Below are 72,089 nucleotides of genomic sequence, written 5' to 3'. Positions count from 1 at the left end.
AATATCTTCTCCCATTCTGTAGGTTGTCTTTGAGTTTTGTTGACTGTATCCTTTGCTGTGCAAAAGCTTCTTATCTTGATGAAGTCCCAATAGTTCATTTTTGCTTTTGTTTCTTTTGCTTTTGTGGATGTATCTTGCAAGAAGTTACTGTGGCCAAGTTCAAAAAGGGTGTTGCCTGTGTTCTCCTCTAGGATTTTGATGGAATCTTGTCTCACATTTAGATCTTTCATCCATTTTGAGTTTATCTTTGTGTATGGTGCAAGAGAGTGGTCTAGTTTCATTCTTCTGCATGTGGATGTCCTATTTTCCCAGCACCATTTATTGAAGAGACTGTCTTTCTTCCAGTGGATAGTCTTTCCTCCTTTATCGAATATTAGTTGACCATAAAGTTCAGGGTCCACTTCTGGGTTCTCTATTCTGTTCCATTGATCTATGTGTCTGTTTTTGTGCCAGTACCACACTGTCTTGATGACCACAGCTTTGTAGTACAACATGAAATCTGGCATTGTGATGCCCCCAGATATGGTTTTCTTTTTTAAAATTCCCCTGGCTATTCAGGGTCTTTTCTGATTCCACACAAATCTTAAAATAATTTGTTCTAACTCTCTGAAGAAAGTCCATGGTATTTTGATAGGGATTGCATTGAATGTGTAAATTGCCCTGGGTAACATTGACATTTTCACAATATTAATTCTGCCAATCCATGAGCATGGAATATTTTTCCATCTCTTTGTGTCTTCCTCAATTTCTTTCAGAAGTGTTCTATAGTTTTTAGGGTATAGATCCTTTACGTCTTTGGTTAGGTTTATTCCTAGGTATCTTATGCTTTTGGGTGCAATTGTAAATGGGATTGACTCCTTAATTTCTCTTTCTTCAGTCTCATTGTTAGTGGATAGAAATGCCACTGACTTCTGGGTATTGATTTTGTATCCTGCCACGCTACCAAATTGCTGTATGAGTTCTAGCAATCTTGGGGTGGACTCTTTTGGGTTTTCTATGTAGAGTATCGTGTCATCAGCGAAGAGGGAGAGTTTGACTTCTTCTTTGCCAATTTGAATGCCTTTTATTTCTTTTTGTTGTCTGATTGCTGAGGCTAGGACTTCCAGTACTATGTTGAATAGCAGTGGTGAGAGTGGACATCCCTGTCTGGTTCCTGATCTTAGGGGAAAGGCTCCCAGTGCTTCCCCATTGAGAATGATATTTGCTGTGGGCTTTTCGTAGATGGCTTTTAAGATGTTGAGGAAAGCTCCCTCTATCCCTACACTCTGAAGAGTTTTGATCAGGAATGGATGCTGTATTTTGTCAAATGCTTTCTCTGCATCTAATGAGAGGATCATATGGTTCTTGGTTTTTCTCTTGCTGATATGATGAATCACATTGATTGTTTTACGAGTGTTGAACCAGCCTTGTGTCCCGGGGATAAATCCTACTTGGTCATGGTGAATAATTTTCTTAATGTGTTGTTGGATCCTATTGGCTAGTATCTTGTTGAGAATTTTTGCATCCATGTTCATCAGGGATATTGGTCTGTAATTCTCCTTTTTGGTGGGGTCTTTGTCTGGTTTTGGAATTAAGGTGATGCTGGCCTCATAGAATGAATTTGGAAGTACTCCATCTCTTTCTATCTTTCCAAACAGCTTTAGTAGAATAGGTATGATTTCTTCTTTAAACGTTTGATAGAATTCCCCTGGGAAGCCATCTGGCCCTGGACTCTTGTGTCTTGGGAGGTTTTTGATGACTGCTTCAATTTCCTCCCTGGTTATTGGCCTGTTCAGGTTTTCTATTTCTTCCTGTTCCAGTTTTGGTAGTTTGTGGCTTTCCAGGAATGCGTCCATTTCTTCTAGATTGCCTAATTTATTGGCGTAGAGCTGTTCATAATATGTTTTTAAAATCGTTTGTATTTCCTTGGTGTTGGTAGTGATCTCTCCTTTCTCATTCATGATTTTATTAATTTGAGTCTTCTCTCTCTTCTTTTTAATAAGATTGGCTAATGGTTTATCTATCTTATTAATTCTTTCAAAGAACCAACTCCTGGTTCTATTGATCTGTTCCACAGTTCTTCTGGTCTCAATTTTGTTGAGTTCTGCTCGAATTTTAATTAACTCTCTTCTTCTGCTGGGCGTCGGGTCTATTTGCTGTTTTTTCTCTAGCTCCTTTATGTGTAAGGTTAGCTTTTGTATTTGAGTTCTTTCCAGTTTTTGAATGGATGCTTGTATTGCGATGTATTTCCCCCTCAGGACTGCTTTTGCTGCATCCCAAAGATTTTGAACAGTTGTATCTTCATTCTCATTAGTTTACATGAATCTTTTTAATTCTTCCTTAATTTCCTGGTTGACCCTTTTATCTTTTAGCAGGATGGTCCTTAACCTCCACGTGTTTGATGACCTTCCAAACTTCTTGTTGTGGTTTAGTTCTAATTTCAAGGCGTTATGGTCTGAGAATATGCAGGGGACGATCTCAATCTTTTGGTATCGGTTCAGACCCGATTTGTGACCCTGTATGTGGTCTATTCTGGAGAAAGTTCCATGTGCACTTGAGAAGAATGTGTATTCAGTTGAGTTTGGATGTAAAGTTCTGTAGATATCTGTGAAATCCATCTGGTCCAGTGTATCATTTAAAGCTCTCGTTTCTTTGGAGATGTTGTGTTTAGAAGACCTATCAAGGGTAGAAAGAGCTAGATTGAAGTCACCAAGTATAAGTGTATTATTATCTAAGTATTTCCTGACTTTGGTTAATAATTGGTTTAAGTATTTGGCAGCTCCCACATTCGGGGCATATATATTGAGGATTGTTAAGTCCTCTTGTTGGATTGATCCTTTAAGTATGATATAGTGTCCCTCTTCATCTCTCACTACAGTCTTCGGGGTAAATTTTAGTTTATCTGATATAAGGATGGCTACCCCTGCTTTCTTTTGAGAACCATTTGAATGGTAAATGGTTCTCCAACCTTTTATTTTCAGGTTGTAGGTGTCCTTCTGTCTAAAATGAGTCTCTTGTAGACAGCAAATAGATGGGTCCTGCTTTTTTATCCAGTCTGAAACCCTGCGCCTTTTGCTGGGGTCATTAAGCCCATTCACGATCAGAGTTACTATTGACAGATATGAGTTTAGTGTCATCATGATATCTATTCAGTCCTTGTTTTTGTGGATTGTTCCACTGAACTTCTTCTTAAAGGGGAATTTTAAGAGTCCCCCTTAAAATTTCTTGCAGAGCTGGTTTGGAGGTCACATATTCTTTCAGTTCCTGCCTGTCTTGGAAGCTCTTTATCTCTCCTTCCATTTTGAATGAGAGCCTTGCTGGATAAAGTATTCTTGGTTGCATGTTCTTCTCATTTAGGACCCTGAATATATCCTGCCAGCCCTTTCTGGCCTGCCAGGTCTCTGTGGAGAGGTCTGCTGTTACCCTAATATTCCTCCCCATGAAAGTCAGGGACTTCTTGTCTCTTGCTGTTTTAAGGATCTTCTCTTTATGTTTGGAATTTGCAAGCTTCACTATTAAATGTCGAGGTGTTGAACGGTTTTTATTGATTTTAGTGGGGGATCTCTCTATTTCCTGGATCTGAATGCCTGTTTCCCTTCCCAGATTGGGAAAGTTTTCAGCTAGGATTTGTTCAAATACATATTCTGGCCCTCTGTCCCTTTCGGCGCCCTGGGAACCCCAATTAAACGTAGGTTTTTCTTCCTTAGGCTGTCATTTATTTCCCTTAATCTGTCTTCATGGTCTTTTAATTGTCTCTTTTTCCCTCAGTTTCCCTCTTTGCCATTAACTTGTCTTCTATGTCACTCACTCGTTCTTCCACCTCGTTAACCCTCGTCGTTAGGACTTCTAGTTTGGATTGCATCTCATTCAATTGATTTTTAATTTCTGCCTGATTGGATCTAAATTCTGCAGTCATGAAGTCTCTTGAGTCCTTAATGCTTTTTTCTAGAGCCACCAGTAGCTGTATAATAGTGCTTCTGAATTGGCTTTCTGACATTGAGTTGTAATCCAGATTTTGTAACTCTGTGGGAGAGAGGGCTGTTTCTGATTCTTTTTTTTGAGGTGAGGTTTTCCTTCTAGTCATTTTGCTCAGTGCAGAGTGGCCAAAAACAAGTTGTATTGGGAAAAGGAGAAAAAGAGAGAGAAGGAAAGAAAAGAGAAAAAGAAAAAGAAGAAAAAAAAAGAAAAAAGAAGAAAAAGAGAAAGAAAAAGAAAGAAAGGTGAAAAAAGGGGGCGGAAGGAATCAGAAATCAAAAAGAAAAAAAAAGAAAAAAAACAACAACAAAAAACACGAGGGAGTATCTTCTGAATCTGTAGACTTTAAGTCCCTTGACTTCCCCTGGAACTGGTCCGTCCAGCTGGTCTTCTGGGGGAGGGGCCTGTTGTGCTGATTTTCAGGTGTTAGCACTTGGGGGAGCTGCTCTGCCCCTGCCTGCTGCAGGGCTCAGCGGGGGTTGTTTACCCCGTGAGGCCCCAGGAGGAACAGCCGCAGTTGCTATGGCAACTCTGGAAGCCTGGATTCAGCCCCCGCAGGAACTACGGGGCTCGGGGCTCTCGGTTCTCCGTCCGCAGGGCCTGGAGGCTCCGGGGCGGGGCCGCTGATCTGCTCAGCTCGGGGCAGGAGCGTCCTTGCTGTCCTGGGCCCTCCCGGCCTCTGCCTGTCCCGGGGGAGGCCGGATCCTGGGCTGTGTCCCGGCGCCCTGTGCTCCGGGGCCTGCGCTGGTGGATTCGCGCTCCCGCCCCGCAGCCCCCTCCGCGGAGCCGCCGCCCGAGCCCCTCCGAGCTGCTCCGGTCCCGCCGTGCGCGCTGCAGCCCTTAGGGAGCTCGTGTGGCACTCTCCCGGGGCGCAGGTGTCTGTTAGTGTCCCCGGGAGCCCGAGGGCATCCCCGCCCTCCTGGGTCCTGCTCCAACTCCCTGCGAGCCCCTTTCCGCCGCGGGAAGGTTGGTGCAGCTCCTGCTCCTCCGGGACGGGGCTCTCCTGTCCTGGGGACACTCGCCCCGGCCTCAGCCCGGCTCCTCGCGGGCCCCTCCCCCTCGGAGGCCTTTTGTTTCTTTATTTCTTTTTCCCCGTCTTCCTACCTTGATAGAAGCGCGGACTCTGCTCACTGTAGCATTCCAGCTGGTCTCTCTTTACATCTCAGGCCGAATTCGTAGATTTTCAGGATGATTTGAAGGTTATCTAGGTAATTTGGTGGGGACAGGTGACTTGGGGACCCTACTCTTCCGCCATCTTGCCCCTCCCCTCTGTTTTGATCTTTATTATTTCCTTCCTTCTACTAGCTTTGGGTTTTGTTTGTTTTTCTTTTCCTGGCTCCTTTATGTATAAGGTTAGGTTTTTTTTATTTGAGATTTTTCTTGCTTCCTGAGGTAGGCCTGTATTGGTATAAACTTCCCTATTAGAACAAGTTTTGTTGTGTCCCCCAAATTTTGGACCATTATGTTTTCATTTTCATTTGCCTCCATGTATTTTTTGATTCCCTCTTTGATATCTTGGTTGACCTATTCATTGTTTAGTAACCTTATTTGACCTTCATATATTTATGGTTTTCCTAGATTTTTCCCGGTGGTTCATTTCTAGTTTCATAGCATGTGGTTAGAAAAGATGTATGATATGACTTCTATCTTTTTGAATTTGTTGAGATTCATTTTGTGGCCTAATACATGATCTATTCTGGAGAATGTTCCATACGCATTTGAAAAAAGTATGTATTCTGCTGTTTTGGGTTGGAACATTTGGAATATATCTGTTAGATCCATCTGGTTTAATGTGTCATCGAAGTCATTGTTTCCATGTTGATTTTCTGTTTGGATCGTCCAACCATTGATGTAAGTGGGGTGTTAAAGTCCCCTACTATTATTGTATTACTATCAATGACTTCTTTTATGTTTGTTATTAACTGCTTTAATCTGGGGGTTCTCATGTTGGGTGCATAAGTATTTACAATTATTATATCTTCTGGTTGGATTGTCCTCCTTATGATTGTATAGTGTCCTTTGTCTCTTGTTACAATCTTTGTTTTAAAGTCTATTTTGTCTAATATAAGTATTGCTACTCCAGCTTTCTTTCCACCTCCACTTGCATGAAAAATGCTTTTCTATCCCTCTACTTTCAATCTGCATGTGTCTTTAGGTCTGAAATGAGTCTCATGAGTAGCGTAGATAGGTCTTTCTTTTTTTATCTATTCCATTACCCTATGTTTTTGATAAAAGTGTATAGTCCATTTGTATTCAAAGTAATTATTGATAGGCATGTACTTATTGCCATTTTTTTTCACTTTTTTATGGTTGTTTTTGTGGTTCTTCTCTGTTCCTTTCTTGTTCACTTTTCTCACAGTTTGGTAGTTTTCTTTAGTGAGGTACTTGGATTTCCTTCTCTTTATTTTTTGCTTATATATTGCTGGTTTTACATTCATAGTTGCCATTAGATTTGTATATAATATCTATAATATAATGTAGTAGTCTATATTAAGTTGATAGTTAAGTTTGAACCCATTATTTACTTCTTTTCCTCATACATTTTAGTATATGGTGTCATACTTTATATCCTTTCATTTTGTGAACCTCTTGACTGATTTTTGTAGATATACTTGATTTTACTGCTTTTGTGCTTCCTATTTTTCTGATTCCTACCTATGGTCTCTCTTTTCTACCTAAAGTATCTCCTTTAACATTTCTGGTAGAGTTAGCTTAGTGGTCCTGAATTCCTTTAACTTTTGTTTGTCTGAGAAACTCTTTATCTTTCCTTCTATTCTGAATGATAGCCTTGATGGATAGAGTATTCTTTGCTGCAGATTCTTTCTTCAGCATTTTAATTTATCATGGCACTATCTCTTGGCCTACAAAGTTTCTGCTGATAATCAGCTGATAACCTTATGCAGTTTCCTTTGTATGTAACTGTTTTTTTGTGTTGCTTTAAAATTCTCTCTTTAGCACTACGTTTTGCCATTTTAATTACTATATGTCTTGGTATAGAATTCATTGGGTTGATGTTTTGGGGGCTCTCTGTGCTTTCTGGACCTGGATTTCTTTTTCTTTCCCCAAATTTGGGAATTTTGTAGCTATTATTTCTTTAAATAAATTTTCTTCCTCCTTTTCTCTCTTTTCCTTCTGAGATCCCCATAGTGTAAATGTTATTTGACTTGATGGTCACTGAGTTTCCTAAAGCTATTTTCATTTTTTTACTGTGTTTTTTTCTCTCTCATCTTTGGCTTGATTGTTTTCCATTACTCTGTCCTTCAGGCCACTGATCTATTCTTCTGCTTCCTCTAGTCTACTGTTTATTCCATCTACTGTATTTTTAATTTCTTTTATTAGGGTCTTCATCTCTGACTGGTTCTTTTTAATGTTTTCTATTTCTTTGTTAAGTGTCTCACTGAGGTTCTCCACTCTTCTCAAGTCCACTGAGACTCTTTATGGTCATTACTTTAAGTTCTCTATCAGTCATGTTACTTATCTCCATTTTGTTTAAGTCTCTCACTGTGATTTTGTCCTATTCTTTCATTTGAGACATATTTCTCTGTCTCTTCATTTGTCTAACTCTCTGTGCCTGTTTCTTTGTGTTGGGAAAGTCAGCTATATCTCCTGCTCTTGAAATTTGTGGCCTTATGAAGAAGAGGTCTTGTAATGCCCTGCAGTGCAATGTCTCCTGTTCACCAAAACCTGTGTCTCCAATATGTGTTGCATGTACCATACTATTGTGGATTAGCTGCTTTTGCCTTGAGTCCAATTGTCTGCAATGACTCTCTTTGCCTGTTGTGGGTGGGGTTTGGTCCCTATGTAGTTAGTGGGCCAGTCTGTGGCTGGCTTGGGCTTAGGTTTAGTTATACCAGGCATTTGCTAGTGATGCAGTAGTACAAAACTGCAGGAGAACATGAGGGTCTGGTGCATGGTGCCAACAATGTCCATGCTGATGAGAGGGGACCTGAAGTTGCTAGGGACTGAGTCACACCAGGTTGAAGAAGGCAGATCCACAGAAGTGTGGGGGGGCAGGACATGTTGTGTTAGCAATGTTTTTAGTCTGCCGTGGGAGGACACCTGGACTGAGGCCTGGCTGGAAGGGATATGTCCTCAGAAGAACACATGAGCAGGATGTGCTTTTAGCAAACTATATAACAAGTTTTGGCACCATACTGGCTTTAAGTTAGGAAATGGCATCTGTCACTTTCTTTGTTCCTGGAAAGTCCCCCAAAATCTCTGTCCCTCCAGTGCATGCTCTGAGATAAGTAAACAGATAGTCCTGTATAACACAGGCATTTTTAAAACTGCTGCTTCTATGCAGTTTGTTGTGCTATCTCTTTAAAGGCAGGGTCTCAGTTTCCTCTCATTCTCCTGGCTCTCCCATTACCCTATTTTTTTTTTTTTTAAGGTCCAGGTTTTAAGCCCTGCTGATTGCAAGAACTTAGGAATTTCAACACTTCTGGTTTTCAAAGCCAAGTGTTGTGGAGATTCATCTTCTCTGTCCTGGCTATCTGGTATGGGAGTCTGTTTCTCTTCCTTCTCTGAGATTGCAGTATCCTTCCCTCCTACAGATAGTTCTGTGGGTCTGTTTACTTCCCTATCATGTCTTTGCACTTTCTACCCTCTACAGTGTGGCCTCTTCTCTACATTTAGCTATGGAGAATCTGTTATGCCAGACTTTGGGTTGTTTTCTGAGGTGATTGTTATCTAGTTGTATCCATGAAGCTAGGTGAACAAAGGGTCCTTCTACTCCACCATCTTTCCTGGAAATTCAACTTACTGCTTTGCAATGGGTCTCAGAATGAGTGGTTCCATGTGCTGTTTTAATAGAGTCTCACTTTCTTATAGCCCTTTGGATCTCCTAGGCATAAGCCCCATTGATTTTCAAAGCCAGACATTTTGAGGACTCATATCTCTATTGTAGGTCTCAAAGGTTGGAGTGGACTGATGGACTTGAATCCCTCACTCCTCAGGAATGTATTTTGTATTTGTGAAACCTCCCCTGTTCATGGGTCACCATGCCAGGAGTGGGGTTTTTGGCAAGATTGCATCTCTGCTTCTCCTACCTTTCTTGAAGTGGCCATCTTATATTTTGTTGTATAGGAGCTAGTTATTCAGTTAGTTTTCAGGTCTTTTTCAGAGAGAGATCGTTCTATATGTAGCTTGGTGTGTCCATGGGAGCAGGTGAATTCAAGGTCTTCCTATACTGCTATCTTGGACCACCCTCCCATTTAATGAATTTTCAAACTGCTAAAGAATTTGCATTCTCTGAGGTTTATTGAGTGCAAAAAAGCCAAATAAATAAATGAAATATAGCCATTGACAGTCCACTAACCTCCAGCAGTTACTATAATTTATAAAATTCTGTAATAAAATCTATTTTTGTATTCTCCATGAAGAAAGGGTACACCAAGTAAATGAAGATTAGCTGTTTAAAGCAAAGAAAGAAATTAAGATAATTGAGAAGCAATTAGTCACTATAAATGATAAAGATATCAATAAATCACTTTTTTGTGGAGTCATTAATTAATTGACCTTTTTTTTTTAAAATGTAGAGATGAATAAACTACAGTCTGTCTACTTGAAGCTCTCACAGTATGGAAAGAATATCAGACTTTTCTTCCAAATAAGGTGTGGATAAAATTATGAGAGTTCAAAGAGAACAATACTAGGTTTTTTGGAGACTAATCTTAGTGAGGAAAGCTAGCATTTAAAGAATGCTGACTATGTGACAAATCATGGAAAGCCTGGCTCTAGAAAGTTCATCTTTAGAGCTGATGGGAGCTTGTCCCAACTTCTCTATAGAGGTTGTTCCACACTGCAGCCTGACAGTAAACTTTAGCTCTCAGTTAAGGAAACAGGAATTCTCCTGTATATTTGTTCAGAAACGAGGTCTTGCCTTCTGATTTCTGATAGAAAGAGGAAGAGAAGTTTAGATTATTCAAACTCTGCTTCTCAAAGTACCAATGTAGAAATCTACTTTTCCTAGAAATGGATAGGAATCAACTATCAAATTTAAGAAAAGTATTGGTAAGAGACTTTTGAAACTTCACAGGTGTGAAGAACTTGTAATTTAGGATTTTAGCTGCAACAAATAAATACTGGTTTCCTGTTTTGGGCTTCCTCCTCAGGGCACTGAGAAAAATTGTAGATGAGCTTAATCCTTAGGAAACTGTGGAGAATGTAAGAAACACTAGAAGGGGGACTTATGACTTACTGGTAATCCTGTGAGAAACCAGTAATCTGGGCATCAATTCTAGATGAAAGTATGATTTATGAACATATAGAAAAGAAAGCAGGAGGTTCACTAAGTCATGACAAATAAGTTAAAATTGTTTTTCCTTTTTGCAGGAATTATAGTTTGGTAGCTCAAGAGACTGCATTAAATACAGCCTATCCATATTTCAGGATTGCATTTGGCTATCTCGAACTTTTCTTCAATAAAATGAAGAAAGAGGAACAGGGTGTCAGTACCAGCAGATGTATTCATAACTTGTCAAGGAAATAATTGAATCCCAAAGAGGACTAATCAATGGATTGCTGTTAACCTTGATATATAGTTCTAGAACCCTACCACATAGATTGTAGGTCCTTGTCCTGGTCAACAACTGACAGTTTAATTTAGTATCTACTATGTAATAGACATTGTACCATATGCTAGAATAACATTCACTTACACATACCAGGAACTGGCATACTTAACATTTTATGAACACATACTCAACGCCTTATGATCTTATTTGATTCTCCCGATAACCTGATCAAATAGATTTTATCTCTATTTTGTAGATGAAAAAAATGGAAAGTTAAAGAACTTGATCAGCCTAAGGTTCACCACACAGCTACTGAGTGGCAGTGTCCAAATGTAAATCTTGGTCTGTCAATTTTTCTTCACTGCCTTTTTAAAAAAATTGATTGGAACAAGAGAATGAATCAATATGCATATAAAATGAATGCAAAAGAGATATTGACGTAGGGATGTGCTTAATGACAGAATTAGTATCCAAAAGAATTTTAATAGGCTGGAGCAAATTTAATCAGAGAACATTTAACAGAGATGCATGTGAGATCCTGAGCTGGGTTCCAAATATCCAGCTGCACAGGGCAATGTGGCTTAGCAGCTGCATAAGCTTAATGTGATTCAACAGTGTGACATAGCTGCCCTAAAAGTGAGTGAAAACGGATGCCACATTTGTACAAATCTAGGATTCCAAACAAAGAGATAGATTATTCTGTTTTATTATGGAGCTTGTGAGTAGTTCTGGGCAGCATACCTTTGAAGGGACATAGACAGACTTAACCAGTCTTGTAAAAGGACTCAGTACCATTTTTCTCTCATTCTTTTTAGAAGTAGTTTTTTGGAGTGCTTACTATGTGTCACGCATTGTGTTAGGCACTCAGGGAATGGCAGTTTATAAAATAGCCCTCTCATAGCTTACATTCTTACTGGAGAGGCAAGAAATAAACAAATTAACAAATGAATGTGTATCATAATGTCAGTAATACATGCTGGAAGAAAATAAAGCAGTGTAAGGTGATAGAGAATAGGTGGAGGCTTTTTCAGAATAGTTTCTCAGGGAAGTATCTCCGAAGGGCTGGCATCATAAATGAAGAAGAACATTCCATGCAGAGGAAAAAGAAAGTACAAAACCCTGAGGTGGGTGTTTGCTTTGTAATTTTTTAAAGGAACCCAAGGAAGCCACTGTGTGATGTTAACAGACAGTGAGGAGAAGCAGGACTTCAGGCTGTCCCAGAGGTCAGGTGAATGAAGCATTTCAGGAAGGACAAAGTGATCCAATATGAGCAACACAAGTAAGATGAGAACAGAGAGCTGATCCTTGGATTTGGCAATGTGGTTCTTTGAGGATTTTGTTGTTCCTTATGAGAATTAGCTGAAGGAGCCTGAAGTCTTCTAGCCTTGGGAAGAAAAATCTTAGAGCAATGTAATTGTGGACCATCTGAATACTTCCTGAAATCAGATCTCTAGGGACATGGAAACCTGGAATTTGCATTTTTAGCAGTAAAAGTTTTTTCTTTACCCTAAAAATGGAAAACTGTTGATTTAGGAATTCCTAACTGACTTGACAAATGTACAAAGTTGTTCTGCATTTCCACTGAGGGGCTGATGAACAGAGGCTAAAAGGAGACAGATTTCTGTGACATATGAGATGGAATACTTTAATGCTGGGATCTTAGAGCAGAATGAGCTATTTATGACAGAAAAAAAGTTCCCATCAACTGAAGAAAAGTAGATAACCACTTTTTTTGGGGGAAATTGTTTGGAGGGATTTAAGCATCATGTGGGATGGGAAGAGTGTTGTACGAAGTAAACTTCCAGCCCTGAGGTTCCATTGTCTGAAATGCAAGCAGCAAACCCCCCTGCTCTAAATAGTCAGAACACTAGCTCCAACTATCCTTGTCTATGTCTGATTTGACTTTGGAAATGTAGGAAAAAGACATTTCTATTTTGTTGAGTCCCAGGATTTGAGTTGTCAAGTCATCATGGAACAGCATCTATTAGCTGAAGGAAAAGAAGAGAGTTAAGATTTTACTGTACAGTAGCAAAAGAAAGAAATTAGCAATTGAGAAAGCATTGTATCAATGTTTGCATGTTTCCATTATAATATATGAAGAAAATCCTAGATGTCTATTCCCCTTCTGTTATTTGATTTATTATTATTATTTATTAAATTGGGGCAAAAGCACAAAGTTAGGAATAGATGTCTTGGGTTTGTTAGCAAATGAGATGTTCCAAATTTTGTGTCACACAATTAGCTTAGTGGGTTTCTTTTCGCTGGCCATAACATTTCCTGTGTGCAGCAGAGGCTGGGCTGTGGACCTCCTCATTTGTTGAAGCATATGCAGTATTGTTGAGCTCACCACACAGCTGTGGGGGGAAAACGTTGCTCACCCTAAGGTTATAACCCCCCTTTTCTAAATTACTGTTTACTGATGTGGGAGAAAAGGACTCCTGGCATAGCTCAATAATTACTCTTGGCACAGTTCAATAATTAATGAAGTGTTAAAAAGACGCTGCTAAAGTTTGTGCATCTGCTATGGAGGGTATGAAAGTACAAGAAACTCGCCTGCATCTCTGAGTCAAAGACACACATGGCCTTCCCTGTCCTCCCAGGAGAGGACCCAGTGGGGAGTGAGTGCAAACGAATGCTTTCATGGAGGAGAGAAGGAGACCCTTACTACCAAGCTGTTGCCATGTTTTTGAGAATAGTGAAGTCCAAAGTGATAGGGCTGTAGTTTCTCAGTTTTTTACTCCCCTGTGATTTATAGGTAGGGTCCTTTAATTTGTGAGAAGAAATTTCTATACTTAAATGACTATTCTTCTTTCTCTATTGGTTATAATAGAGTACTTGTTAAATCAGTAGTTTAAAATAATTTGATGACGGTAATGCAACAGGGACAAATAACTGCTGCCACTAGTGTGGTATTTACCTCCTAAAGTTTTAGGAGGTTGCAAGGCTGGCATCCTGCCTAGTGAATAAGATATCAAGAGTGCTTTTTTAGCTGCAAAATTAACAAAGGAAGGAATAAATATTATTTTTCCCTCAAAGGACCCAGTTTGGAAAAAGCCCAAGGATTAACTCTTTGTGTCTTAGTCTGATTTCACAGCGTGTCACCTCTCGCACTTGTCCTCATCAATCACTGCCATAGGACCAGGCCTCAGACAGGCCTCTGGGCTTTCCCAGGAATCCCTGCTGCTTGGTTGGAAAGTCGGGTCCAGGCCCAGGGTTTCTGAAACACAGCTCAGGTACAAGCTGACTCTAGCTTCAGGCCAATTTCTTAGGCAAAGGGTCTTTGGTAATATGTGGAACAGAAAAAAAAAATGTTGGGAGAATGGGTTGGTGTTTCATTTACCTCTTTCCTCTACCCAGCCCCCACTCCATCTCAAAGTTATTTAAGTTCTAGTTCAGACCAAAAGGAAGACAGTTGACAAATTCTGTTTTGTTAACTATACTCTGATTTGGTTGATCATAAGTTGAATATTGTTTTCTTCTTCTTTTTTCCCTCAGAGTTGTGTGTATACATTTCTATGTAGTCACAATTTCTCCATGTGACAGCTATGGGGGAGTATAGGGCAAGGAGTAAACCTTGAGGAATTAAGGTGCAGTCTGCCCTATTTTTTCCCCCTTCCTCTTTAATATGAAACTGGTTACAGGCACATTTTTTTAAATCTCTCAGCAGGAATTGCAAAGTTTTCCCGGGTCATCACCTAGCAACAAAACCCAGCAAAACATCCGCGAAGCAGTTTTTGCAATGCAGCCATCACCGACTAGCAGAAGTGACTTGTGGAAGGCTGAATTTGCCATGGAGGGAATTGAATGCTTTCTTCTTTATTCAAGTAGAATGCTGAGATGTGCAGTCTGGATCCTGCTTGGACCAAATTAATGTACATTAAAGAATAAACCATAATGCCCGTTGTGAATAGGAGGTCGGAAGATTCGACAAAATTTGATGATGGGCCAGTTTTTATTGAAACTACTTAAATTGAACTTTTAAAGCAGTTGTTTTAAATAAAGCAATCTGAGACTGATATAACTGTCCCTTTATTAGATAAAATATTCTGAGGACTTTTGGGTAGTGTAAGAAACCTTAAGTCTATTGAGTAATAAGTTCAGAATTCAACAGAAGATTACTTAGCCTCATCCCTGAAAATAATAGTAAAAATCCCCCTTCAGAAGGAGAGGAAATCTGCTTTGTCTGGTTTTGACTTATACTCAGAGTTAGCAGCAGGGCATAATGTCTCCTATCATTAAGAAAATATATGCTACCCTGGAACTTGGTTATAATATCCATCTGAAGGTCTGTGCTGTGGGTCTTTTTCCTTGGAAGAATCTTACAACAAGATCCTTTTGCTTTGCTGTGTAGTTTAGAACCAAAAGATAGAATGCAAACACATCTCATTTCAATTATCTTTTTTGATAGTGCATATATGGAGACTCAACTATATCACGTCAATGACCAGGCATCTAGATCTTGATTTTTAATTCTCAGATAGGGCCTGCTGTGCTCATACCTCTATTAATAACAGAGGAGTTTCTTTAGCTTAGTATGTAGGCAGAAAGCAAAAAGATTCATTAAGCATGACTGAGTCCTCCTCGCTCTTCTTTAAGAATTCTATAAAGTTTGCTCCACATGTGTATAGTATGTGCATGAAGGAAACAAAGTGTGTTTTCCTATCAGGCTTCAGCTCTTGATCACTGGTAATGTGGTGGGGAAATTGTGCTCCAGTTTAGATGCTCTTCTATGTGTCCCACGCTTTTGTGACAGCCTGGGATGTCAATTCTGCTCAGTGTCCATTATTGTTAATGACAGAATTGTTCTAAACATTTGCCCCGTCCTTGTACAAAATGCAGTTTTTAAGTACTGAGTCCTCAGATGATTTGTCTAAAAGGCCTTGCTTCCCTCCAGTATGTTCTGTGAAGTGTTGGCTATCTGCTTATCTGCTTTATTTATCCATCTTCCTTCAGGCTGAACGCTCTTTGACAACTTTTTCTCAGTCACATTAGTGTCTTCTGCAGCTGTGTAAGCAATATTCTAAATCCTTGCTACTCAAAGTATGGACCAGTGTATCAACATCATCTGGGGACTTGCCATAAGTATATAATCTCAGGCTCACCACTCCCTTTCTCAAGAACTACTGAATTAGAATTTGCATTTTAACAGGTTACCCAAGTAATTCAGATGTACACTGAAGGTTGAAGAACACTGTAGATCTTTCTGGTTCAATAATTTGCTTCCTGTTGGGAGTTCTAGCTGAAAATGAATCGTGCTGTTGGCTTTTCTTCTAAGACATGAAGCACTTCCTACTCTCAGTGATACTGAGGAGGAACCATAGGAGCAACAGGGAGACTTGAACAAGATGTAGAGAGTTCCCATACGTTAGCTGGTATTTACAGACGGGACAAGCCAGTGATTCCACATGATCTAGTAGACTATCAGACAGTTTTCTCTACCTTGTACAACTTATTGTTACTCATTTTAGAGAAAATTCTACATTTAGAATTCCACAAAATTCTACATTTTAGAGAAAATTCTATAAGAGAAAAGTCTTATATTGCACTTATTTTTATACATGACAGTTTTCTCGTAAGATGAAAAACTTCTTGAGGCAGGCAAAGCACTCATATTTATCCCCTTCACATCCCATAGCCCAGGGCTTTTATTATAATAGAAGCTTAACAAATGATGGTTGCACTGAATTGTTAACATTGCCAACAGACGCAATGTGTTTAAAAGAGTTATGACATCACTTTTTCTAGGAAAAATGAGAAGGAAGTTGATAATGACCTAACATAAAGCGCTGAGGGGATAGTGTGCCTTGGTCACTCTAGGCATTTGAGTTACATTGCAAATGGTGCAGTCTGGTCCAAATTAATCCTTTCTATTACTAAATAGACCAAGTCTTCAAGGTATTTATGAAAGACACTGTAGTTTGGAGTTATCCTTTTGATTTGGGTATCCAAGGGTTAAATGTCCATCCAAAGTGCTCCTAAAGAAGGAAGAACCCCTAAAAGTGGAGGGGATATTACTTTAATGGTATTCATGAATCTATTAACCCTTCTTTTCAGAGGTGTGAGGAACCAGAATTAGAATCTGGGAGCATGAAAGGGAGTACACATGGAGAAGACCGATATTGGGGAAGACTTTTTATCAGAAGACTGATAAAAAGAATTTTATTTGTGTGGACCATTGAAGACGGTATCGTGCTCTTTTGCATGTTAATTACCAAAAATATGTTGATTGTAGAAAATCTAATTCAATTTAGATTTTCTAATTCCTGGTTTACCCAATATATTGCACAGATGAGGTGCTGATATTTTGGGAATATGTTTTTTTTTAATATGAAGTTTTACAAAGGGTAACATGACTAGGACTTAATCATGTTGCCCCTCACATCAAGGTTTATGTGATACTTTGGTAATTTGAATTGGTAGTGAAAAAAATGGAAATGAGAATCCTGTCATGTACAATATTAGGAAACCATACTGGGGAAAGGAAACTAAGCATAAAGAGTCAACTTAGTTTCACCTCACAGTAAAAGCAAGAGGAGAGATGACATTTAAAGGTTTATACAAATTACTGTGTACATCATCCTAAAAAAATCCCAGATGGCGAGAGGAGAATTTTTATCCTGGCTTCATGGAAGTATATATTTCTTTTAAAGGAAGAGTTATAGTTACAAATAAGTATAGCCAATTAAGAGTAAAAGCTATACTAGTTTCAGAAGCACTTAATTTCATTTATAACTAAAGGCAAATTTGTCACTTAATTAGTAAGTCTGACACAGGTAAAGAGGAAGACAGCTGCTTTTCTAGGCATTTTATGCCTCACTGGTCCCCGGTAACCAGATGGCATTGTTGTTGCTGATGGATGAACCAGAGAAGATGTGGGAGAGAATCCATCCCCCACCCCAACTCCTTGAAACAACAAACTTGTATTAGAAATCTCACAAGGAGTAAGCTTTCTTCTGCGTTCACCTAGGTCAGGCTGGGGTGGGGAGAAATGTTAAAGCTGAATGAATAATTTTGCCCTCTTCTCTTGTGGTTTGTTTGAGAAGACCCATAGTTAGTAGGTAAATGAGTGGCTGCACACACCAGCCTTCTTTTGTTTAGAAAAATTCCCAGTTACAGAATTACTCAATAATGTTGCACCAGTTTTTAAAACTAAAAGAAATCCCATTTATTTGCCTAGCACTTTAAAGTTTTCCACTTGTGTTTTCATCCGTTATTTTCTGACTACTCTCAGTAACTTGCAGAGTAAAGCAGGACTGGGATTATTTTTTAAAAAATACACTTTATTTATTTATTCACGAGAGACACACACAGAGAGAGGTAGAGACACAGGCAGAGGGAGAAGCAGGCTCCATGCAGGGAGCCCAACGTGGGACTCGATTCCAGGTCTCCAGGATTACACCCTGGGCCGAAGGTGGCGCTAAACTGCTGAGCCACCTGGGCTGCCTAGGACTGGGATTATTATATGAGAAACTGAGATTCAGAAGTAGAAATTAAGTTGATCAAAGTTTGCAAGGATAAATTACAAACCTAGGACTAAAATCTAGTTTCTAGACTCCCATAGTGCTTCCTCTAATACAAAGATTTTACAATAAATAGATGAAATGTTGATCAATCTCATTAGTAATTAGGGAAATACAAATTAATAATATATCAAAATTTTTATCTTCAATTTGGTAAAAATTAAGAGAATTAGTTTTCATTCTTGGCAAATAAATATAGAGACATAGTGTTCGTATTTGGGTACATAGAGGCAGCTTAAAACTTTTATAATTTTTTAACATAGTATTTCTACTTCTAGTGATCCATCCTATAGAAAAAAATCACATTTCTACATAAAGATAGATATATGTACAATGATGTTGATTGTTAATATCAATAAAAAACTGCAAATAGGGAAGCCCTGGTGGCGCAGCGGTTTAGAGCCGCCTGCAGCCCAGGACATGATCTGGAGACCCTGGATCGAGTCCCACGTCGGGCTCCCTGCATGGAGCCTGCTTCTCCCTCTGCCTGTGTCTCTGCCTCTCTCTCTCTCTCTCTGCATCTCTATGAATAAATAAAAAAAAAACCCTTTAAAAAAAACTGCAAATAACTTTAAGGTCCCTAAGTTGGAAAATGTTAAATGATTATGGCATATGTATATTATGAAATACAAGATGAAATTATTTTAGAAAGGACAGATGTACACGTACTGATACAGAACATTTTCCTGACATGCTGATAAGTAAATGAAGCAAATTACACATGAAGCTTAAAGATTAATTTATTAAAAAAATTGCACATGTGCATATATGTGTATAAAATGCAGATGCATAGAATAAAAGGTCTGTGACAGCACAGACCAAACTGAAAATAGTGGTTGCCTATGGTGGGAAGAGTGATATTATGGGGATGGACAGGTAAAGAGGAAATTTATACTTAGTCTAGATTTCTGTATTATTTGACTCTTTGATAAGAATTTCTTGATGTATCATTATGAAATAAAAAATGTTTAAAAAGAAAAGTTAACTTCTCCTGGGCTACCTTCATTCCTTGCATCCTGGACTGTGGCCTCTCTCACACTGTCTAATGACTGGAGTCTGGCCTGAGTCTCAGCAGGAGCTCAGCTCCACAGCTCTGACCCAACAGTATCTTTAGGTAGAGAAAGATTCTGGCACCAATCTTTCAGGATTATCTAAATTTTCTATCATTGCATTATGATGGTTCTTTACCAACCTAGATAATAATACCATGCTGATTTTTTAAACTTTCACTAGACCAATGGTTTCAAAACACTTTTGGCCACAAAAGTTATGCTCAGAAGCCCAATGCATGAAAAGACAAAAATGGAGCTCCTTTGGTTGAATTTGAGGGTGGTAAGGACTCTTCCACCTTACCACCTCCCACTAATAAACTCTAAAAAATTGCTTCCAAAAAACACCTATGCCTCCAGAGAACAGTTTGAAAATCACTGACATTATATTTTATAAAGAAACAGGAGTCCAGTGAAGTGATTCAGCTGAGGTTACATAAATGCTAAATGTGGAGCCAATCTTTGAATCTAGATATTCTGCATCCAGTTTTATTAACTTTTTCAGGATGATGATTCACCTTTTAGGCAACTCCAATTAGTTTTGGCCGTCCAGACTTTCTCAAAAATAGAGAGCTCGAATAACATCTTTACAACTGTTAGAATAGGGTTTTGTGTGTGTGTGTTTTTGCACACCTCTCAAACACCCTTTATGACTAACTCTTAATTACTTCAACTTGAGGAGCTCCACTAAGTACAAAGTGAACTTCACTTGTCTTGTACTATTTTACTTTATGAGATGAAATGGTAAAAATCATTATCATTTTAACTTGTACCATTTTGTAATATCCAGATGGTGCTCATGCTATTCCACATTGAACTATGATGACTGAGTGCTTAACATTGAGAGCTGTCAGTATGCAAGCCTCCTCGCTGTCCTAGTGTTGGTGAGTTGGGCCAGTGAACCTTTAACTAGACTAACTGATTAGGACATTGTACTCCATTGGTACTAATTTTTCACCTACATTGGAGTTATGAGTGATTTACAAGTTTACAGCGATGACTTCAACTTATTTTCTAGTTGATAAATAAATTATTCAGCAGTGTAAACCACTCTTAAAGATCATAAAAGTCTTTAAAAAAAGCAATTAGAATAATGCAAGTTCTAAGACCAGGATTTGATCTGTATCAAGTGGAGTAAAATGTTTCACTAACTTCTGGCTGACTTGGCTAAAACAAGTTAATCCTTTTAAGTTGGGAAAGCTTAATAACATTAGTTTACCATATAAATGTTTCTCTTACCCAGTTCTAATGAGATATAATTGACATATAGCACTGTATAAGTTTAAGTTGTATAGCATGATGATTTGACTTGCATATGTTGTAAAATGATTATCATAGCATTTAAGTTTTAATATCATTATTATAATCATCATTGTGATTTATAAAGTGCCTTTTGTTAGCCTTTGGGAGTAAATGGTAAGATCAAGAAGTATGCTATAGTTTACATAAGGCCAATAGATAGAGACTGTAGATCCAGTCCCAACATTTGCCTTTCTGGGACTCAGTTTCCTAATCTATAAAATAGTGGGGTTTGACTAGATCAGGGTTACTGAATCTGAATTATCTGAACCTCTAAGAATTCATAAAGGAAACAATGAGAAACAATGGGGCCCATTTTCAGTATTTCAAAAACTCTAAATGAAATGACATGTTTATATTAGTTGCAGCCTTATAAGGGAATTAATGCATCAGCCATGTATTAATTGCATAAATTAATTAATTTTAAATATTGATGATTGCCTATTGCTTTTACTATATTGTATATTACAGTTTTGTATGAATAAAAATTAGGAAACAATTCATTACTTAACATTACTTAATAAATAAAATCTTCCAGGAAGAAAAATTCAAAACACAAAATACATGGAATGTTTAAATGTTCTTTGGTGGTGAAAAGTTCCCAACTCCTGGAACTCCTGGTCTAGAAGATCTTTAGGCATCTTCTAAGAGGACCTCAATGATCCCTGACATCTGGCATTTATGCCTTTGTGTAATTGCTTCCCCTTGAGCATGACCTGGATTTATTGACTTCTTTCTAATGAATAGAATATGACAGAAGTGATGGGATGTCACTTCTGAGATTGGGTTATATAAAGATTGTGGTTTGGCTCTCTTTTGGATCGTTTGCTCTGGGGGAAGCCAGCTGCCTTGTCATGAGTTGACCTTGTGTAGGGACTCACATGATGAAGTTTAGAAGCAAGTCTTCTAAGGCCTGCCAATAGCCATGTCAGTGAAATTGGAAGCAGGTCCTCCTATAAAGGAGCCCTGTAATGCCAGTAACATCAGTTGACACCGTTATTTTGGTTTCATAATAAACCCTGAGCCAGAGTTATCTGGCTAAGTCATTCCTGGAATCCTGACCCACAGAAACTGAGATAATAAGTGTTCATTATTTTCAATCTCTAAATTTGACATATTCTGTTATGCAATCATAGATAGTTAATATGGACTTTTCACCTTTCCATGTTTTAATTTTCAAGTACCCTTAAAGAGACTTTAATAAGGGAGAGGGGCAATACAAAGAGAGATAGTCATTACTAAAAGTAGGGGAAAAGAAGAAAAACAAGAATAGGAAACATCAGACCGTCAGAAGGAACAGCTGTCCTTGAATACCATAGAATATCCCCTTCTGAAGAAGTTGAATGAATACAGTGACCCATCATTATCTTTTGTGAAGAGTGTCTCTACCCTGGAGGCAGTTGGGTGGCGATTATGGTGGTAGTCACAGAGAGCGTCTCCATTGCCGCATCTCCTCCAAAGTCAGAACACTGGCCTAGGAATTTCTTTCACAAGAAATTTGTTAAGTTTTCTTTCACAGATCACCAAACATCACCACCGTAGTTTATGTAGAAAAGCCATGCTTTGTACTAAATATTAGCTATGTTTTCTGTATATAGTACAAGCATTACAAAAGATGATAGAGGAAGAGCAGAAACAGGAAAAATTCTGTGAAACTAAGACAGAAGTTTTTATTTCTTTGACTTTTAAGTTATGTCTATTATGACTTTTTAGTCTTTGTTAAGAAAATTCATGAGGAGTAGGAAGAGGAGAAGGAAAAGATAATTTTTTAAAAAAGGAAAAAAATAGAGAAGGTGGGAAGATTTCTAGTCAGGACACTCACTTCATTCCAAATACAGAGGAATGATAGATAAAATGTGAAAACAAAAAATGGAGGAGAGATTTACACTGATGAAAACTCAGAATAAACGTCACTGTAGACCAGTAAGGACTGATTTCACAAGCCTGGGGAATCCAGTCCCAGAAATGGATAGTGTTTTCAGGAGTCCTGTAAGTAAAGTTTTCCATGAAAGAAGCAGTCACAGCAAGGCTAACAGTTTTAATTCGGGGACTGGAATAGGATAGTCCCTGTCCTGATCACTACCTGCAATTATGGCTTTAGCAGGTGCCAGGCAAGGAGGGAGGTGGTTTAGTGAAAGGAGGATGACACAGATAAAATCCATAGCCTCATTTGTCACTATTAAAGAGGAGCTCTGAAATGCCATTATACTGCTTGATTCTGGACTAGTTATCTGGGAGGTAGGTGGAGGAAACCTCAAACTGTGGATGGATAAATACAAAGGTGAGGGAAAAAGAGAGAGACAACTATAAAAATATTGACTTAACATTTGTTGAACTTTTGTTATGTGGAAGATATATAGAATGCTTTATGTATATAGAGTATATAACTCATGCATCACCTCAAGAACTATGAGGTAGTTATTATTTTAATTTTTGTTGTTATTACTATTGCCTCATCATACAAATGAGGAAACTGAGCTACAGAGAAGCTAAATAAATTGCCAAGACTACCCAGCCAATGAGAGACAGAACTTGGATTTGAACCCAGGAAGTCTGAGTCCAGAGTACACATGCTAATCATTTCACTATTTCGTTTGGAATGCAAAACTCACTTGAAATAATTCTACTCAAAAGGAACCTACAAATTATATTCCAAATACAATACATCTAATTCTATGAAAGGCAGGAAAATAATTAACCAAATTATGAATTTGATATAGGTAGCATTAGTTTGACAAAGACTTAATATTAAATATATTTAGTATGATTAAAAAAGATAAGTGAGGGAGTAACTTATTTTTTAAGAAAGCAAGACATTTTGAAACAAAAGCAGATAAGAACAAAAAGAAATAGTTGGATGGGAAAAGAGATCAATTAGAAATATTGGAAATAAAAACATAGTCATTGACTCCACTCTTAATTTATAGTTGAGTAACTAGTACTGGATTCAACTTCCTACTGTAAGCAGCTAGAAAACTGGACAAAGGATATTGAATAATTTTTCTCAGATATTAGACAACAGGCAGCACAGAATTGTGATTCTTAAGAGGAGAAATGGGAAACTCAAGAAGACCACAGCAGTCTCACTGAGCTGACGAGACAGAGACCAAAACATGAACATATGAAAATAATGAAAAGAGAAATACAAAAGCTATAGACTGAATTGTGTCTCTCCCCAACCTCTGTAAAATCTGTATGTTGAAGTCCTAAGCCACTGTACCTCACAATGTGACTGTGTTTGGAGACAGGTCTTTACAGAGCAATTAAAGTTAAATGAAGTCATTTGTGTAGACTCTAATTCAATATGCCTAGCATCCTTCTAGGAAGAGATTAGCATACACAACATGCACAGAGGGAAGATCATGTGAAGACACAGGGAGGTGCCCATCCACAAGCCAAGGCAAGAGGCCTCAGAATGAAAACAACCCTAATGACACTTCAATATTGGACTTCTAGACATCAGAATGGGAGGAAATAAATTTCTGTTTTTTAAGTCACTCACTCTGTGATATTTGTCATGGCAGCCCAACAAAGTAATAGGAATATATTTTAAAAAAGAATTCCTAGAGATAAAAATAATTTGAAATGGAAAATTGACTGGATGTGCCTAGCAGCATATTAGATACTACAGAAAAAAATATCAGTAAATTTGAAGTTGTAGCTCTCTGAATTGAAGCACAGAGAAGGAAAAGGTGAAAAATAAGAAAAAAACAGAACCTCAATGATCTACAGAACTGTATTAAGCCACCTAACATATTGTAGACAGAAAGAAATATGGAGGAGAGAGAGTGGAAAGAATATTTGAGAAAAAATTTGCCCAAAACTTTCTAAATTTGAAGAAAAGTACTATCATATATTTGAAGGCAATCAAAAAACTTCAAGGATGACACAAATAAAAACACACCAAGGGACATAATAATAAAATTTTGGAAACCAGTGATAGAAAATCTTCAAAGAAGCTAGAGAAAAAAAAACACATTAATATAGGGGGAAAAATAAGAATGACCACTGTCTTTTTTTATCAGAAACAATGCAAGCAAAAAGAAATGGGAAAATACTTTTAAAATGTGAGAAGAACTATAAACTGTGTTAGTCAGCTCAGGCTGCCATAACAAGATACTATACACTGGGTGGCTTAATTAACAGAAATTTATTATCTCACAGCTCTGAAGGTTAGAAGTCCAAGATCAGGGTGCTGACTGATTCAGTTCCTGATGAGACTCTCTTTCTTGTTTGTATTCAGCTACCTTTTTTGCTATGTTTTTACATAACTTTTCCTCCATAGGTGTAAAGAGAGGGTGCTCTCTGTGGTCTCTCTCTTTTTAAAAAATATTTTATTTATTTATTTATGAAAGAGAGAGAATGAACAAACAAGTTGGGGGGGGGATTGAGGCACAGGGGGAAGGGAGAGGGACAAGTACACTCCATGCTGAGTGTGGAGCCTCATGTGGGACTCTGTCTCACAACTGTGAGATCATGACCTGAGCCCAAATGAGAACTCAGATGCTCAACCTATTGAGCCACGCAGGTGCCCCTGCTGTCTCTTGTTATAAGGACACGAATCCTATGGGATCAGGAGCTCACCCTATGATCTCATTTAACTTTAATTACTTCCTTAAGTTCCCATCTCCAAATATAGCAACACTGTATTAGGGGGTCTAACATCTAAATTTTTGGAGACAAACATTTATCCATAACATCAACCTAGAATCCTATATACAACAAAAAATATCCTACAAAATGTGGTAAAGACACAGATAATAAAAAGCCATGAGAATTAACTCTCAGCATTACAAAATATTACATGTGTATTATGAAAGTGTTAAAAGAAAAATTTAAAGCTGAGAGAAAACAAACAGTACCACATAGAAACTAATGTGTACACAAATAATGAAGAGTACCAGGAATAGAAAATATTTGAGTAGTATGAAAATATTTTTTTTATAAATTTTTATTTATTTATGATAGTCACAGAGAGAGAGAGAGAGGCAGAGACACAGGCAGAGGGAGAAGCAGGCTCCATGCACCGGGAGCCCGACGTGGGAATCGATCCCGGGTCTCCAGGATCACGCCCTGGGCCAAAGGCAGGCGCCAAACCGCTGCGCCACCCAGGGATCCCTATGAAAATATTTTTAATCATTTTAATCTCTTTAAAAGATAACTTAATGTTTAAAGCAAAATAATGTATTAAGAAGTTTATAACATTTGCGGAAGCATAATGTATGACAATATCACAAAAGACAAGGTAGTGATAAGTGGAAGAAAATTGTTGTAAGAATCTTATACATGAAGTGGTGTAATGTCATTTGCATGCAGACTATAAAGAGTTAAACACGCATATTGGAAGTCTAGAGAAAACAATAACAATTAAAACAATTACAGCTAATAGTGCAATTGCTAGGTCAGAGGATAGCTCTCCCAAAGATACAAATATAGTGACCCAAAGGGACTATGGAAAAGGCTCAGATGTCCATCCACAGATGAATGGATAAAGAATATGTGATATATATATATCCATATATATATGGAATATCACTCAGCCATCAAAAAAATGAAATCTTGCCATTTGCAAGGAAGTGGATAGAACTAGAGTGTGTTATGCCAAGTGAAATAAGTCAATCAGAGAAAGACAAATATCATATGATTTCACTCATATGTGGAATTTAAGAAACAAAATAGAGGAGCATAGAGGAAGGGAGGGGAAAAAAACCCCACCAAGACATAATCAGAAAGGGAGACAAACCATAAGAGACTCAACCATAGGAAACAAACTGAAGGTTGCTGGAGGGGAGGAGGATAAGGCGAAGGGGTAGCCTGATGATGGGCATTAAGGAGAGCAGGTGATGTAATGAGCACTGGCTGTTATATAAGACTGATGAATCACTGAACTCTACCTTTGAAACAAACAATACACTAGATGTTAATGAATTGAATTTAAATAAAAAAAGAGAAAAAAAAACCCAGAGCTTCAACTAATAAGCGAACTGTGAGGGATAAAATGAAATCAAGATTTCAATACCAAAGAAATCATCGCAGGGCAAAATAGTAACGAAGACATGTAGGACTAATATAAAACAGTAACATGGGAGACTTAGAACCAGCTGTATCAATAAGTGGACTCTACACTATGATTAAAAGAATAAATAGGGAGGTTTTATAATGATTGAAGGATCAATTTATGAAGAAACCATAATAACCTGAAATGTGTATACTCCTAATAACAGATCTTCATATTACCTGATTAAAAAACCATCAGAAATGAAAGAAGAAATAGGACATTGCAAGTTAAGAGTGGGAAATTTTAACAATCTGCTCTCACTATTGGAGAGTGTTGGAACAAATAGAAAATTAGAAAGCATAAAGATGACATTAACAGTACTACTAACCAACTAATTTGCATTTCAGAGCACTCTACTAAATAATAGTAGGATATATATTTCTTTAAGTTCACATAAAACACTAACCAATGTAGACCATATTCTGGGCCCAAATCCAAATTTCAACAAATTTTAAAGAGTTGATATTATACAAAATGTACAGCTTTTTGTATGTTAATTATACATCAACAAAGTGGTATTGAAAAAACCACTGATGCTAATTCATTAAAGTATAATAATACAATCATGATAAAACAGATGCTATATACATTGCTTATTGATATAGTGAGTTGTTTATGAATTATTGTTAAGTTGAAAAAAGGCGAGAAAACAAAATGTACAGATGTTAAACAAATTTCAACAGTGGCTGACTTCTGGTGACTTTTTTACTCTCTATTTTTCTGTGTTGCTTGAATTTTTTACATCAGAATATATCCCCTTTTTAATGAAAACAATGAAGTTGTATTCATTTCAAACAGAAAAGAGTACACAAAGTTTGAAGATGCAATAATGTTCACAAATAGTGGGGAAAAAAGTGGAGACACTACTATGGACTCTACAGACATTAAAATTATAATAAGGAATTCCTATAAAAATATTAATAAATTCAACAACTTAGATTTTAAGAACAATCTCCTGGAAAGATAGTTTGCCAATAGGACACAAAAGAAATGGAAAATATGAGAAGTCTCATTGAAAAAATTGCATTCATAATTAATCATTTTTCCATATATAAAAATAGTAGATTTAGATGTTTTCAACTGATATTTCCCTCAAATACTTAAGGAAGAAATGGTACTCTGGGTGACGGGCACTGAGGGGGGCACTTGAGGAGATGAACCCTGGGTATTATACTATATATTGGCAAATCGAACTCTAATTAAAAATATATATATACATTTAAAAAAGAGAAAGAAATGGTACTAAGTTGAAACAAACTCTTTGGAACTATGAAAGAGGAAGGAAGGCAACCCAATATATTTTTTTTTGAGGCCAGTATTATTTTGATACCAAACTAAGACATTATAAGAAAATTACAGCCAACATTCCTCATCAACATAAATGCAATAATTCTTTACAAATGTTAGCTAACTAAATGCAACAATACATAAAGTTGATAAATCATCATGATTGAGTGGAGTTTAGTCCAAGGAATAAAAATTTGGCTCAACATACTAAAAACTCAGCAGTGTAGTGCCACCTTTAGCCCAGGGCCTGATCCTGGAGACCCGGGATCTAGTCCCATGTCAGGCTCCCTGCAGGGAGCCTGCTTCTCCCTCTGCCTGTGTCTCTGCCTCTCTCTCTCCCTCTGTGTGTCTTTCATGAATAAATAAATAAAACCTTAAAAAAATACCAAAAAAAACCCAGTGTAATTCACCATATTAAAAATAATTTAAAAATTAGAAAATGAATATGATAATTTCAATAGATATTTCAAAAGCATCTGGCAAAACTTGACATTCATTTAGGATAAAATATCTTGGCAAATTAGGAATAGAAGGGTACTTTCTCAACTTGAAATAGGGCATCTACTAAAAAGCTATAGTTAATATAACGTTGGAGAATGCATGCTTTCCTCCCAAGTTTAAGAATAAGACAAGGGTGTTTGTTTTTCCACTGTTGGAATTCTTATCTAATACAATAAGATAAAAAAAGAAAAGGCACATATATTGGAAAGGAAGAATTAAAACTCTATTCAGATATCACACGATCATGTATGTATAAAATTCTTTTAAAATCCACAAAAATCTGCTGGAACTAATGAATGAATTTAGCAAAGTCAAGTATGCAAAGTTAATAAAAACATCAATTGTAGATATACCAGCAACCAAATCATTAAAGTAAAAATTACAAAGATGGTATAACTTAAAATAGATTAAAAAAAAACATGAAATACTTAGGGATACATTTAATAAGTGTGAACACTGAAATCACAAAGTGTTGCAGAGAGAAATTAAATAAGACCAAAATGCTGAGAATCAGATGATGCAATTGTGTTAAGATGTCACTTCTCCCCAATTTTAATTATATATTTAATACAATATCCCCAACTCCAAACTCCAAAAAAAAATTAAGTTCTTAGATTAAAACCTCCTTCTGAGTATCAAAAAAGATAATTAAAATAAATTTATACATGGACAAATCATAGTAAAACTTCAGATTCTCAAGGATTAAAAAGAACTACCTTAAAAGCTATCAGAGAGAAAATACAGGTTATGTACAAAAGGAGGAATATGTTCAATAGTCAGCACACTAAAGAACAGTGTTTTGGAAAAGTGAAAAATATGTTGAGTACACTTAGCAATTATTACAAAATTTTATAGTTAAATGTGCATGCTAAAAGTTAGGGGTAATTACGAGAGCTATAGAAACGTAACATATACCTTTAAAATTAGCAGAAGGAAAAATATCAGTTTAATAGAAAGCAGAAATGGAGCAGAAAAAAGACAAAAGAAAAGAAAAAATATAAAATAGTAGAAATAAGGCCAAATAGATCAGTAATCACAGTAATGTTTAGTGGATTAAATTTGTATATTAGAATATAGGAATTATGGGCTGCCTGGGTGGCTCAATTGGTTGAATGTTGGACTCTTGGTTTTGGCTCAGATCATGATCTCAGGGTGGTGAGATCAAGCTGGAAGTTGGACTCCAGGCTTAGTGTGGCATCTCTTGAGTTTCTCTCTTCCTCTCCCTCTGCATCTCCCTGCTGTATTCTCTCTCTCTCTAAAATAAATACATAAATCTTAAAAAAATTATATTGAAAAAAAACCCAAACCTGCTAATGCTTCTGAAGGGAGACACTAAAACAAAGTCTCACAAACATGTTGAAGTTAAACAATACATCATGCAAGACCCAATCAAAAGAAAGCTAGTGTAGAAATACCAATATCAGAAGAAAAATAATTAAGGCAAAAACATTAATTAAAATAAAGAGGAACATTGCAAACAATTCTGTAGGAAAAATATTAGTCATGAACTTGTATGTACTAAATTCAAGATGAAACCTCATTTAGAGTAGATTTATTAGAAACTGATGAATCACACTGGCTGAAAAATGTTTTTGAACAATAAAATTAACATTTTATCTAATATAGAAATAGACCCCGCATCTAATAAGAATACATTGTTTTCCCAGCACTTAGCTGTAGTGATCTATTTTTTCTATTTTGATCTTATCCTATGTAACCTAATGGATATAAATTTTATTAATGTTTTATGAATACTTTAAAAACAGACTAAGATAAAAAACTGATCAAGAAATGAAAAGGTAGAGGTACAAATGAAAACAATACTAATGACAAAGAAGAGATATAATTATAGAGATTTAAAAAGATCCTGTGACTAATATGAACAGCTTTATTTTTTTTAAAGATTTATTCATTTTAAAGAAAGAGACAAAGTTGGTTGGGGAGAGAGATAAAAACCCAAGCAGACTACCCGCTGAGCGTGGAGCCCAACGTGGGGCTCAATCCCATGACCCTGAGGTCAAGACCCCAGCCAAAACCAAGAGTCGGATGCCCAACTGAGTGTGCTACTCACATGTTCCTAATATGAACAGCTTTAAATTGATGACTTTGAAATGTTAAATGAAGTGAATGATTTTTTAGAAAAGTGTAAATTACAAGAATTGACTTAAGTATAAGTGGAAAATTAAGTAATCCAATAACTCTGAAGACATTGACTTGGTAATAAATAATCTCCATCCCCAACTTTCCCACACGAACTTACTCCCAAATTCACTGGACTCTGTAATCTTCCTAAAGCTATATTTAACATTTAAATAGGAGATCTGATTAGCCATTATACCACAGAGATTCGTGTCATGAGTGATTGTCCACATACACAATAAAATACATCATTGGTGGTGAAAAAGGTAGGAGCCCCAAAGCCAGCAACAGAAATTTCCCAGGTCTCCTGAATTTCTTAGTCTATGTATACTTTCTTCCCCATTTCTTTGCCAACGTTTTCTCTAATGTCCTCCAAAACCCCTTCAATACTAAATGACTATTAGTATAAACTGCTACCAGTGAGCAGCTGGGAATGCTTAAACAACAGAATGCTGAACATTAACCTAAGGGGAATATTTTTGACTAGGGCCTCCCCTGGGTCCCAGTAATCTGTGACAACTTGCACTTCAATGTGAGAATAAGCTGGCTAACCAAAAATGAAGTGAAATGAAATGAAATGAAGTGAAAAGTAATCAAATGAGAGATTAAAAATAGCAACCATGAAATAAAATACCAACCAAATCTCCATTTATTAAGTATTTTTTTCTAATAATCAACAAGAAAATGACTTGCACATTAGTTTCCAGAATTAAGTATTAGGTCTTGAAGTGCATGGGAATATGCAACAAAATCCATTTGGCATCAATGTGCTGAACGTTACTTTCCCCTTAAGTGTTCATATCATTACCACTTGAATTGTAAAAATTACTCTAGTAGCATGGCAAAAGTGTTTCTTCTGTGCTTCACCCAATACTTTGGGTATTTTATTATAATGAAGTAGGATCATGATGGTTTGACATTAAGTTAAAATAAAATAAAGGCACCATGAATGTAATGGAGTTCTTAGGGGTTATTAAAAAGAAAGGCGAGTCCCTCCTTCTCATATTTCCCTAGGTATAATATTGATAACCTCCTGATTTTCAGGTTTTCATTAATGGGATATGTAGAATTGGCAAGCATAAAATCCATAATTTCCAGAAGTGTACCTTTGATTATGTTTAGTCTGAATCAAAAGCAAAGGGTGTACATTGAATCATTCAATAGGACCTGGAAATTGCATACTTCAAGCACACCTTTCAATGGTCTACTTTTGTCATTACAGTATTAACAAAAGGCTCTAGGGATGCCAGCAGCCATATCTACCTACTTTCTTGGGAAGAAAATCTAAAATGAAAAGACTCAACAAAAGACTATAAGATGGAAGGAGATTGTTGTGAAGGAAATGTCCTGGATTTCTTTTTTTATCTGTTGCCAAGGAGCCAGAACCCAGCTTACACAAAATCTTTACTAAGTATATTGCTGCTAATAAACCTAATTGCAAGTCAGGTAAGATATGCAACTGTGTCTTTTTAGACATCGTGTACACTAGGGGGGCCTATAAACTCAAATTGAAAATAATACCTTGTGACCAGATAAAACAAATAAAGCATATATTTTTTGGTGATGGATATGCGTGATGAAGGTAAAAATAAAATGAATAGGTCACTGAAAGTGGTACAGATGAAAGAACACTTCAGAGTTCATAAGAAGTTTTCCTTGCAAAAAGATCAAACAATAGTTGAAAGTATATTTAAAAGCTGTATTGTGGTAGAACTTCTGTTCTAAAATTCTCCCTTAGCCACTACATTTGAAAACACACATTAGCTGTTAGGTTAGCATCAAATATGGAAATGTCAAAATGACCACGGTCTCAGTAAGGATGAAAGGAAAACTAGGGACTTGTTGTAAAATACATGCTTAACTATCGTTGCACCTCTGGTTCACTGACCTTGCGGATATAGGTCTTTTTTCTTTACCATCACAGACAGTTCCATCCTCTGGAAGAATGAACCCCTAATGTTTGGCTAGGTGTGCCTGGAAATTTTTCTTTGAAGATACTATGTTTCATCGTAATGAGGTCTTAATTGGATCTATCTCAGTCATTTTCTGATCATCCTGGACATCTTTTAAAAAATAGATTTCCTTTTAAACAAGAGTAGCATAAAACAACCACAACAAAAACAAGCATACTAAACAAGACTCATTTTGAAGATTTAAGTAACTATGTTTTAATTTTTCAGAAATCGTCTAATTACTTTTTCTTTACTTCAAAGAGACAAGGTAGGACAATCAACCAACTTACACTGATTTGAATAAACCAACAGTTTGTTTCTCTCAGCTGCTTAATGTAGATTTAAAAGTATTTAAAATGAACATATATCTTGGAGAAATTATGTTGGATTATATTACACGTTCAAAAGACTTCTAGATTTATAACTGACGATATATCCAGGTTTGAAATCTCTGTGTGTCCACTGGAGGCTCTTAGACCACGTGTTCAGTATCTGGGGTGGGAAACGAACCTATTTTCCTGAACACATCTTTATATTTGTGTCAATCAAAATATTAATTTATTTGGAACTCCTTCATGGGAAAGACTGTATTTTCTAAAATTGTATATTTTCATTGAGTTTTTTTTTAAAATGAGCTACAGATCCAGATATCTTGATATACTACACTGCCAATTTCCTCTCTTGATTGTTTCCTACTTTGTACTTTCTTACCTCTTCTCTGTTGATTTTGTTCTTCAACAACAGATGAAACAGCGTCATAAATTAATAGCACTCCATTTCTTCTCTGTTACCTTTCCACTTGCCTAGCCTTCTTATTCATCAGAAGCGATAAGAAACCCAAGACTTCAAAAAAGCATCTTAAAGTAGCAGTAATTTATTCATAACTTAGACTCTGTTTTTTAAAATGTAAAACTCATTTCTGAAACACACACTTTGTGACAGACATGTCACTTCCCTAAGTTGTATTCTAAGAGAAGCTACACCTGTTTTAATTGGCCCTCCCTTCCCTGACTGATTTGAGGGTTGCCACACATTCCAATGATGAAGTGACATGACAAGAGCTTTCTAGGAATGCTTTGCTGTGTATGTAACAGATTATTCCAGGGCAATTGTAAAGAGTAAAGATAAAAAAAAATAAGTGAAATAATATAGGAATAAAAACAACCTTTTGAGTATCTTCTTTGTACCAGAAGCTTTATGTATTTTTTTCCATTAACCTCGACAATAGCCTTATAAATTACAGATTAGTACCTTATTTCATAGTTCAAGAACTAGAGGCACAGACAGGTTGAGTAATGTACAAAACAGAAGAACTGGGGTTCACAGCAGGTAAACCTGACCCTAGAGTCCGTGTTCATTCCATGTGATAAACTTATTAACAGGAGAGTAGTGACATGTTTTATTTTTGTCAGTTGGGAAGTCACATGGACCAGCCCCTTCTCTGTCGTTGGACTCAGCCTCTGCAAAACAAGTCAACAATAATAGGAGAAATAATTTGAAAGGACCAGGCCAATTATGAAAAAGGGGTCACTGTACTAGCTCGAAAACATTTAAATACCTCTAGAGTATAAGTACTCCTTATTGTTCATAGACTTTTTATCTAATTTAACTGATATTTATAAGAAAAGAATACCTACCATGTTAAGAACTTTGTTAAAAGAACTTTTATATCATCTGGTGATTATCTCTGGCCTAGAATGAATGAAAAAATTCTTTTATTACCTATTTTGGTATGGTGGGAGGAATAGGAGCTGTGAACTCACATATATAGGTTTTAGAGAGATTTTTCAAGAAAGAAACTGGGGAAAACCTCACAGAAGTGTTCTTGAATGCTCACACAGTCTCCTTAATATTCACATGACACATGTTCAGCAGTGGTTAGTGCATCAGCTAGTTTTAGATAGGAGAAAGAATTAAAGGATGTTTACAGGACAGGCAAGGATATGTAGTAGGATGCGGAGTTTGCTGTTACTCTGCAATTATACTTTGAATTTGGGTCTCTACCACCACTGTGATTTGTTGAGACTATACCATATGACAGAATGTGACCAAAGAGATGTTTAGAAAGTAAATCTTAATTATTACATGTTTATTTCACTAAACATTCTCATTCAACTTTAATGTCTGAGACGTTTTGTTAGGCACTGAAAGTGAAGTGTCCTTCACTTGTTGGATATGAGTTGAATATTCTGGTCCCATTTTTCACAGATGGCTCCATGCAGGGCATGGAAAAGACAAACCAAGTAATTACCATGTATTATCTGCAATCCTCAGGGCATAGATATTGTATAATAGGATGTATATATATATTTAAAAAATATATATATATTTTAATTTGGAAAGCAAACTGTCTCTTTTTCCTTCTGTAAACAATTTAGAAACTCTGTTGAGAATATTAAGACCTGTAACTCAAGCACTAGTTTTAATAGATATGTAAGTTAGCTCCTCACATACATGTCAGATGAAAAATTTATAGAAAGCGGGCAATAAACTTAATAAGGTGTTATATAATATGCAGAATAAATATTAGTACAGTACATGAACCTAAATGACAGCAACAAATTATAAAGCTTAGCATGCAATTAAAATCACTAATGGAACACCGTACGGAGAGAATGCGTTCATTTGTAGATCAGTCAAGAGTAGCTATTCCAGTGTCAGAGCCACCACTTGAACTAATGACACCCTCTTAAACTTATTTTTAAACACACTCTGTCTGTCATGCAATAGCTACACTTTATGGGTGACTTCAGTTCAGGCTTTTAACGTATATACATACTAATAAAGCCAGTCCTCAAGGCAGAATAGTCCTCATGGCCATGAAATCATCTTCAGGTCCACATTCAAGTGAATTTTTCTGACGTCAAATTTATGGGCAATAAATAACAACAATAATAGTATATCAAATAGTGACCTGCATACTGACAGGGTCTTAGGATTAAAACCTAGCTAACAAGAACTGCCTGAAATTTGTCAATGAATCGATCCTGCTACCTTGACCACTATTTTGCCCTGAGTTTTTGTTTTTCGACTATTAATAGAGGAGAGAAGCATCCCAGAATTGGGTATGGAAGCAAAGAAATGCCAGCTTTGGATTTCTAAGGTAGATATGAACATTTACTGAAGTGGGAGATATTTGAGAAATGATGGAATGGCTTTGTAGTCTTTGAAGGTATTGGCATATAGAGATACGCTTTCTATGTGTTATTTTAAAAGTTGACATCTGTCAACTCTCTTGATGAAAGAAACATTCACATAAATGAAAGGTTTAAATCCATACCCACATTTGAATGGGAGAAAGGAATGATCTCCTGTATTCAGGGAGAAAAGCTCACAGAGTTCATGGTAGGAAAGAGGAGAGAAAATTTAGTGTTGGTGTTGAATTTACTCATTGTTAGAAACAAGCCTTTTGGTTTTCCTTTTGTGCCATTACGACTCCCCACCAAGGGACAACCTCAAGGAGAGTGTAACTAGCAGATAGCCTCCAGATATTGCAACTTGGGATCCCCCACAGCCTTCAACTCTAAGTCTGTACTTTTCTAGGGCTGCTCACAGCCAGGAGCAGCAGAGCAGGGGTTTTGTGAGCCAAGTGTTGTACACACCAGGTCATTTCTGCCCAAGGTGGGACTCCTGTAATGGGCAGCGTTTGCTCTGGGACTCTGCACTGCCCCTGGCTGGGACTCTGCAGCTACACTGCAGTTGGAGGCTCTTCCTACCCAATCCTCCTTCCTTCCCCCTCTCCTTCACAAGTGTCAAATCACTATTGTGTTAAGAAGGCTTTTCCTTACTATTCTTGCATGCTTTATCTTTCACAGTGATTTATTTCTCCCTGTATCCCATCTTTACATCTGCTTCCAGAAGTATCTGAACTGACACAGCTCAGACTAGCTATCCTATTGAGGCATGTCATGGCAAAATTGGACCTGAGTACTGACACTTATGAATTCATTCATTTATTCAATTTATTTTATGAAGTTTTTGAACATTTACTATATGCTAAATACCTCTGTACTAGACACTAGTGATGCAGGAATGAACAAGGCAGATAGGATTCATGTTTCTAATAGAATCTACATTTATAAGGAAACTAATTAAATGGTTATTATTTTCCACTTATTTATTATCCCATAAGATTGTGTAGCTCATGAGTATTTCCCAGTTTTTAGCAACTTTGTGTCTAAAAGTTTTCTTTATGTGCTTGTCCTTTCTTCTTTTCCTTCTTCATCTGTCTTTTTTCCTCCCTCCCCCTCCTCCCTTCCTTCTTTCTATCTTTTCTTCTTTTCCTACTTCCATCAGAATAATTAATAACACACATTTCTAATGAGAGAACATTTATAGATGGTAGTACATTTGGAGATTATACCTTAAGCTCAATGAGGGCAAAGCACATTTCAACTTGGATGGGATTAAGGAATGTTGATACATTATCAGCACAAAACAGTAGAAAAGAAGGAGGAAATTTGGGCTGCCAAAATCTGTGACTGACTGCAGGTTTGACTTCATTTTAGAAGGGCTGGTTTCATTCATATGCCAAGGAATTCTGCACCTGGAAAAAATGATACCATTTCTACTTTATTTAATGCTCAATTTGTTTATCTTTTGAGTCTACTTTAAAAAGATGAGTAATCTTCTAAAATATAAAAGTTAATACTTCTCTAAATCAGGAGTTGAAAAGTTATGGCCTGTGGGCCAAATCCAGCCTGATGCCTATTTTTGTAAAGTTTTATTGGAACACAGCCGTGACCATTCATTTAAGTATTAGCTCTGGTTTCTTTCATGCTCCAACAGTAGGGTCAAGTAGTTCTGACGAGATGATCTGGCCTGCAAGCCTAAAATGTTTGGCATATGGTCTTTTATTTAAAAAAAAGTTTGTGGGCCTCCTAGGTGCACCAGTGGTTGAGCATCAGCCTTCAGTCCAGGCTCTGATCCTGGGGTCCTGGGATTGAGCTCTGCATCAGGCTTCCAGTAGGGAGCCTGCTTCTACTTCTGCCTATGTCTTGGCCTCTCTCTCTGTGTCCCTCATGAATAAATAAATAAAATATTAAAAAAATTTGCTGGCCTCTGGTCTAAATATTTTTATCCTGCTGACCCTGTTAAATGTGAAAAACTGATAGCTTTATCATAATAAGTATCCCAAAATATAAGCATTGATTCCATCTTTAATTGCACTCTTTTCACTTTATATTAAATCCATAAGCTATTCTCCTAAATAATTTAAACATCCCTCTCAAATAAACCAAACATGAAAAATATCACATTGATTACAAAATATCATAGTGATTACAAAACTCAGGGAAAACTGTTACACTAAAACTATTTACCAAAGTACTAATGCCATGGATTTGAGTTTGTTCTTCAGTACCTTTGTTGACCTTTTCTTTTTTAAGATGTTATTTATTTATTCATGAGAGACACACAGAGAGAGGCAGAGACACAGGCAGAAGGAGAAGAAGCAGGCTCCCTGTGGAGAGCCTCATACAGGACTCAATCCCAGGACCCCAGGATCATGCATGACCTGAGCCAAAGGCAGACGCTCAACCACTGAGCCATCCAGGTGCCCCTCTTTGTTGATATTCTTATTCTTAATTTTGATTTTATGTCTTTCTCAAGATGACCTTCCTGTCTGCTATAATTAAACAGATATTATTTCTACAATTGCAGTTATCTTCCTAGTTACTGTAATAGTACCAGATACCAAGAGGGAAAACAAAACTAGCTAAATCTGCAAGGTCTGGATTGATTCCTGGTGAGACAACTGGACAGCCCAAGTTGAATGAAAGCCAAGTCTGTGATCATTGAAACTTTTTTTATGGTTAAGTCTTATGCTTGGTAGTTAATAGTAGAATGTTAAAATTCTTCACTTTTTCCTTTTTTTTTTTTTGAAATCTGATGTACCATCTTAAAGTTGGGTATTATTTTACCATTGTGATATACTGCTCTAGTTTGGGAATTACTATAGCCAAATTATATGTCAAATTAGTTTAATTAGTATGGTCAGACAGAGATTTTCTCTACTAGGCATCAAGAGATCAGGTTTGTTCAACTAATTCTCATCTTTGGAATCTAGGTCTGATTATTCATGATGTAACACACCATAAACCTTTTTTTTTAATTGTGGTAGGTGATCACAAGGACTGATCAACTGATAAACTCTTCTTATAGTTGTTTATTTTCTGTGACCACTGATGCTAATCAGTCCTTATTGTTGGTATTGTAACTATCTTCTCTGGATCTGTTTGACTTCTTATACTTTCCTATGTGCATTCCTTGCTGTAGACAGGTATGTACAGTTAGAAGCAAGTACATAGCTAAAATTTAAAAATATACATATCTTTATAGGAATAAGGCAAAATACCTACTTACATCAATATTTCATTACTTATTAAAATGAAAATATTATTTTTATATTGCAACTACTTTTGCCTACCTTATAAACTAAGTTTTTTCTTTTCAGTGCCATAATGAATTCTGTTTCCACAGATTCAATTGTTCTAATTAACAATAGTTGTTATTATATTTTTGTCTGGTTTGGAGGTTTGAATTATCACAGCTTGGTGAGTAGTAGCTCCTTCAGCTGGATCTGTTGTCTTTTCAGCACACTCTGTCATCCTAGAAAGAGTCTTGATCTTCTATAGCCATAGATGTACTATCATCATTTTAACTTATTCTGCCCTAAGACATGAAGTTAGGCACCCTTCAAAGAGTCCTGGTTCCTTTGAGTGGGATTTGAAACCATAAATTATACCTATGGGCTCATGGTGGCAAGTTGTACATGCAAATGCTGCTGCTAATAGATGCAGGACTTTTAGTAGCAGGCTGGGAGATATATTTTTAGGAGTATGATCTACATTAGATTTTTTTCTAAATTAAAAATTTTAATAATGTTAAGTTTTCGTATTGTATTGGTAATATGAATTGAATCGCACAAATGTGTTTCATAAACCAGGGCTTGTTTCTATTCAGTACCAATATTCTCTGGCTACGGTGGGATCTGTGGTTTTTGACCCACCCAGGAGCCGTTCCCCTCTTATTGTTAATAATACTCCAATTTTCCTTCGCTTCCTTCTTTCTGTGCTGTTCTAATATGACAGTTATGTGTACTACCTATACTCCTTGGATGCATGTCTAAGGTAAGAATATTCTTGCCCTCCCAGGAGTTGAAATCTTCATTGAGTAGACGTTGACACAAAGCTTTGCAATGAGTCTTCCCAATGGCCATCCCCTGAAGAGATCATCTGTTAATGCCTATTTTCTAATTTCCTGGAGCATCTTTGATCCTATCCTTCTCAAGACTGTTCAAGATTGTTCGCTGTTTTGTTAGATTCTGTAATTTATTATTGTTAATTATTATTAAAATTGCTTAAGTTAACCAAAGTCCATTTCTATCATCTGTGACTAAGTAATCCTAACTTACATGCCCATTTTGTGGGTGGGTATGGGGGTTGCCAGTAGCTTCTAACCATGGTAGATTCTAAAAATAATTTGTGTGATGACATAACTAGTTCATTTAGAGAAAATTTCAGTCAGTAACAAGGGATATGTGGGTCTTTTTTATTTACAAAACAGGAATTTTTTGAAGCACATTTTTGTCTCTATATTTATGTATATAAATATTCTTAGGGTTATTTATTTTCATTTGAAAAAAGACAGATTGTTCATAATTTGTCATTTTCAGAAAGAAAGAATGGAGGCCTTCTTTGAGTAAATGGCTACATAACTTCACCACTCTGCCCCTTGAGTGAACTGAGATTGCATATCTTATATGTTACACAATAATTAGACAATTATGTAACACAATTATTTGGACTCTTGTCTTCATAAAGGAGAAGACCAGAGGAAGCTTTGGTTGTTTCTCTTGATACGTTGGTGTGGAGATTTGTTCACAGGTGATGATTTTAGGATATCAAATGTTTGAACTTCTTTGAGTTGAACTGTGTATCTCGTACCATCAAGAGGGCTGTGTTTTCTCCATCTCTGAAGTGCTATTCTCATTTCCTGTGTTTGGTAGATGATAATGACTGAACTTGAATTTTGTTGGGTAAACAGTGATTAATAGCCATGACTCCATGAGATCACAGTCTAGGTAGGGTACCCGTTGCATTCTTTGTTCAGCTATTTGTTTTCAAATTGTCGGCTCGGTCTTTAGGTTGTGTGTAGTAAGCCATGCCAAATGATAGGTATAACCGCAGCTACCACATATTGAGTGTACTATATCAGGCACTGTATTAGGCAGTTTGTAAAAAGTGTGTTCTATGTTCACCAATATCCTTGGTAAGTATTGTTATCACCGTTTTATAGACAAGAGGACTGGGATTCAAAGTTCCATGATTTAACATAGGTTTCCCTACTCTGCTTTTTGACAACTTTTTCAAATGAAAGATATCCTAATCCTGCATATTTGTACAGAGATGTCACATAAGAGCCTTGATAAATAATGGGATAAAAGCAAGACATGAACCGATCTATTTAGCCCTTATTTCAGTCATTTTCTCATCTCAAATTGTTTAACCCTATTCTTTTATTACATCCAAGCATCCAACACATTTTCCAAGTTAGAAATCTGAAAGTCATCCTTGGTCTTTCCTTCTTTTTCACTCTCTTTTGTTAGATTGGTTATCATATCTTGTCAGAAATATAATTTGAATATGACTATTTATCTTCCTTTCTATTGCTGTCATTGTAGTTCAGTTTACCAGGATCTCCTTTTACCAATAAGGGGATTAATGCAATAATATTCTAGCTGTACCTAAAAGGAAATATCTCAGGTAATATATGCTTATGCAGACCTATTGGAGCCAGGCATTTTGGGGAATTATTTGTGATCCTAAAGGGATATAGAAGAGGGTGAGACTAAGTGATAATGGATGGTCCTAGACCTGGATGAGAGACCATCTATGGAGCAAGAGTACAGATTGGAGTGGTTCATTTTAGTGGGAGGCTAAAATCATTATGGAACCCTTTGAACCAAGTATGAGAGATTAAATTAATAAGCAGGAATTGGAGCCAGTTTTGGATTTGGGGCTTAACAGATCAACGTGCCATACTTTTGAGGCAAGGTAAATGTATTAACAGAACAATGGATGCCAGCATTATTATATGAGGAGAAAAGAGCGTGATAAAGTCAGAGAGATGAAATGGTGACTTTCTTAACATTTACTGTGTTCTAAGTAGGACATGTTTGTTGAATTATATAAAGGCTATATATTCTCACTTATATGGTATCAAAGTCTTCCCAGGTTGAGGGTAGACTCAAAGTGCCTGGGGCAACATAGACCTTTAGGAGCTAAGGGCTTGAAGTCGAAGTATTAATTCTATGAGTTTTGTAATGCTCTTTGGCCATAATTTTTCCTTAGCTAGAGATTTGAAAGTGGCCAATATTGTGCTCAAGCAGATTGGGTTTTTTTGAAGAGTTCATGCCCATTTTGGATATCCAAAGGCAGAATAAAAGATAAGTAACAGAATTATAGGTAGCCAGATCAGGTGTGATTTTTATAAAAGATGAAATGAAAGAAGTCAGCTTTATATGAAAAAGACTTTAAAAGCAGAGAGAGGGACGCCTGGGTGGCTCAGTGGCTGGGCATCTGCCTTTGGCTCAGAATGTGATCCTGGAGTCCTGGGATCGAGTCCCACATTGGGCTCCCTGCATGGAGCCTGCTTCTCCCTCTGCCTGTGTTTCTGTCTCTCTCTCTCTGTGTCTTTCATGAATAAATAAATAAAAACTTAAAAAAATAAAAAAGCAGAGAGATCCACCACTGTAAGTGAAATACCGTTAGATGGAATCCACAAGGGTGAGGTGATGGTTTTTGCTAAATCACTATGGATTATATTTACCTGGAGTCCCAGTTCATTGTGTAGTAGATAGGGTGTTGGGGGAGAAGTAAAAACAGTGGATTCCTTATCAAATAACACACTTCACCTGGGAGAGAAATGTTATGGGTCTCTCATAGCCAGGATGAAACAGTATTTCATTGAAAACATTCTCTAAACTCACGAGGATCCGGATTTCTAAATTGGTTTCAATTAAATATATTTTTTCTCTTCTAAGAAAACAACATACACCTATAATCTCTTGTAACTATTGGCACATCTGTGATGCTATAGCACTCTACATCTTCCCAGTGGCTGCAATTACACACATCAAATTTCAGGATGACTACAAGGTAAGAGTCTAGAGGTAAAAGGCTACCACTTATGGTTCCCATTTTGCTCTCATGTGTCACAGCCTTTTATTTTCGGAAGTTATTTAGAGAAACAGTCATCAGCTAACAAAACCATCTGTTAGTTAACAACAGCAAAATATGATGCTATTTCAAAATGGCATGGGGCATTTCAAGTTAAGGGCAGACGGGTGCCAACTATTTTTTCTCTTTAGTCTTTCCTTGTTAAAAAAAAGAATGCATTTGTTATCAAAGCCAGTTTGGCTAATGTGCTTTCACCTCATACATATCTAGAAATCAAAGCTGCCTCGAAAGTTATTTGAGGGTATGTTCTCCCTTTGGAGCCCATTTTGCTCTAGTCATGCTAATAGGAATTTCATGTGTGTGTCAAGAAGACAATATAGCCTTTATGCAATTCAACCAACACGTCCTACTTAGAACATGGTAAATGTTGGGAAAGCAAAAATGGTCTTGCTGGATAGATTTAGTAAAATTCTTCACCTTTGTTTTTTCTGCATGACTCCATTACTTTTTCCAGCTGGGACAGGAGGAGTGGTAGATGAAGAATCTCTGTACTCCTCCTTTTCCCTTAGCCAGATAGTTTCCCAAATCAGCTAAATATAACTCCATTTATTGTCATGCTAAAATGTTCTATTTAGCTGTGTTTAACTGGATATCATGATTCCATGGGCTGACCTTTCGCTCCTGGGAAGTCGTTTTAAATTCAATCCCGGCAAAGGAAAATCCTTCCAATTCGTTGGCTGTGAAAGGTCACAAGTGAAATGTGTTTTGATGGTATCTGCCTATGGTTTAATTCTCAGTAAACCTGAGCACTAACTGGGCCTCAATTGTGCTTTGTCTTGGGAATCTGAGTTCTAAGAAGCCTGGGAGAGCTGAGTGGGAGATGTGGGGCTGAGTTGCCGGCATCAGCCAAGGGTACACAAAGGTACCAGCTGAAAGGTGAGGTATATGGTGCTAAGTTAGGTCAATGTTGCCTCCTTTCTGAGCTGATGGAGGATTCAGACTAAAATATATAGTTTCTCTCCCTGTTTCATTTGATCTCTTTAAGAGGGACATTTCCCACTTTCTGGGAGGCGGAGAGGGCTTAGGGTGAGATAGGGAAGGAACTAGAAGTGTGTGAACCAGTCAAGAGGAAATTGGAGTATCCTGAAAATTTAGCCATTTTAGGGTCCAGAGCATAAACTCAGTCTTCTGAATCTGGATATTCCCTTTTATGATCTATCTCTTTTCATAGTTCAATAGCTGGTGGATTCCTCACTATCATCATTATGTTGATTTTCAACCAAAAAATATTTTTATTAAATCTCGTCAAAGACCATCCCCTTTAAAAAAGATCTTATTTCACCAAGAAATATTAGGATTTCTTTTGGAAATTTTTGAAGAGTTCAGTGAATGGGATATTGAGATGAAGTTTCCAGGCTTCTATTTTGTTTTGTTTTAACTCTATTTCAGTGTTATAGTCACTCTGTGCTATAATTTTTCAGTCAGGTGTATTTCTCAGTTAGAAAGAAGCCCAGGGAGCAATTTGTCCTTTCCACTATCCCATTGCTCCATTATACACATACTATACTCAATTCCAGTAAGTATTCAATGTCTCCTGAACACAAACTTGCAATTCTATACTTCTATGTCTGTGTTTATGTTGCTCCCTCGTTCTGAGATGTTTTCATGTTTTCATCATTCATGCACAAAAGCCAAAATGTAACCTCTTTCTATGAAGCCTTCAAAAGACTTCCATCCCCCTCACTCCCCTATTCGGTGGAGAAGGCAAGCATGGCTTCCATGACACTCTGTCTATGTATCCATTATCCCTTGTCCTATGTTAGCACATCTAACATCTGTCCTATGTCTCCCATTCGACCCAGATCTCTGAGGGCAGGAGCTGGGTGGCTTTCTTCATTTTTATACTTCAGTGCTTAGCTCAAGGATTACTCCCAGAAGAGGAGTCTTTAGCCTTTTGGGAGTAATCACAGAAGTATGAGTAGTCAGGCCTTTGATATGAAGATGAAGAAATGAAATGATGTTTTTTATATCAAATGTGTCTTGAGAGTTCATAGCAACCACCAGAGTAAGCAGAAAGCAAACACTCATTCACTAAAAGCCATAGAGGCAGTTCTCTGATAATAACTGAGAAAAGTTGTGCTTCCCCTTCCTCCTCTTCTTTGTGTTGTCAGTTTTACTTGGTAATACTGGTTGTAGCGAGAACTCTTGGAATGTTAACCCAAAGTTCAGATAGGAGAAATGGAGGTGGCTCTAAGGGTGGGGTGGAGGCAGTTATACTTGACCTCATTTTCCCAGCTTCTCATTTTCTTCTCCATTCCTGGCTCTATCACCTAGTAGACTGCAGATCAGTTCTGATTCCTGAGCTTTCTCGAGAGGATAAAAAAGTTGACAATAAGTAGACCCCTGAGGTAAGCCATGTTCTATAGAAAAAGCATTCAGTGATCTAGTCACAGTTGATAGAGCAAGCTCCCTGCACTGTCTGCTTTACTTACCATCAATGAGATCTGGCATTTAGTGACCCGGGGGGGTGGTCTTGAGTGTTCATGGAAGTCCCAAATCACAGCACTCTCTGTCCCTCATCAGGGTAGGCCCATTCTCTGAAATTGGTTTAACCCGTTATACCTGTAAGGATTGTGGTTGGAAGAATTCAGTCAGTTTGGTTTAAGCAAAAAAACCCACCAAATATCCTGGTAGATCAGAGACTCTGGTTTGAATGCTACACAACTAGAAACCATAGCTAATTATCCCAGAAGGGCCTTTGTTGGCAAAAGTGCCACTCCTGACATCCCATGCCTCAACTCCATAGCTCAACAAACATTGGGCAGTTATCACCAATCACATAAGGGACTAGACACCAGGAACTCCACTGCTTCTTGCCCTCTAAGCCTTGGATACATTTGCTACGGGTTCTCTAGAAGGTGAATTTCACAGGTCTTCTTCACATTGCTTACTTTTGAATATAAGTCTCGCATGGCTGCATTTGATTCGTGAACACAAGGTCTCCGGTGCAGCTAAGGGACTTATTTTCTTGTTTCTACCTTAAGGAAGTCCAATTTATGGGACAGAAAACTTCTAAATATTTCAAGGGCTCTCAGAAGGTGCTGAGCAACTGGAAAATGTGACAAAAATCTACTATGTCCTGTAAGCCACTAACATTTTTATTTTAACTAATATAAAACAATACGGCATGGTTATATCAAGTTCCTTTATCTGGCAACTTAGTAGTATGTGAAACTTTTTTTCTGGGTTTGAGGTATAGCTCACCTTTCCCATTCCTGACAGATCTCTTTCTTTCTTTTTTTTTTAATTTTTATTTATTTATGATAGTCACACACAGAGAGAGAGAGAGAGGCAGAGACACAGGCAGAGGGAGAAGCAGGCTCCATGCACTGGGAGCCCGACGTGGGATTCAATCCCGGGTCTCCAGGATCACGCCCTGGGCCAAAGGCAGGCGCCAAACCGCTGCGCCACCCAGGGATCCCCAGATCTCTTTCTTAACTAAGGATGTTGCTTTTTATCACCTTCGTCATATTATCTTTTCTCCAGAATTCATTCTTCCACATATTGTTGAGGATCTTGATGCATGGAATATGTTTTCTACTGGAGACTTTCAAGTGGGACTTTAGATACCAACCCTTGTGGCTGTGGCCCACCTCTGGTATGGGACTTTTAGTTGCCAATAATTTTCTGAGCCATATCTCAGCTCACGACTCTCTTTGAAATCATATCTTTGATTCTTTGGGTTGCCCTTTAAGACCAACCACTACACCTAAGTGAGTTTGCCCTAGCCCTAGAATTGAATCTTTGTGAGAAGATCTCTGCTCTGATATAGCTTGATTTTTCTTCATAGGGTCAATATACCTTGCTTATGAAAGGTAGGCAGAAATATAGAGATCTGACAATGTAGATTTCTCAAATTAAAATAATCTCATCTAGTGATTTCAGCTATGCTGCCAGTTCCTCAATATCCAGTATCATGTTTTAATCATTAGCCATCTATATATTCCCAGTGCTTAGTATTACATCTGACATGCCGCATCATACAATTCACCCTGGTTGAATGTATGAACAAATGAGAGACTGCAGATTGCATAAAGGCCACAGTGTATTTCAGCATCACAGACTGATCACTCAATCATTCATTTAGCAGATAATTTTTGAGAAGCTGCTTTTCTGTGCAAAGCACTACAATAAATACATTGGAAATCTGAAATAGCACTAATGTTACTAATAATTATAACCATAGCCAACATTTATTGAATACTGACTAAATGACAAGCACTGAGCTGTATCATGGGCATCCACTTCTCACAACAACCCTATGAAGCAAATATGCTATTATTATTATTATTCCCATTTACAAGGGAAAGAACTGATTCTCAGAAAAGTTAAGCAAGTGAAAACAGGTTAGGATATGTTTACATGGTAGAGTTGGGAAGGTGCAAGAGCCATCTGGAATGTCTTAAATATCACAGGGCAACACATTCGTGGTACTCAAATTCCATTCAAAGAGCCCTTGAGTGCTAAATGGATACAGCTGGGGAATCAGAACTTACCTGGTGACCTTTAGGCAATCTGCATTTTTACCAGTAAGGAACTCTGCTTTATTCTTCCATCCATCCATTCAACAAACATGAATGGCACGCTTGCTGTGTGCCAGGAACCGTGGTGAGCATTGGAGGTGGGGTGAGGAGGGCTGGGAGAGGGGAGACATGTAAAAAGATCATAATAAGAGCTACAATAGAGATGTGAACATATTTCAAAGGAATATTTTCAACATTTTACCATTACGTATAACATTGGCAGTAGGTGCTTCTGGTTACCCTCTATTAGGTAAAGAAAGATCCTTTCATTCCAAGGGTTTTTAAAAAAAAATCATGAATGGATTTGCATTTATTTCAAATGTTTTCCTACATCTATTTGGATGATTTTTCTACATTTATGGAGATGATTTTTCTTCTTTTGCTTATTACTGTGGATACACAACAATTACCCATAATATAATATTTTCTAATATTAAACCAACCTTGCATTTTAGCATAAAATATATTCATATTTTTATAGACCTCTTCAGAGTTTCTTTTATTTTTTAATTTTTAAAATTCTGCTGCATTCACCTGCTAAGTTGTATGTTTGTAGAATTTATCTCTAGCTCCATAGTTTTTAAATCTATAAGCAAAGAATTTTCATTCTATTAATTTATTATCTTTTAATTTATATAGCATGTGTAGTTATGGCCTCTTCGTTAATATTGCTTATTATTCTTTCTCTCTTTTTTCTTGATTAACATTACAAAAAACCTTTCAGTTTTATTTTGGTCTTTATAAAAATTTTAGTCTTTTAAATGACCTTACTTTGGTTGCTTAATTCTAAATATTTTATAATTTTTTGGTATGTTTTACGCATTAATTTTGAAACTTTTTGTCTACTGTAAGCATTTAAACCTATGTTTCCTTACAAGAAATGCTTTAGCTGTAACCCTTAAGTTTTGATATATTGATTTTTCATATGTAATTATTTTGAAATATTATATAATAATCTGATTTCCATTATGGTTTCTCTTTTGTCACGAATTTTCTAAAATGTATTTAAAAATTTTTAATGAGTAGATTTTTATTTTGTTCTTTTGAAAAAGTTGTACATTGTTACCTGCTGATGTGGTATGTAGAGAGTCTTTGAAATTTATTAGACTTGCTTTATAGCCTAATCCATGGTTAATTTTTGTAACTAGCCCCTGTGTATTCAGCAAGTAGCTGGATTGAGTGTTCTATAACATATCCTTTAGATTAGGCTTGTTATGTGTGTTCAAACCTATATCCTCGCTGTTCTTTGTGTGCTAGATCTATCAATTACAGAAAGAAGTACGTTTGAGTGGGTGAACATATACATTTTTCTTAATAGATATCTCAATTTTGTATTCATAGATTTTGAAGCTATAACACATACTTAAGAGTTTAACATTGTTATATGCTCCTAGTGAACTGAAGCTTTTATTATTATGTAGTGACCATTCTCATTTCTAAAATGCTTTTTACCTTAAAGTCAATTTTGTTTGATAATATGGTTACACTGCTTTCTTTTGGTTGGTATTTGCTTGGAAAGAAATGGTTACAAATGGTGAAGAGAGGCTAATGCTAGATGATGAGATGAAAGGTATGGAAGGTAATTGTTATTTTCTTTATACTTTTCAGTAGTTTCCAAATTTTATTTGATAAGTATATATTACTTTTATAAATAGGAAAAATTATATTTAAAAAATTTTAATTTAAGAAATGACAGTGTCAAAAGAGGTCCTCCTTTCTGAACAGGCTTTAGTGCTTTGGTACCAGATTCCAAAACAGCTAAATATGCATACAACAGAGTTTTTAATGCCCATATGGGCAGCTTTTAGCCTTGAAACCTTTTTTATGAATTATAGGCCAAGAAAGAAAGCCAAATAGAGCCATATTCTGTTCTGCCTGCTGGATAGTTTATTATTAGGCGTGATGAAATGTAAAGTCTTACCTAACCCTTCCGGGAGAATTACTGACCCCCTTCTGGATTTTCATAGCTCTGAAGATGTGAATCTAGCACTCATCGCTTTTACCTTGTGGACTTTGGTTTGCTGGGGGCAGGAATCTCCTTTTCTGATGAATTCATGATAAGCCAGCAAGATCTATCAGACAGGAATCATGGTTTGCTGGAAGCAAGATCCAGGAGAAAGGTAGGTGTCTGGGGTTGTAGGGCTGGACTCCTGAGCTTGACTTACCATCTTTGGGACCCAGTGTTAAGGCACAAGAAATGCTGGTCAATGGTGCTAAGGCAAGCTAGTGTTTACTAAATGGAAACCTCTTTACAAACACTAATCCTTGTAACAAGGATTTATTTCCTTGTGAGGAAATAAGTATTGTCTTTTGTAGCAAATTGTATGGATTGTATTGCTTCACCTGTTCTAACCTCTTGTGGTGTGCTTTCCTGATCTACAGAGGCTGTACAGCTAAAAATGACATTTCCCACATGCTCTTGCAGCTATAATTTTTGATGCAATTTCAGTTTTATCACTTGCACTCTCATGAGACTTGGATTAGTCATAGGGTTAAATATAGGGACAGAAATTAGGCATGAAACATCTATATTGCTAGTGGAGAGGATGCCAGAGGTTAAGTGGTTCTAAGGGCTGGAAGCTGTACCTGGAAACAGCACATAACTTGATCATCTAGCCCTTCAAATGATTTGAGAAGCTACTCATACTCGGTAATAAACTCCTTTTTGTTTTAATGAATTAGAGTGGATTTTGCTGTTTATACTTGTGCTCTGACAAATACACCCATTGTGCAACAGAGAAAACTCATAGTTGGAGCTAGGAAGTGACCTCTTCAAGGTCACAAAACTAATGGGTGGCAGAGAGGGACTGTGAGTATAGGTCCTCTGATGGCAAGTCAGGGCTCCTTCAGTAACAGGTCAAGCACAGAATCAAGTAACAGGCCATGGAAGCCTCCAGGATCATTAAGATGGTACTGAGAAACCATATATGCAGATTGAAGGTCTGAGTTCTACAGTCACACTCTGACAAAATTACTAGGTAGGGGCTGCTGCCACTCCTCATGGGCCTGGCCTGGAAGTAGATGGCTTTCCATCACCACCACTTTCTTTATTGGTTCCTTCTTGTGATCTTTAAGGTCTTTCTACTAACTATATTACTTGCCCTCCTGTATTTTTGTCTTAATATTAGGATCCTCATTCACCTGTGTCTACATTGTACTGGGTGCTCCTTTACTGCTCTTAGAATATTTTATTGCTTCTTCAAAACTTGTTGGGGACGAAGGAGGCAGTAATGTACCTATAAGCTGATAGGCAGATAAGCAAATACTGATTTACGATTATCAGATTACCCTTCTGTCTCCCTCTAAACTATTTTAAGTACCTGTCTTGTCCATAACTGCCCATTGTTGTCTTATATATGGCTCTTCTTATAATTTATAATTATTTTATTTGGGGGTGGTGGTGGTTATGTTTGTTTTCTTTTTTCTTTTCCATGCTAGAAAATAAGTTACATGAGGTCAGGGTTCATGTCTATTTTGATCAAGTTATATTTGAAGCCCTTAGCCCAATCCTGGCACAAAGTATTTGAAAATGTTTACTGAGAGAATTAATGAATAAATGAATGAAAAAAAGCAAGGACTATATTTTGTTTTTTCATCTTTGTATTTTGGCGTCCTGTTCAGAACCTGACGAATAGAGGGTGTGGGCTTATTTTAACAGAAAAAGAAGCTAAAGTATGTATACATGACTTACATTCATGAATATAATTTTTTTTGTTTCAATGTTTTCAAAACTGGAAACTTTGGGTTGTTCATATTCACTCCACATGTAGCTATAGAGTTGGTTGATAAAGATAGATAAGAAACAAACCTTTCACAGCTTCAATTTTAGCAGAGGATCCAGAATATTGTATATCCTTAATACATTTTCTAAATGAATAAATAAATGAAGGAAGTAATGTTAAATTTCTGGGCCTTGATAGTACCTGAAAAAAGGACATATAACACTTTTAGCCAATAGGGCAACTGTAACCAGACTGCATTGCTTGAATGCACTGGGCATTTTTGTACATAGGACAATATTTCCTAGATGGTGTTCTCTCTGGATGTTTATTTGGCTAGTCATGGAGAACAATGATCTGCAACAGCTTTGTCTCTGAGTGTGGCTGGTAGGCCTAAGCAATGTCTTTGGACACCACTCACACAGTTGACTCAGTCACAGGACAGAGTAGAGAGAAGGGGAATGGGAAAGTGAGAAAAAAAAGAAAAAAATGAAATGAGAGAGGTCAGGTGATGAGACCAAAGGAAAGAATGGAAGAGAAAAAGGGAAGAGATATAATGACAATGGACAAGGCTAGTGACACCTGCCACTTATCAAATGCCTTTCATAGAGATTCTATGTTTTGTTCAACATATATATCATCTCTAATTTTCATAACCTGTCAACAATGTCAGTAACATTTAAAGATTTAATTAAATTAATTAATTTATTTGAGAGAGAGAGAGAGAACATGAGTGGAGGGAGGGGCAGAGGGAGAGAGATCTCAAGCAGACTTTCTGCTGAGTGTGGAGCTGGTCATGGGGCTCCATCTCACGACCCTGAGATCATGAGTTGAGTCAAAACCAAGAGTCAGAAGCCTAGCCAACTGAGCTACTCAGATGCCCCAATGTCAGTAACACTTATTATTTTTATTGTGCAGATGGGAAGACAGACTCAGATGTTAATAAGTGCCAGTCGCACACTACTGAAAAGTAAAGGCAGGATTTGCTCTCAAGAGTTTCTGGCTCAAAGCCATAGTATGTTCACCTGGTGAGCAATGACAGAGATCCACCACTAAGAACCTCATGCCTCCCGTGGGGCATTTGGATTATAGATTGCTGTAGATTGTCAACCTGCTACTCCAGGAACATCTAGGTATCAACAGTTTAAAGTAGGTATCTATTTATCTGTGTGTGTGCTCGCACACATGTGCATGACCATGCAAGCACACACACACACACATACACACACACATACACAGGACTAACTAGAAAAAAAGAAAAGAAATATTTGCTAATTTTTTGTGTACACTTTGACCAAAGCCTTCTGGAATAAATACTTAACAGAAAAGAGACTTAACAGATGACAAATAGGGTGACATCTTCAAATGCCATAATTCCAGAAGTGAAGTAAAACCCCTGACTCCAGCCTCATCCCCCACATGTCGTGAGTAGAGAAAACAAAGCCACATAGACCAAAAAAGCAACAGGAAAATAACAAGCAAAATTGAGGGCCATGTAAATATTTTCTGAATGTCCGTTCCCTAAAGGGTTGAGGTCAGACATATGGTTCTATTCACCAAACCCTAAACAAAAGACTTGGGCTATTTTATGCCCTGATCATTATTGTTGGTTACATTAAAGCCCGATCAAAAAAGTGTAATGGAATATTAATTTCAGTTACTGTAGCTAATTGAAAACATAGCAGGAGTTGTGACTATGGAAAATGGAGTGAGAACACTCAGATGCACGTCCAAGCCTAGCCTAACTCTTTTCAAGTTGGGCAGTAGCATATTTTTGAGAAGTGGCCATTATCCTTGGAGTCTATACTTAAGCACATCAGGACAAACACTTGGCTTGGGAAAAAAGACAAGCAACTAACTCTGAGCTATCAGGAGACTTCAAAAATTCAAGTCCAACTTTAAAACTATCAGTTGTTAATTTGTTCACATGAAAGACATTGCAAAAATATATAATCCTTGCCAAGCCAAGGACTGCATGGTTTTCATCTTGCTGTCTCCAGTTTGAAGCCTACATCCTAGCATCTAGGGGACACTCAGCAATAATTGTTGGGTGAATGTGTGTATGATTGTTGACAACCTTTGTTTATTATAACAAATGAGAGGGCTCTCTTTCGTAAACTGGCTCTTTTCCTAAGTGAAAGTGCAGACCAACAAGATTTGGGAGAGAGAAGACAGCTCTACTTTAGCTTGATATACAAATCTGAGAGATGAAGAATGTGAACATGACTTTTTGTCTGTTTTGTTCATTGCTGTATTTCCAGTGCTTAGAACAGTACTTGGCACATGTGAGATACCAATAAATATTTGTTAAATTAATGAATAAATGATTAGCATGGAGTTGGAAGGAGAGAATGAGTTAAGCAAAGGAGACAAAGTAGAGAACTCAAAACTTCACAGTGTATTTTATTTTTTTAGAGAGGGATGGGGGAGGGGCAGCGGGAGAGGGGCAGCGGGAGAGGTAAACAGAGAATCTTAAGCAGGCTCCATGTTCAGTCTGATGTAGAACTCGATTCCACAACCATAAGATCACGACTTGACTCTTAATCAGACACTTAGCCAACTGAGCCACTCAGGTGTCCCCACTGTGTATTTTATGTCTCTGCTGAATTATCCATTTTCAAACATCAGGCATACTCTTATTTGATATAAATACAACAATCCCCTCCTCAAATCAGTATGATCTGCCTTGTGGAATTATTTGGGATTAGGTGGGATCTTTTGATGAACATGAGGGACTAGGGTAATGCTTTTAAAGACATCAGTTTCAGCAACTTAGTGAAAGTTGTTCTACAATCACTTAACATGCATAGGGGACATATTCAGGCGATGCCAGTCATTTTCATGTTACAGGAGAATGGTATGTCCTTAAGAAGAATTTGTATTAGGTTTCTGGGCTTTGTACTCTCAACCTCCATTACCTACTTATACTCCTTGATTTTTTCCAACAAGAGGCTACTTCTACTCATTTTTCTTAAAGCAAATATACTTTACTGATTATCAAAGGCCAATGATACAGAGGATATACATGAGAGGCCATGTTTAAGTAGCACTGAGAGAAATGTTCTTATGAAGAATGCTCCTAGGGTATGTCCTTAATCTATACTTGACAACATAATGGAGGGAAACATTAGCAGAAAAGAAGCTGGGTGCACTTTAGCAGGAGTTATTTGTATGGAGTAGAAAAAAATGTCATCAATATTCAATCGTTACCCTATATGGCATCTGATTTTTCTTTATAAAGCGACTGTGTGTGGTATTCTGTGTTATGTGGGTGGCATTATTTTGGCTTTTTCAGGCAAGTTTATATATGTTGTTTGTTGTCTTCTCCTTTTGTTATACACTTAACCATCAATTTAAAGAGGGAGAAAAGACTGTTGAAACAACATTTATTTTCATTTATACAAGTACCACATTTTCTGAATCCATTTCGAACTCAGTTCTAGTGATGAGAAATTGGTAAAATTTTGCATAGAACCACAAATTTGAAAAAATTGTTACAAAGTTTAGTGTTCTTCTATTGTCTCATGATCATACACGACAGCCAAAGTCACACACTTTTGAACACATCTCGTTTGAATTGAATTCCCAGAAATGTGGCACAAAGATGCAGGCAACAGTTTTCACATAGTAAGGAAATGTTCAGTGGGCTTTTGCATTTTGTTCCACCTAAGAACTATTTGAATGTGACTCTTTTGCATCACGGGGCAAAGCTCTGGGGTGTTAGTAGACACAATGGGGCTCTCTTTAACAACCAAGAGGATGGGAGAAGTCATAAGAGGGCAAGCAATAAAGCCAAAGGGAACATGGCTTATGAATGCAAAACTTACAGTAGAACTTTAGATAGGAAAAAAGTTGACAATGCAAGTTAAAGCTGGCCCCAGGCAGCAATAACTTACTGAAGTGGCATTTATTTGGCTGATAAACCAGGGTCTTGCTGAACTTGCTAGTACAACAGAGGTAATCTTTATGGAAGAATGAATTACAATAGCAGTTTGCAGTAAGATTATTTGACCTTTCCCTTGTGTAGAATGACCTTGTGAGCTTCCCCAAAGCTCCAAGTTTCAACTTTCTGCTGTGACTTAGCAGCTAAAATAGGTATTCTTCTACATATCCCCAAAGACTTATCCAGATTTGCAGTATGTCCTGCTGTCAGTACAGCAAGTGATAAGAGTTTAATGTGAGATTCGATTTCATGAACTGAAAGTAGATTGAGTAGGATATTTATATTCTGAGAAGTAAAATGACTTGCTCAAGGTCATACAGCTAGGTGACCTGCTTTAGATGTCATGTCAGTAGCTATTATTTGGGAGCTAATTAAATAGGCTCAGATTAAGAAGTCTCAAGATATAAGAGGATTATAAAAAATATTATAATGCTGTTCTGAGGACCATGGGTGTCATGGAACCAAAATAATATTGAATTATATGAAAAGACTAGCCTTTCTTTCTTTTTTCTTTTCTAAGTGGAATGGTATTAATGGGCATTAAATAATTTTGCAGCTGAAAGATTGAAATTTACTCTTCTTACCCCATGTCTTCTATGCATGTAGTTTCAAATGCTTTCTCATGAGTTCTGGACCCATATTTCCAATTGCCTCATGGAAATCTTTCAATCTGCATTGTAGACACCACAACCTCAGCACACTTTATGCTGAACTGATTGTCTCTCCTCTAAAATCAGCTCTTTGGCTTATATTTTTGATTCTGCTTAGTAAGTCTTCTATACCATGTCTTTCATGTGAAAAATTTGGGAATAATCTTTAACTCTTTCACCCTTGCTACTCGTATAATTGTCATGAAATTCTCTTGATTTTGCTTCTTAATCAATTCTCAAGCCTGTCTTTTCCTTTGCCTGCTTACTGCCACCACTGTAGTTTAGCTACTCATCATTTCTTAATCCCAGCTGATTACTATCGGTCATGAAAGTTGTTATTGGGAAAATATAAACAGTGTGGTATGACAGAGTTTCTAGAATCATGTTTCTGATAAAGTGACACTTTGGTCAGATGACAAGGAGCCACTCTGGGATGATCTGCAGGGTAGATCCCACAAAAGCCTCAAGGAAAGAGCAAGCTTGGTGGGTTTGAGGAGCAGAAACAAGACCAGTGGGACCAAATCATGGTGAGCCAGGGAAGGATATAGGTGTATGAGGTCAGAGATTAAACAGAGTCTTAGGAAATGGAAAGGAGTTTGGATTCATTTTAAATGTCATGACAACTTATTTGCCACGGAGAGAGCAAAAACACTCATGGCTATGAGACATTAGTAACAATATTGAAATGAGGAAGTTGAGGAGAAGGGCTAGTTTGATGGGCAAAGAGATTTTAGCTTGAGGAATTAATCCATGGTTCTGAAAGTTTGAAATGTGAGTTTATGGACCCCGGAGTTTGTTGCTTAAAGTGCTCTCATTTTGGCGTTTACCAAAGATGACACACAGCAAAGACATTGTAAAAGAGAGAAACTAAAGAAGAAGGGCAAGTATAAAGCTTTGAAGAAGTGGAAATGGTGGTCAAGAGAGAGGCCTCAAAGGAAATTTGTAAGGATAAAGGAGATTTGGCCATGTTCTCAGACATAGGGATGGGGCCACTGGCAGAAGACACAAAAAATACTGTCATGAGTCATGGTGGACTCTGGATGAAAGTAAGCTGGGACCAGCAACATACAGGCCTTAAAGAAAGATGAACTGTCAAGCTGAGGCTGCCTGGTCAAGGTAGATAGCATACATAAATGGAGAGAACCCAAACCAGCTACATGGGTTGGGGCCGGCTAGGCCAGCCAGGCAGGCCGAGGCCTAGGTCTGTTTTGGTCAAAGACCAGAGCAAGGAGCTCATGCTGACTGACCTTCCTCACTGAAGTAGGCCATAAGGTCATGTCCTGTGAGTGAGGTTAAGTTGAAGGAAGTCAAGGGGTGGGCCTTTGAGGACGAATGTTGAAAACAGCCACTGTGGTTCCCTATAATGATTAGTCAACAAGGGATGTGTAAAACCATTTCTGAGGATCAGTGAGAGCTCAGCTGAGGTTAGAAAGCATTGCTTTATGGCGGCCCAGTTTCCATGGTTTCCTTTCTCATGCAGCCTGGGAGAGGGAGCGGAGAAAACCAATTATTGTCTACAATACGTCTAGGGTAAGAAGTAGTAGTTTGATGTTGGAGGCTACTATATATTTTTTCTCCAGTGGCACAATGTTATTTTGAATTTTGTAGTAAAAAAATGGAAAGATTATAAATTGAATTGAAATTTGTTATTTTTCTATCTTAAAGAAATTGTATGTGATTCAGACCAATTTCAAAAATCTGCAATAAGTAGAACCAAGGTTTTACATTAAGAAGCCTACAATGATTTGTATTTAACTATGATTTTAAAAGAAATCTGAAAATGTTGGACCACTTGTTATAGTCATTTGGGCTCTTATCTAGAAAGCATGTGCTTTGGAGACCAAGAATGTACAAATAAATAGTAATGGTATAACGCAAATTTCAAATTTTTTGAGTGACATGTTAACAATGTGAAGTTTTCCACTGACTGATATTTTAATGTCACACCCCCCAACAAACCTATAATTAAAGTTATTTTGGCATTTTCATCTCAAATCCCTGCTTTTGGGGGGTGGGCGGGTTATAATTTCACTTTTAAAATGAGCTTCCAGATACAATTTGACATAAAACACAAAGTCTTATCCTAGCAACAATTTCCCCTCCACCTTTCCATCATGAAGTATAGGAATATGTGTCCTTAAGTTTTAAAAGTTATAAAGATTTTTTAAAAAGGAAAACTGACCTTTGTTTGTTTGTTTGTTTGTTTGTTTGGATTTGTTGGCCAGAGTATACCGGTGGGGATTAAAGCCTGGCTATGCAAATGTCAGAGGTCATTACAGCAGATAGTAGTTCTGGGAGAAGGCAGTAGCCCCACTCACTATGGCTTGTCTTTTTTCAATAAGAACATTAGTTAATTCATATTTTTCTGGGAGAGAAGTAATACTTGCCCAGTGACTATTCCCAGGAAATGAGTTTAGGTCTATAGCTACACATTTTAAATAGCATATGAATAAGTTAAAGCAAAAGCATTAAAATAGAAACAAACAAGACTCAAGGCAATTGAAGGAGAATCATCTTTCTTTAGTTCCTTTCTCTAAATCTTCTAAGCACAGAAGTTTTAAGTGGAATTCTAAAAGTCTCTTCTCCTAATCATTTATGTGTATATATACACATATATGCCATGTATATGTATTTATAGATGTAGTTAGGGTGTGCGCATACATCATGTATTATATATGCATTTATAAATCTCTTGGGATAAAATCTCTTGAGGAATCATCTCTGGGGCCTTCCCCCCCTTGAATATGAATTCTGACCTTAGGAATGGGGAGGCTTTAGATACTTCTGAAGCAAGGAGTTAAATTCTTCATTGGAATTCAGAAAGTAAAAGGAAAGTGCTTGGGAAGAAATCTTATGCTGAGGTGGGGGGTCATAGAGAGGGCATTCAATTCTCTTAGGAAGGTCATGGGGGCAGTGGGAGGGGTCATGGGCCGAGGATCCCTTGAAGAATGCCATCCTTTAAGTAGATTTTAGGCATATTATTGGTTGGGAAGCATCAATATGGTCTTTCTTGCACAAACAATTCTAGGAAATGCCTCCCAAGACATTTTATAGCCCAGGGTGGGAGTGTAGAGAGGGGTGAAAACTCAAACAACCATCATTTATTCCTATAAGAATAAGTACAGGGCCACATACAAAAATCCTTTCTAAAACTCTTGGTCATTTTATGTGGGCAAGAACTTCACTTTTCCTTAAGAGAGACATTTTCCTTATTAAGCTCTTTCCTGCTCTCCTCTCCAAACACATACAACTTAATTTCCTCAGAAATAACAGAGTCCAAGCTTCCAATGCTTAGAGGTTTTGTAGTTCCCTACTCAAATTTTAAAATTCTCTGGTGTTAAAAAGAAATTCTCAATGCCACCTTAATGTATATAAATATGAAAGAAAAGAGCAACATCAGGTACTAGCATTGAGCTGAACGTTAGTGTTACTTAATGCAGTTCTTGATAAACCTTTATAGCAAATTAGAGGTTTTCCATTTCCCCAGTCGGCTGGCTATAAGATGTTGGGAGGTTTTTTTTTTCTTTAACACAAGGCTCTTAAGAATTTGTAGCTATGTATTTTTAATACTGTCAATAAACAGCTTCCTCAAGACTCAGAGGGGGCAATAATGGAAGCTGTTAACAAAGTGTGAAAAGCATCGGGCTAGCAAAGGTTAATCACATGGCTGCCCACTAATGACCTCTACAGCCCTCAGTTTAAACCCAACAGCACTTGTAAAGACCAATCACGTGAATAATTTCCTGTCTGAGGTAGCCTTTATGGTTAAGAATAAAAGCAGAGCTGATTGTGAATAGAAAGCCCCCGGCAGGGGAGGTGGTTATTATTTTTAAGCTGATCTAAACACCTGGGTTTCCTACTGGACCCTATTAAACTTCCTCCATTATGTCTAAATATTTCAATCATTTCTACAGCAGTTGTGAATTCGTGCATTACTAAGGTAGGCCAGGAATAGGAAAGGGGGCAGGTTGATGAATGGCAAAGAGCTCCTTCCTCAAGGTGATGACCATCAGGTAGGGAGAATCCCAGGCTTTGGGAAGGGATTTGGAGGTCATCCCTCCCTCTGTAGCTCCCCAATCCCACCCTGCCCCAAGGAAGACCACACGTAAAGCCATTCAGATGAAGCAAATTTTACTATTTTAAAGGCCTGTAGATGAGGAGATTCCTTAGCTTGCCCTGGTAACCCATTTCAATGTTTTATAGCCCTCACCATCAGCCAGTGGTTTTCCCATGTAAAGAACTTCAGTAATTTCTGCTGTGGCTAGAACCATTTTCCCTGCCCTGTCTTTGGATGGCTGTATTTTGCTATCTTTACACATTTTGTCGGGTTAAACATTACTTCTCTCCCAATAAAATTGCTGTCTTTAAAGACTTTATTTTCTACCTCCAGCTTATAGATCTGAACATATTTAAGTTAAGAGCCTTGACTAAAGCTCTTATCTAGTGACAATGACATTTATTTTTTTAGGTTCATAGCAAAGAAAGGATTTATAAGCAGTAATAGGGCCTCAAGATTCCAATTGGGTACCTAGAATTTGGGTGATCAGTCCATACTCCATGCTTCCTCTCTTGCCATTCCTTGTTTGGAACAGTTCATATCCCTTTATATTGTTTGTATAAATATCTCTTTTCTGATTCATATTATAAAACTTCATAAAGAGCAACATGTAGTAGAGGAATAAGAATGAGACACGCAGCTAGACCTAAGTTCAAATTTCACCTCTATCTTCTTGTGAGAGCTTGGATAAGTTACCACAATAAGACTCAATCTTTTGAAAGAAATATCTACTTATTAGAGTTGCTATAGGGAAAAAATTAAGTATATATAGTCCCTGAAATTCAGTGGGCACTTCATATGTTAGTCTTTGTCCCCCTCTTTATTAGCAACCCCGAATCCAGTGTGGTACTCTGTACTTGATAAAGATCCACTTGAGGCATTCAAATTTAGCGTATTGGGGATTATTTGATTCCAAGTAGCAGACACACAAATTAAACTAATTTAGGCAAGAGGTAAATTTTCTATTTTGCCTAGCCAATCCGCAGGAAATGCTGTAAAGGTATCTAGGTCTCAGAGATGCCTAGAAACAGGGACTTTCTGGGGTGGTCACCAGGACAATCATCTTTTCTATTCCTCTTCCCAATCTACAGCTTAATTTTCTCAGGCCAACTTCTGTTTGGCTTGAAACATGGCCATCTGGTGCTTTTAGGCCCATGTCTCCTTACTCTGACACTACAGAAAGAGTCAAACCTCTCTGATCTCTAGCTAGAAAATCATGGGGTTAGGACTCAGATTGGCCTAGATGGATCATGTATGCATTCTCAAACCCATCAATGGAGGCTGAGAATTGGGAGAAGAAATTGTAATTGTCACTTTCTATCAAACTCATGTGGTTGAAAGAGTGGTAGAGTTAGCTCCCCCAAAGAAGAGAGGCTATTTCTTAGAATAAAAGAGAGTGGTGGGCAGGAGAACAATAAATATTTATTTCACTAGAAATCCTAAGGGACCTCACTTCACCTAAACCTTTACTGCCACAGAGTTGCTGTGCATATCTTCATAGCCAGATGACCTTGGCAAAAGATTTGCAAGAGGGTATTTTTAACGCTTTCTCTTGTTTGGGCATCAATAATGACAGTGATGGTGATGATGATGATAAGAGCAAACCGATTCTTGAAATTTGTATAATGCTCTAAAAATCTGCCAGTGTCCATATCATTCTAGAGCTACCTCATTCTAGAGCTACCCAAGCTACCCTGCTTGGTCTACAGCCTTGTGGTATAACTGGAGCAATCATATTTTTCTAGTAAAACCATTGGGATACAAATGATGGTTCTTTTTTACCTTCTTTGTGCTTCTCTGAGCTTTTCAAATTTACTGCAATGAATATGGATTATTTCTATAATTAAACAAGCAAGCACTATCAGAAATAAATGGGACTTGTGGTCTTATGGGTGAACCCTCCAAGCTCATTCTCATCTCCAGGCATTTCCATGGGCTCAGATTCTCATCTCTCATGGATGTTTGCTTCACATTCCTTGGGTTGTAGCTGAAATGTCATCTTCACAGAGAAGGTGTGACCAGAGGCAGGTTTTGTGGGTCCTAGAGCTTATATACTTTGATATACTTTGGGGGTTCTCTTTAAGAAAAAGTACAAAATCATGAACATAAATTTATACTCAAAAGTGAATATTTATTTAGAATAAAAAAGACATCACAAATAATAATCAGTACAGACATCAATAATAAAAATAAATTTAAAATAATAATAAATTTAAAAATGTAACTTGTATAATAAACACTGCTTTAATAGTTTTTCCCAGCATTCTCTGAATATATATATATATATATATTTTTTTTTAATTGAGATATAATTGGTGGCTCAGTTGGTTAAGCATCTGACTCTTAATCTCAGTTCAGTCTTGATCTTGGGATCGTGAGTTTGAGTCCTACATTGGGGCCTACTTGAAAGGAAGGAAGGAAGGACAGAAGGAAGGAAGGGAGAAGGAATTGATGTGGCTACATCTTTTGATTGCCTTTTCATTGACAATGATATTATAATATTTTCCACAGTGAGAACTAGAAAGATCATTTAGTTTCCCTCTTGCATAATAATAAAATTTGTTTTTAAATTATAGACAATTTAGAAAAGTTTATTTCAGCTTCACAACTTTTTTTTAGTATCGCTATGCAAATATTTATTAGTATTATTTTCACACAGGGAAAAGCTCTATCTTCCTCCCTGCATTTCATATCTGGTTTCTCCCCCACTACCTGTCTACTGCTGGTGCTGAGCAATGGAGGATGCAGTCATTTCAGGGGACACCTTCTAGTCATGTACCCTGTGTCATTCTGCTGTATGAGCTGGTATAAAGGCTGGGAGGAGTTTTCTTGGAAATTCTTCCTACATTGGGATGCTAGCAGTAACTTAATTATATTTTGTAATATGCCCCCCCAAATCCAAATTAAATGTACTTCCATCTCAATTTTCCCCTAACTAGATCCCCCAAATGCCGATGGCCCTCCTACTCCACACAACATAAGGGGAAATACGACATGAAATCAGAGTAGAGAGAGATGATTGTCTTAACGCACTGCAGTGAAAATACCTTATATTTGCAAACTTTACAAAAATATAGAGCCATATGACCACACTGTAGAGCTCCCCTATCTCCAGAGCCTTGGAAAGAGCTCATAGAAATGAGAGGCTTTTAAGCTTAAACTTCATTAGTTTCAAGGTAAATCCACTTTTCACACAAAATCCAAAAGGCAGGTCCCTGTGCCTCATAATTTACTGTTCTTTTTCCTTTTTAGCTCCTGGCATGTTTTAAAATTAACTCTTAATCAGTATGTGGGCATGTTAATACCTGTCTCTCACACTAGGATAGTGTGCTCCAGAAGAGTGGTACTACATGTGCATTCACACCACTGGATACTAAGACCCGTCCTCATGCTAGCACATGCTTAGCACTCAGTAAGTCTTACTTAAAACAACAAAAAGAATAATGAGTAGACTCAAGGGACAACAGGATTGAATATTGACATTGGTTTCCATCATTACACTTCCTTCCCAGCTGCCCAGGGCCCAGACTCTAATTAAGTCACCTCTCTCTGACCCACCTTCTCCAGGTTGCACCTGGTTCCAATTCCACAACAACCTGAGACCCATGATTAAAATCTATCTGTCTTTTCCAGTTTCTTTTTCCCTAAGGTCAAGCTGACTTTGGTGGGACCAAAAAGCTGATCTAATAAATTATTCTGTGCCAATAATAATATTTTTTTTGATTTATAAGGCACATTTGCTATATGCAAATGAGAAAAGGCAAGTGAAAGATACACATTTTGCAAGGCTTTTCTGAAGATGCCACATTTAGCCCATCCCAACCCCCACACCACAAATGCATACAAATAGACATAAACTTAACAATGGTAAGGATTTCAAGTTGGTTTGGAAGGTAGTAGAGATTTATGGGAAAAAATTATTGAAAGGGCAGGATCTTATGGTTCTCTCTGGAAGTCACACTTTTTGAGAAGCCATTAACTTCATCTTGTCTTGGCCCCTACTTTAATCTTCTGATTCAGACAAAGTTTATGTTTGTTCTATCTGGTTGGGAGTTCAGGATTTTGTGACATTATATTAGGGATGCACAATCTGGAGAAAGATGGAGATGATTTTTAAAACTGACTTCCAATACTGTCTCGCTTCATTTTTAGTGGCCTCACAAGGCCAGTAAAATGAGTTACGAATGTTTGCTTGAACTCCATAGCAAAAGCACCAGATCTGCATAAGTCCACACTACAGAGTGAGTGGGAGGGAGTGGGAGGGGATGCCAGAATGAAGGTCTAGAACCTGAACACGCTGCTTCTTCTCTGCATCATGTTACTTTTCTATCACATATTTGAGGGCTAACTTGAAGCAGAACATTATACACTCACGTATCCAATTCCATAAGCATTTGCTCATTTGTTAGTGGGTACTATGAGATAGTCTCTGTCTTAGGCACAGGAGATTCTGAGATGAACAGGACAGAGTCCTGCCATCATATTTCTTATAATTTAGTCAAAGACACATGTAAATAAACAGATTACAAAATAGTGCCCAATAAGTACAATAGAATATTACTATCAGAGGTGGTTTGGGAGAGAGACTAATGAACTTAGGCAAGGATGGGGAAGTGAGGAAAGCCCCTAATTAGAAACTGACCTGTGACTTTTATATCTGATGGGGTTGCTGAGCACACTGGATGAATATCGTCCTTCCACCTTTTAGCAATGGGGTGGTTCATATGGCAGTAGCGGTTCACTAATAATATGGGCCAGCATGCAATGAGAAGCCTCTATTTCAGACACTGTTAGGGTTTGATGTTTATAATCTCATTAAATCCTCACAACTCTTTGAGGATTAGTACTCTTCATTTTGTAGATGAAGAACATGAAGCTTAGGGAGGGAAACTTGCCCAGGGTCACACAGCTCTGTAAGGCAGAAGCAGGATTCTAACTCAGGTGAGTTTCACTCCTGGGCCCATGCTCTTGACCAAACAGCATACTAGTGAAGAGAGGCCTTGGCTACTCTGCTTGGTACTACTGTAGACTTCTCACAGTGCTTTCTCCTATTTTGACTCTTTGGAACCTCTTAAGCCCTGAGGATGAACCTCTGGAGGGATGTTATTATTCTACGTAAAGATAAGAAAATGTCACACATTTAGTAAGAGATAGAGCTGGGCCAGTACTCAGCCTGTTTGACTTCTGGTACAGTGCTCTATTCACCACAGAATGAATGGAGTCTGTCACATGCATAGAAGTTATTACTACTTTCCCCACGCACCACCCCTCCCTTCCCCTGTCCCATCCTCCCACCACCAAGTGTCCTGAGCTTGATTTTAAAAATCCAAGGAAAATTTCTCTACACAGTTAGGCAGGAATGGAGGACAGATCTTTTCTTTCCTAGGCTTGAGGATGGGAAGAACCTACCTTGTACTCTTTCTTATAAATTATCCTAATGAAAGGAAGAATGCAGCCTATGATGTTATCATCTAACATGTCATTGCAGAAAAATAGGTGGTGTTAAATTTTAAAGGAGCAATCAGAAATGTGTCATGGGGGTGACCCATCGTGTTTACACCTGGATGGAACTGCCAATGGTGTAGATATTATAGAATCCCAATCAACCTCAGGGTATTAACAATGCATCTGGATGGCTTATGGTTAAAACATGTGCTGTAAGTTGTCTTAACCATGTAGGTTGAAAGATTCACAATACCTCTTAGCTAACAAGGTGAGCCTTGGTCCTACCTCTAGGGCAGCGTCTTTAAGGGTTGTTGTCAAGCAAAACTATATGGTCTTTGTGAAGCTAGCCTCCTTCCAGGGTCAGAGGTCTGTCTGTTGTTACTCTATTGAGGAATTCCAAATCAAACTTTTACCAGGAACAAACAAAACTTTATCTTATGTGATTTGACTTTCAAGATTAAGTCTTATTATTTTGAAAAGGAGTACTGTATTCTTTCCTTAAGAATTGATAGATATTGCTTAATGAGTTTTGCTCCAAGGAATATATGAGAAAGACACATATATGGGAGGCCCAAACTTAATTTGCCTTTCAAGTTCATCTGAGGTGGGATAGAAGCATTTCAGATGGGAAAAAATTCATGGGAAAACTTTAAAAGAAATGCACCCTCTCAGAAGGGCAAATTAAAGCACAGAATAAATTAAAATATGAGCTATCTTGAATTTATTTATTATACATATGTCAGTGATTTGATAGCTCCCTCCCATTCTCACTTCCATTGTCATTCCCCGCCCCCCTCCAAGAAAGTCTTCTATCCCCCTGACTACTCTTCTTCCACCTGGACTAAGGGGCTGGGAATTACTCATCTCAAAGGTTACACCTAGCACAGCTGTGCCTGACATGAGCAGGTACTGGGTAAATATTTGTGGCATTAATGATCAAATGAATAGGCAAAATTTGGATCTTAATTCTTACATGAAACCCTGTTATTGACAGATCAGAGACTACTTTTTGATGTAAGCCTTTTTGAAAAAGTCAGCTTGCACAGGCCAAAAGCTATATATACCACGTGGTGTATCACACTGTGCATCTGTTTATTGAGTAATTGCTCAGAGACATTTTGCTATAACATTTGTTCAACTTCATTTCGTTCAGCATGTACTGGATTCTGGCCACAGAATCATACTTAGGAACCCTGAAGTAATATCATATTTGAGGGAGTGCTGCTTTAAAAGTTAAATAAAAATATGAGATGTCACAAGGCATAATTAATGTCGGATGAGTGCTATACTCTCTATGGTACCGATATGTAAAGGAGAAGGATTCGTGTGGAATGGTTGGCAAAATCTTCTTGAAGCAAAGTGGAAGCTTGAGGGATAGATGAAATCTGGCTTGGTGGGAGGTGAAGGAGTGCCATGGTTTTCATCTCTTTTCCTCCTAGCACGGGACAGGACACACTCCTGTTAATAGCAGTGTCTCACTGTGCAATGGGGGTTTGAGTTTGGGGAAAGAAGTTTTGAGTAGGCTAAATAAATGCCCTTCAACCCGTTTTCCACTGAGATTCTCAACCCTCAACTCACATGGTGCACTTTGAAAAATACTGGGGCTTCAAAGGTGAGTGATTGGTCAAAACTTCTGGAGACTCCATAACCAATCATTTACTTTTACTCTTTCAGACTCTTTTGAGATTACTTAGCCTAATTAAAGAGCTTCCACAGAAGCTGTGAATTATTGGGGATTCACTTCTTTGGGGTTTTTATTCGTGGAAATAGGAGAAGAATAGAAATCTCTTTATCTACCACTTGGTACAAAATGTATTATCAGTCTTACCTGGTTCTACCTACAGAATCACAGGATTTGGAGACTAGATGACATTGCTGAGACTCTGCATTGATTCAACTCTCTCATTTCATAGATGAAAACACTGAGGCCAGAGAAAGCAAGTTATTTCCTTAAGGCCACAATAAGTTAGGACTGGGACTGAGGACACCTACCTTCCTCATGTCCATCAAGGAAGAACTTGCCCCAAATCGGGCCTCACTCTGCACTGGGAGGCAAAGCTTCACCCATCTACCCAGGGGCACTGGCTGAAGAGTGATGTGAATAGTCTCTGAACTTTGCTACTTTCACAGGTTACCACAAGTGCAGGCAATTTCGCTTTCCACGATTAACAAAGTTGTCCATCTTTTTTAAATTTCCTTTTGTATTTTAAGGCTTGCAGACCTTTAAAAGGGGCATATTTTCCTGGGGACTGATGGGTATATCTAATGTCCCTGGCTCGAGTTCCTTTTAAACTCTGGTTTCTTTGTTGTTGTTTTTTTTTAAAGTGAAGTAAAGAAGATGATCTTTTTTTCTTTTTGTTTGAGTATAGTACATACACAATGTTATGTTAGTTTTGGGTATATGCTCGGTGATTTGACAAGTTTATACATGTGCTATGTTCACAAGTATAGCTACCATCTGTCCCATTGTGATATCATCAACTGTATTCTTATGCTGTGGCTTTTATTCCAGTGACTTAGTCATTCCATACCTGGAGGCCTGTAGCTCCTTCTCTCCTTCACCTATTTTGTCCAAACCCTCACCTCCCTCCCTTCTGCCAACCATCAGTATGTTGTCAGTATTTATAATTCTGATTCTGGTTTTTGTTTGTTCTATTTTTAGATTACATTTATGAGTGGAATCATATATGATTTGTCTTTTTTTGGTCTGACTTATTTCACTTAACCCAATACCCTCTAGGTTTCTCCATGTTGTCAAAAATGGCATGATCTCACCCTTTTTATTACTACCTAATATTCCGTGGTTAATATATATACATTTTCCTTATCCATTCAGCTAATAATGAGCACTTAGGTCATTTGATATTTCTATTTTTAATTTTTTGAGGAAGTGTCATACCTTTTTCCATAATGGCTGTACCAGTTTATATTCCCACCAACAGTGCACGAGAATTCCTTTTTTCTCCACATCCTTGCCAACACTTGTTTTTTGTCTCCTTGATTTTAGCCATTCTGGCAGATGTGAGGTGATATCACATTGTGAGGTTTTGTTTTTCTTTTTTAAGATTTTGTTTATTTATTCATGAGAGACACACAGAGAGAGGCAGAGACATAGGCAGAGGGAGAAGCAGGCTCCATGCCTGGATCCCAATGTGGGAATCAATCCCGGGATCCTAGGATCATGCCCTGAGCCGAAGACAGAGGCTCAACCACTGAGCCACCCAGGCGTCCCACTGATTGTGGTTTTGATTTGCATTTCCCCGATGATTAATGGTGTTGAGCACCTTTTCATGTGTCTGTTAGCCATCTGGATGTCTTCTTTGGAAAAATATCTGTTCAGGTCTTCTGACCAGTTTTTAAAGGATTTATTCATTTGAAAGAGAGAGAGAGACATAGAGAGAGAGAGAATGTGCACAGAAGTTGGAGGAGGGGCAGAGGGAAAGAATCTCAAGCAGACTCCCTGCGAGTGTGAAGCCCAATGCAGAATTCGGTCTCACCACTCTGAGATCATGACCTGAGCCAAAACCAAGAGTCCAGTGTTCAACTGATTGAGCCACACAGTCACCCTGTCTCTACCCATTTTTTAATTGGATTGTTTATTTTTCGTATGGTATAAGAAAGTGCTCCAATTTCATTCTTTGACATGTAGCCGTCCAGTTTTCCCAGCACCATTTGTTGAAAAGACTGTCTTTCCCCCATTGTATATTCTCCTTTATCATAGATTAATTGACCATGTATACGTAGGTTTATTTCTGGGATCTCTATCCTGTTCCATTGATCTCTGTGCCTATTTTTGTGCCAGTACCACAATGTTTTGATTACCACAGCTTTGTAGTACATCTTGAAATCTGGGTTTGTGATACATCCAGCTTTTTTCTTTTTCAAGATCACTTCGGTGATTTGGGATATTTTTGGGTTCCATATAAATATATGAGCTTTATTTGTTCTAGTTTTGCAAAAAATGCTACTGGTATTTTGATAGGGATTGCATTAAATCTATAGATTGCTTTGGGTTTATAGACCTTTTGATAATATTAACTCTTCCATCCATGAGCATGGAATATCTTTCCATTTTTTTGTGTCATCTTCAATTTCTTTCATCAGTGTTTTATAGTTTTCGGGATACAGGTCTTTTACCTTTTTGGCTAAGTCTATTCCTAGGTATTTTATTCTTTCTGGTGCAATTGTAAATGTAAATATTATTGTTTTTTAAATTTCTCTTTCTGTGGCTTCATTGTTAGCATGTAGAAACACTTCAATTCCATTGTTTACCCAAAGCTGTATGCTTTCTAAAAAGGATAACTACCACCATGGTTCAAACCACCCAATTGCCTAAACTCCTCTTTGAAAATATAAATGTGGTGACACATTTTATGTTCATGCTCCTACTCTTGAACTCTTGCCTCTCTTTCTGTGATTCATTTATATTTTCAGACTCTAAAGAATGATTTAGCTAATTTTCATGTCTTATTAATTTGCAAATTTTGCTTTCTTGTTATACTAAATTGTCTTTGTATTAATGGCAGAGGTTCATGTTGAAAAAAAGATGCTTACATTTCAAATAGATTTTATTTATATTTTGTCAGATAATTAATATATCTGGAGCCTTTTTTTGTAGTCTAGGATGTTATAAAATCTTGTTCCCATTTCTCCAAATTTCTGCTTAGGTTGATGTTGATGGTAGAATAAATTTTCAATAAAAGAGAGAAGTGTTTCTAAGAGTCCAAAGAGAGAGCCTTACAAACGTTTTCCCACGTTTCAATATGAATTATTTCCTTTTGACTTTTTTAAAGCAAGCAGAGACCAAGCCAAGCTTATTTGGAAGTCAGTCTGAAAATAAACGAATCTGGATCTCTCTAACAACAACAAAAAAGGCCTTTTCTGGGGCACTCAAGCACATCATTCACAGCTAACTGTGTGTTACTCTACAATGAAGATACAAACATATATGATAGGTCATATGCTCAAAGACCAAGTAATATTTTTATAGTGAAATATTTTATCCCTCCCAGGGGAATAGAAATCCCTCTAAGTAGGAATTCTTGGGAACAGAAATTGCAGTTTGCACAATGACCCAGTTTGAGATATGGGCTTTTATTCTTTTTCTGGTGTGTGTGTGTGTGTGTGTGTGTTTTGTTTTAAAAAACCATAAAGATTTTTTCCGTAATACTGGAAAAGGTCTGTGTACATGCCTGCATTTGTGTGAATGTGTAGGAAAAAGCCTCATGTAGGGTCTTCTCACTTCCTGGGTAAAGGCCCTGTTGAAGCCACTTCCTATAGTCTTCTTGATAAGGAAAGAAAACACAACTTCAAGCCAATGTTAGGGAGGAGCTGTCCATGCTCTTTAGCAGCACACGCTTACAACTCACTTTAGAATAAAGTGTAGTGCAAACACCTAATTTTTCCAGAACTGCTTGTATTCCGAGTTACTAATTAAAAATCCTCACGCTCTCCCTTCTTTTCCTGTTCAAATCTGCAAGGTTATTTAATTGAAGTCCTATTTTGTGGGTGCAGATGCATGATGTGTTTGAATCATCAAACAGATTTAGTGTGTTTTGATTGTTGTGTGTGCCTCATTGCTATTCCCAGAATGTCGAGCTGAGCTTATGCTCCTCGGGAAGACTTAGACGCCTGAAACAGTAAAAGAGTCCTTTCTTCTCCCGCCCCCTCGCCCCCCATTTTCGTTGAAACTTTGCCAATATCAGATCGAGCTCTGTCTGTTGCTGCATTAGAATGAAGTTATTCCCTCCCACTTGTCGCCCTCCTCCTACCCGCTACCTTTCCCCTTTGCTCTGCAGCTCCACGATTTTCTCACAAAGGGGGGGGTATAGGGGGAGGGGGAGGGGAGGGAGGGGGAGGCGGAGGGAGAGGGAGGGGGAGGACGCCCTTACTGTTACGGAGGAACTTTTTTAGTTTTATTTATTTTTTTTCCTGCCTTTTTCTCCTCTCCATTTTCTCCCCGCTCCTTAGAGGTGGTTTTCGGATTGGGGTCTGTGAAAGGGAAAGAGAAGGGGTCTGTTTTCCTCTCGAGGTGAAAACAGCCTTGGAACCGGCAGGTGCACGGCCCGGAGCAGCTGCTTGCGACTTGCAAGCTGAAGCGTCGTGCTTCCCCCTCCAAGCCAAGAGCACTTCATATAATCCTCTCATGCAATTCACACTGTAATTGCAGAAACCCCAACTGCTGGGGCTCATCTTATTATTATTATTGCGATTATTATTGTTATTGTTGTTGTTGTTTTTCACTGATAACAAGATCTTCTGCAAACAGGAACCTGTCATGCTAATTAGGTTTTTGTGTGACATGAGCTGCTTCTCCAGAAGCAAGACTTTTTTTTTTTTTGTCTTGCTTTTAGCCCTGTTTCCCTGCCCCCCTCTAGCCCTTACCCCCTTGAAGGCCACTCAGGGAGTAGCACATGTGGAACTTTTATGCGGTTCTATAGGGCCTTTTATTACCCTCTAGGCCTCATCCTCTTCTTAAGAAAGGGGCCGCTGGTTAGGTGCTGGCAATGAAAATTATTTTCTTGAACACCAGCTTGTTTTCTCAAGGTTCTGCTTATTCCTTTCGCAATTATGGAACTAAAGGATCCTTTTTTTTTTGGTTGACCCACGAGTGCTGTAGTGTATGGAACAATCATTTCATGGTTTTGAGGAAGAAAGGGCCAGGGATGAAAGTATGAAGGTTCTATTTTTTTTAAACGTCCTTAGGAAATGCTTAGAGAATTAATGAAAATGTTTTTATTGTTGATTTAAAGAAAAACTGGTATTTTCAGGATCCGAAAATATCTAAACTATTACTGATATACCTCAGTCTAATGTACAACTTTGGCAAATTTTTTATTGTTTACCAAAATTCAGCAATTCATGGCCACTGTCATGTTTGTTTGTTTATTTAATCACAGCCACACATTACCTGTAACCTTTACTGTTATTTAAGTAATATTTTCTTTTGACAGATTTGCCTCTTAAATGTAATTTGGTTGCAAGGGAAACTACTTACTATGAAAATACTACTACTCTCACGGTAAACAGATGTGATAGGCCATGAAAAGAATGTAGTATTAAAGTAAACCAATGAACACAGTTGTTATTAAATTCTTTTGTGTTAGAGGTATTGTAAAATATAGGGAAGGTGTTCGAGATTGGCACTGAGACTTTGGTCTTGGTGTAGTCAGAAGGGGTAAAAGAGAACTTAAAAGAGAATCACTTTCTCACTCACTTTGCAGACCGCTGGTATTGT

Source organism: Nyctereutes procyonoides, unplaced genomic scaffold, assembly GCF_905146905.1.
Source record: "Nyctereutes procyonoides isolate TBG_1078 unplaced genomic scaffold, NYPRO_anot_genome, whole genome shotgun sequence".
Lineage (NCBI taxonomy): Eukaryota > Metazoa > Chordata > Mammalia > Carnivora > Canidae > Nyctereutes > Nyctereutes procyonoides.
The sequence above is the reverse complement of the archived record's forward strand: the minus strand, read 5'-3'. Positions refer to the sequence as shown.